This window comes from Rissa tridactyla, chromosome Z, assembly GCF_028500815.1.
Source record: "Rissa tridactyla isolate bRisTri1 chromosome Z, bRisTri1.patW.cur.20221130, whole genome shotgun sequence".
NCBI lineage: Eukaryota > Metazoa > Chordata > Aves > Charadriiformes > Laridae > Rissa > Rissa tridactyla.
The window spans coordinates 38,500,065-38,571,956 of NC_071497.1; the positions used below are offsets into that span (position 1 = coordinate 38,500,065).

Genomic DNA, 71,892 nt, shown 5'->3' on the forward strand with positions numbered 1-71,892 from the left:
TCACCATCCTTTCTTCCCATCCTTGCTGAAACATGTCAAGTTTCTCTGCTACAATGTTGCAGAAAAACCCAAACCTCAATTATATATTGTAAAAGGGATTATGAAAAACTAATTCTATATGCTAGAGATCTGGCAGCAACAGCAAAGTGTTCTAACTACATAGAATATTTCCACAAGCATATATGAATACAGCAGGCTAGCAAATAATGACTGTTAAATGGAACCACAGAAACATAGTAGCATAGAATAGTTTTGGGTTGGAAGGGACCTTTAAAGATCATCTAGTCCAACTTCTCCTGCAATTAGCAGGGACATCTTCAACAAGATCTGGTTGCTCAGAGCCCCATCTAACCTACCTTGAACGTTTCCACAGACAGTGCATCTACCACCTCTCTGGGCAACCTGTTCTAGTGTTTTACCATCCTCATTGTAAAAAACTTCTTCCTTATATCTATTCTGAATCTACCCGCGCTATTTTAAAACCATTACCCCTTGCCCCTCGTTCTATCTTCACAGGAGAGGTGTTCCATACCTCTGATCATTTTTGTTGCCCTCCTCTGGACCTGCTCCCAACAGGTCCATGACTTTCCTGTACTGACGACTCCAGACCTGCACACAGTACTCCAGGTGGCGTCTCACCAGAGCAGAGTAAGGGGGCAAAATCACCTCCCTCGACCTGCTAGCCACGCTTCTTTTGATGCAGCCCAGGATATAGTTGGCATTCTGGGCTGCGAGCGCATACTGTCAGCTCATGTTCATCTTTTCATCCACCAGTATTCCCTAGTCCTTCTCTGCAGGAATGCTCTCAATCCTTTCATCCCCCAACCTGTAATGATACTGGGGGTTGCCCTGACCCAGGTGTAGGACCTTGCATTTGGCCTTCTTGAACGTCAAGAAGTTCACATGGGGAACCTTGTAGTTGGTGCCTACTACAAGCCACCTGATCAAGGGGAACCTACTGATGAAGCCTTCTTACTCCAGCTACAGGAGGCATCGCGCTTGAAGGCTCTCGTCCTGCTGGGGGATTTCAACCACCCCAACATCTGCTGGAAAAGTAACATGGCGAGCTCTAGAAAACCCAGGAGGTTCCTGGAGTGCCTTGACGATAAATTCCTAAGACAGGAAATAGACAGCCCTACCCAGGGGGTTGCCATACTGGACCTCCTAGTCACCAGTGCGAGTGAGCTTATAGGGCATGTCAAGATTGGAGGCAACCTGTGCTGCAGTGACCACACACTGGTGGAGTTCACGGTCCTGAGGGATACGTGCCAGACGAGGAGCCTAGTCAGGACCCTGAATTTTAGGAAAGCAATCCTCTGGCTCTTCAAGGAGTTAGTCAATAGGAGTCCCTGGGAAACAGTCCTCAGGGAAAAGGAGGCAGAACAGAACTGGCAGATCTTCAAGGACACTTTCAATAGAGCACAAGATCTCTCGATCCCCAGGTGTAAGAAATCAGCAAGAAAGGGAAGGGACTAGCATGACTGAGTTGGCACCTGCTGGTCAAACTAAAAGGCAAGAAGGAACTGCACAGGCAGTTCAAGCAGGATCAGGTGTCCTGGGAAGAGTATAGGGATGCTGCACGGTTATGTAGGGATGAGGTCAGGAAGGCCAAGGTGCAGCTGGAGATGAACTTGGCAAGGAATGCTAAGAATAACAAGAGGGGCTTCTACAGGTATGTCAACCAGAAAAGGAAGGTTAAAGAAAGCGTATCCTCCCTGATGACCAAGAATGGCAAACTAGTAACAACAGACAAGAAGAAGGCTGAGGGTCTCAACAATTTTTTTGCCTCGGCCTTTGTGAAAGACTGGAACTTTAAAATAATTGTCTCAAAGCTTGCTTAAGCTTCTGCAAATTGACAGCAGGCTTGCGGGCTGGTAAGAAGCTTGCTTGTATCTATTTAGCACCTTCTGCAGACTATCCTCTTGCTTGCCAGTCACCACCCAAGACTGCCATCAGCTGAAGAGGGTGTGTTGCCACCCCCCAGCTGGAAAGGGTGTAGGCCTCTGGCTATCAAAGTGCCAGACTTGTATCTCAGCTTGTGGCCAATGCTGTATGCGGTTAGAAAAACACTCTCTTAAAGACGACACATTACATGTTTGAACAGGTAAAGGACTATGGGATGCCTGGCAAATAGACTACGTTGGCCCATTCCAAAGGTCTAACAGGAAACATTATGTACTAGTAGGGGTGGAAATTGTGTCAGGCCTGGTGCAAGCTGAGGTTTTTTCCCGTGCGACGGGAGAAAGCACTGTTAAGGCCTTGCAACTGTGGTTCAGTACTTTCCCTAAGCCACAGTCTATCCAGTCAGACAATGGCTCCCACTTTACTGCCAAGGTCATACAAGATTGGGCAAAAGAGAAAGGAATTCAATGGATGTTCCACACTCCGTATTATGCTCAAGCCAATGGAATAGTGGAATGCACTAATGGTCTTCTCAAATGATTCCTCAAGCCCCATGAGTCAGGATGGGACGAACGTCTTTGGGAAGCTGTCACACACATCAATAGTCAATGGGGGACAAACAGGTGTCTGAAAATTACAGCCTTCTGCCCACAAGCCCCTGCAATAGTCCCTGCAACAAATTTTTCCCTCAAATGGGAAAATGAGTTTGTAACCATGGGAAAATGAGTTTGTAACCTTGGGAAAATCTGTAGACAGTATGTTGAATATGTTTAACATTGGAGGATCAATGGAGGACCATTTGGCCTGGAAAGCTGGCCATGGACCTCTGTCCCCCTTTCCCCAAAATGGCTAGTGAGCAATTATAGTGAGGCTGGAAATAATACCTACTGGAAAGAAGAAAGTCTTGGCCAGCACGATACCCAGCCCGAGGCCAATATTGCCTGAACTGCACCCAACCGGGTGGTACTTTCATGGGAATTAGTAGATGTGACTGGACCTTCACATAGGCAAATCATAAGCCTCCTAATAGTACTTACGTGGTATCCACACAACAGGCCCACGGCCTCGCAGTCGATGGTGTAGCCAAGGATGCCTAATGGGCTTGGGTTAATGAAGCAGGGCATGAGAAATCATTTTCTGGCTTCTGGTCTCCAACTAATATGACCAGAAATGAAACTCATGGAGAGTGGCCATTTACTACAAAACTAAAAGTAACAAGTAAATGGAGGAATAACACAGGTGCCTGGTCATGTCATGTTGCGGGCCTTGCCTTTTTCCTTGGTTCATACGGGCCATGGTTAAATCTGACAGTCCTCAACCCTCTAGGGATGGGCAACTCAACTTATTTTCAAGTGCCCTCCACTCCCACCAGTTTATTTGAAAATGGTACTAAAGCCTTTTAGGCCACTATTGGATTTACGGACATTGCGCATATAAAGTGCTGCCAGCAAATTGGACTGCAGTATGTTATGTTGGAATAATTCGCCCCTTGTTTTTCTTACTCCCTGAAGATGGTGGTGATAATTTAGGCGTTAAACTGTATGATGATCTCATATGAAGTAAGCGATCTATTAAAACAGGTCTGACTGCCGGAAGTGGACAAAAGTGGGGCCCCCAGCGAATCACTGAACATACGAGCCAGCCACCTGGAACCCCCATGAGTGGATTAGTGGCGCTCGAGAACCTAGTTGTAATCTAAACCCATATAATTCGACTGCAAGCTGTTTTAGAAATTATTACTAATGAAACTGCTCGCGCCGTGTATCTATTGGCAGACCAAGCCATGCAAATGCGAACTGCAATTTTGCAACACCACATGGTTCTCGATTACCTGCTAGCCGAGGAAGGAGGTTTTTGTGGTAAATTAAATGATTTGAACTGTTGTTTAAAATTTGATGATAATAGTCAAGTTGTTAAACAAATAACTCCGGAATAAGAAAACTGGCCCATGTCCCTGTTTAAACCTGGAAAGGTTGGGAATTTAATCCCTTCTCATGGCTTCCAGGTGCCCCGTGGGTTATGCGTGTCCTGTTTTATATGTTGTGTGGTATAGCAATGTTGTGGGTTTTACCATGTATTGTTCCATGTTTAATACAATTAATTCAGCGTGTTGTAACCAATACACAGTTTGCTGCCACTCCACCACCAGATGGTGTCAAATATATACATGCAGTGTAACAGCCGAAGTGTTCAGTTGTAGAAATTGCATGACCAAATGCTCTTTTCCTGCTTTATTATCTTCTCCCTCTATCACCACCTCGGACCCTGAAGACAGCAACAGCAACCTTTGAGCCACAGGGTGGTGTGAAAGACTGGAACTTTAAAATAATTGTCTCAAAGCTTGCTTAAGCTTCTGCAAATTGATGGCAGGCTTGTGGGCTGGTAAGAGCTTGCTTGTATTTAGCACCTTCTGCAGCCTATCCTCTTGCTTGCCAGTCACCACCCAAGACTGCCATCAGCTGAAGAGGGTATGTTGCCCTCCCCACCCCCGGCCCCGCCCCCGCCTCCCCCCACCCTCCCCCCGAGCTGGAAAGGGTGTAGGCCTCTGGCTATTAAATTGGCCAGACCCTGCCTACTCCAGAGCCCACCTAGGGCTGCGCTGTTAACTCCAAAATTGCTGAAGCACAATGTCGGTGCTGAGCCAAGCACTGCCCAAGCACCAGGAGGCAGGAAAAGCTTATACAGGGACTGTGTAAAATGACAATTAGCTGGGCAAAGGCCACTGTCACACTGGTTGGTCAAGCTACAGACCAACCTGGGCTACCTGGACTATAACTGGAGCAGTGACCCACTGCAATTTGGGAATTGGGACTGAGACCCCCACCACCATCAACCATGGATCAACAAGATGCCGCTGAACTTCCAGAAGACCACTGAGACATTGTCGGGCCTGTGGTGGTGACTATACTCTTGCTACGCTCTGTAGTACTGCTTCTCCTTTCTGCCTTTCCTCTACTTGTGCCTTTATCGCTTGTCTCTGTGACTATTGCTAGGGAATAACAATAAACCTGCAGTGAGCAGCATCTGAGCTTATTTGTGTCTTAATCTCACAACTGGAATTATTGTGAACCTCTCCCGGGCCCAACATGGTCGAACTGGGAGGTAACAATACCGCCAGTGGCTGACTGGGCAGGAAAGCCACCAGACTGTAATACACCCCTGTCCTCCCTCCTCTGGCACTGAGCTGTACAGTTGTGAGCAGCCTACAGGGCAGATAAGGCAGCAAAAACACCTACCCCCAAGATGGTCTTAGCAGGAGCTGGAAGCTCCCCAAAGCCATGAACAAAGGGAGCTCTCTGTCCTTTTCCACTGCACACCCTGGGGCTGAGCTCCTGGCACTATTCCTAGTCATAGAGTGACTATGCACGAGTGGGCAGAATGCTGGTGGTGGCTGAGGAGCAGCCAGTTGAGATGGAGCTGGGAGGGGAGGGAAGGGGGCAGGGGCTGTCCATGTTGATGGAGGGTGGCTGCTTTGTAGTGCACTTGGATGTCTGGACAAGGAAGCCACCAGACCACTGTGGTGGTGCAATTTCCCACCTCCTTCAGGCCACCCAGTGCTTGGTGTGATTTCCCCCACATCTGGGCTACATAACAAGACCAGAACATTACCTGAGACACATAACGGTCTGACACAAAAGAAAGAAAAAGGTGGAGAGTAATAGACCAGAAGATTACAGCAACCTCTTCTTGTACCTGGCTCCCATGACTCCTATCATTTGGGAACAATAACAACAATGGATCACTTCTGATAATATATGGATTGTGGCCCAAAAAGCAAGATGATAACAGAACTTCAAGATCTAGCAAGTTCAGGGCTTGTGCAATTGGTAGAAAGTACCAGAATATCCCATTGTCTGCGTTAGGATGGAGTGTAAAAGTACCTGATGAAAGTCAGTTACCTCAGACCCTATAAGTAGCAATTCTATTGAGACCCGAAATGAGCTCTTCTGGATCACAGTTGGCAGTGACCAGCATCTCCCCTGAATCGGGACGCTCCTCTGGCAGACACCTCAAGGATTAAAAGGCCAGGGCGAGGCAACCCTCTTGAGTCTCAGTTATTGTTCATTGAGGAATGTCGATGCATTGTATTTACTTCGAGCTCAAGAAGTTAGTGTATGCTTACAGAAAGAGTGGAAAATACGAGCAACAGGAGAGCGATGTTCCAATAAATTCACCCACCTTTTGCAGTCAGCACCTTAGGGACTTTCTATTGCTTAATAGCCCTTTATGGAGTTTTATTACACAAATTTGTGTAATTGCCATTTAAACCACTTGTACTTTTGAACCAAAATATCCTGTGGAAATTAGGTCCATGATTTAATGAGAATTTGCCTATAAAAAACCCATTTGCTTCTGTTTGTTTTAAACTTGTTTCCTGATCATTCGATTTAGTGCCTCCTCTTCCTGCATTATAAGAATTTTAAGTAATGATAAAAGACACTTTCTCCATACCAGTCAGGATTTTATAATTGCTGTCGTACCATTCCCTGCTCTCAGTTATCTCTGACATACTGAAGCCATTCCATAACTCTGCTCATCTCAGTCTCCATGTTTTACTTTTTTTGTGGTTTTTGTTAATTCTGTTTTGAGATGGGTATGAGAACACCATAGAGACTTCATGGATGTATGACATGTTGACATAGTATTTGCAACATTTTCCTTACCTAGTTATTTCCTAATATTTTCAAAATGTCTGTTTACCTTTTTAACCACTTCTCAGAATTCAGAAAACTGTCTGTACCGTTTCTAGACTCTTTCCTAACTACAAATAGCTAATTCAGAGATCTATAAACCCAATGACTAATTTGAATTCTTTTCCCCTCAATTACCCATCTTCATTCATCAACATTTTCAGCTGACACTTTAGCATTTGCTCAAGTTCATTATATTTTTTACAACTCCTTGTTGTTTTGATCATGCTGAATAGCATTCTGTAACAAACTTTATATCTTCATTATTAATCCCCCTCCAGATAGTTTAAAAATATTGCTTAGGAATATTCTAAAAAGCATAGAGCACAGAATTGAGAGGAACTGTAATAGTAACATCTCTTCACAAACTGAGTATTTATTCCTTCTTTTTGTTTCCAGTTATTTGGTTAACCAGTTCTTAATAAATATGATATACCTTGCTGAACTTGTGAACAAAACCCTTCCAACTTCAAATTCTGTACAGCACAAGGACATAATGACATGAAATTACTAGTCACTGTGTATAGAGCCTGAATCAACAGCCATAGAAGGTGATCGAAGACTTTCTGTTGTTTTTTTATGAATTGGATAAAATAGTTAAGTGATATATGTAAATATTGTAACGCTGAAATTTTCAAAACACAATGATGATTTCAAGCAATACTTTTTACATGAACTTGATGTGGTAGCCAGAAACATGTCTACCTACAAGAGCCGATATATTAAGCCTATAAATTCATACCTTTCTAACAGAGGAAGGTGTTTGAAATAAAAAAAAAAAAATTCTCAGTATTTGGAAGCCTTTTAATTAAAAAAAAAAAACCAAAACAAACAAAACACACCAAAGCTAAACACACAAAACTGTAAGGGATGAAGTCCCTTGGTTTTCAAGTCAATAAAAAAATGGTCAAGTCTTCAAAGGCGCAAAAATGTTACTGTATTTTGCAGTGGTGACTACTTTTGAAGAAATTAAAGGTTTTGTACGAACTTCTATGCTACCAGAACAAAAAAAAGTGGAAAGCAAGCATGAAATTCTATACACAATTGGCTTGGGCTGGCTAAGGAAAGTAATTTTAAAGAATACATGTTGATTTACTAAACCCTATATAATAAGACAGAAAATTTTGCATGTCTATTTAATTCATGGTACTCAATTTTCCTCTTAAAATGCCGATGTCTACTCTAAGCAAGACAGAGCTTCAACGAAGAGACATGCTTTCAATACAGACATGCTTTCAAGTTAACATATGCCCATTTGCTAAAAGAGAACACTTGTTAAATTGCTGTGCAACATACCATAGAAGATAATTTTCACAATGTGCTATATTTAGCAAGTGTATCTTGTTATACACTGACAAAATAGATACACAGCAAATAGAAAATGGCACTTTAAGTGAACATTTATTATTCTAGCAAACTGAAAAGTTCTGATCCTGTAAACAGCTTGGCACCTAGTGGAAAACACCTAAGGTATCAGGGAAAACAAAGGCTTGACCCCAGTAACATATCAAGATGGAAGGAAACATTTGCAGGATGAAAGCCTCTCAGCATTGGCCATGCATAGACGCTCTGATCTCACTGGCAAACAGCTTATTCTGGACAGGCAGATGGCCTGCTGGACTGATTTTTTATGGTCTGTTAGCAGTCATAAGCTTTACTGTCAGCACTAAATTACCTTACACAAAATGTGTGCACATCTGCTCAACTGAGATGCACACAGCTCTACTTCTTATGATAACTTATGATACTTTTGATAACCGGCTGGCCTTGTAGTACCTAAGCGCAAGGAAACCGAGCTCACAGTTACACCTGCCCAGTGACAATGGGCCAAGGCGCCCAGCAAGTTTTAACAAAGCCAGATAAGGACAGCGGTTTGGAAGAGATTCAGTTCCCCAGAGGGAAGCTGGGAGCTGCTACCGGGCGTACCTCTGCGAGGCAGGATAAAGCTGGGCGCCTCAGCTGCTAACAGAGCACCATCCCTCCAAGCGGCCGAGCAGCTTCCGGCCGCCCGAGACAACTTCCGCCACCCTGCCTGGGCAGGGCGGCGTGCCATGGTCATGTGATTCCCCGCCCCGGCGGCGCGGCGGCGGCAGCCGCGGGAGGCCGCCCCCAGCCTGCTTCCTAGTAGCAACTTCTGCGGCCCGGCCTCTCCGGCAGGATGGTGGCAGTGAGATGAGCCCCGAGTCGGAGCCGCCGCCATCCTCGGCCCCGGAGGAGGAGGAGGTGCCGCCGCCGTCGTCGCTGCTGCAGCTGCTGCTGCTGCTGCTGCCGCCGCCTCCGCTGAGGGAGGGCAGCGGCACCAGGCGGGGCGGCTGTATCATGCTGGTGAAGAGGGTCGGCCTCAAGGTGGGCGGTGGCGCGGTGAGTGCGAGGCGGCGCCAGGGTGCGGTGAGCTCCGCCGGAGGCCGCCAGGTGCTGCCGGCCCTGGGGGCACCGCCGCGGGGCGAGCGGCCCGTGACGGCCAGCTCCCTCGCCCCTTTCCCGCCCGTGGGTGGCCGGCTGCCCCCCAGGTGCTTCCGCGGCCCCGGGAGTTTTCTGGGAGTTGGGGTGCGGCGGGGTGCCGGGCTCCCGCCGGCTGTGCCGCCTCGTCTGTGCCGGCCCGGGGCACTCGTCACTAGTTTATCTCGGTCAGAGGCGACACCTGTAAGGTGGTTGTAAATAAGTTTTCCTTTAAATATATAAACGCAAGGTACCTGGAAGTAAAGCTTAGTTTTCCTTTGAAGTTCTAGGACGTGCCTGTTGGTGAACCAAAACCGTAGAGTTATGCAATTTTAATAATTTACTAGTCTTTCTTGTCCGTCTCTCTTTTTGAGAAGGCGGTATTACTTCTCAGCAGAAACGTCTTTTGAGTGGCTTAAGCCTTTCCCTTTGAACGTGTACACGCTCACAGGATGCCTTAAAAACATGCTTCCTGAGCTTTCTGCAGTAGATAGGGACAGGCGTCTTGTTTCAGGCAGGATGGTCCCAGCTGAGATAGTATAACCCATCCGCTTTTGTCGGTAGTGAGCCCAGAGGATAAAGTAGGACTAGGGGAACCCAAGGGAGCACACAAAGTAACAAAACAGATGATCCGGGCATTGGCGGTGTTTGAAGGGGTACAGATACAAAACTAGGTGAAGTCTTGCCACCATAAATCTCTTTTGGCAAGTTAAAATCATACAAATTTTATTTGCAATCTGATTTACTGGCTATTAGTACTTTTTTAGACTATATTCATATTCTGGTGTTCCTGAATAATGTGTTTAATATTAGTTTACTCACAAAATGAGATATGCTGAAAGCATATCTCATGCCAAAAGTTTTAAAATGATGTTCGGTTTGTCAGGGAGCCAACATCACCTACATGTGTCACCTACCCTCCCACAGATAAACATCTCTGCTGTTGGAGAGAGGATAGTTTACTGATTTGTGTTAATGTGGAGTGAATGAAGTTGTAATATCTTTATCTGAGCATTAATAGTGTTGCATTAATGTGATATCATGGCTAAAGCTCAAGAATGTAAAAAAAATCTTGAAACTATCTGTCTGATATCAGTAGGTTCTTTGTCCCTTACTCATATCTGATAAGGGTGTTAAGGTACTTTTAATAAGTGATTAACCCAGAGAAGATGTAAAAAAAATGTTCTTCCATGGAATTCATTAGTCAAATAAGTTATTTCATGTAAGTTAATTCTGAAGTGACTGCTTCACACTTCTTGTAAGCGATGACTTCAGTATTTGAGTCTTCCAGTTCTCTTTTTCCAAAAGCAGGGTGGACTCTTTCAAGAAGTGCAACTGATGTCTGCTGTATGGTATACTTGTTCTTCTAGGATTGTGTGCAGCAGCTGCTGTTTAGAACTCCAGATATATATGATGCAGTAACCCAATCTGAAGTCAGAATAGGAAAGTAATGCTAGAAGAGGCCTTTTAACATCTTAGTTAAGAAATGTAAGCTTTCAGTTTTATCAGTACAGGTGATGTGGTGAAAGAAATAATGGCTGATGCCATTATATGAAAGAGAAACAGATGGATTTATTTAAATATGAAATGGACGGTAGAGGTAGGGAAATTTAAAAAAAAAGTCAAAAAACTTTGATTTCTTTTTCTAACTTTAAGAAGAGTCAAAGTCAAATGGAAAATAAATCTATAACTGACAAAGGACTAACCTGGGTTTTTTTTATTAATGGATGGGATGTTTGTTAAAGGTGGATGAAGGATTAAAAGAATGCTTTTTAGTACTTAAAATATGCTGGTTTATCAGTTTGAAAATTTAGCTTCCAAATAACAGAAATTCTTAATTTATAAAATGATCTCAGGTTTTGCTTCCTTGCGTTTTTCTTTTTATCCCCTGCCTCCTAGCTGTGCCTTTTAAGGGACTTCGTGTTCCTATAATGTGTGTCTTACGAGAGAGAGACATGGGGCTCTAGATTTATCTTCTGCTATACATTGGTATAGCAGTAGCACAACTGCACTTAAATCAGCTTAGGGTCTGCTTCACAATTCCTGACTGAACAGTCTGTTTCCTGCTTTGTTATTGCAGTTCCTACAGCTCCCTGTGATTCTCATGTGGCTGGTCATATTGCTAGAACTCTCTGCCTAGACTCTATTGAAAGAGCTTATTCAGACTAAAATGAGAGGCTGGATCATGGCTTTAGATATAACTCTTTGATATCAGTGGGAGTGCATCCCTGGCATTCAAAAATGAAAGCTTGTCCTTTGGGCTGCTGATGAAGAAATAAATACAGAACTGAAATTTTGGTGAGCTGCTTCTTTGGTTTGTAAAGGATGTTTTAATGATAATTTTTATTCTGATTCTTCTCTGTCACATCGGATTGGTAGGGCAAAGTGAAAGAGTGTGACCAAGTCTGTCAGGTTGTGCAAGGCTTTCTTCCTGTACCCCTCCAGCGTGGGAGTAGCAAGCTTCTGGTTTTCGTTATGAGTAACTAACTTCACCCTGTTGAATGCATTGGCTTCACTGAATTGAAGGACTGAAATATAAATACTGAACAAATCACTTCTTATGAATTGACTTACTGGCTCAAAACTAATAAGAACAATTGTATGTTTGAGTAAATTCCACTGGAATTAAATCAGCTTCCATTGGCTGTACTACCCTGATTTCAGTGAGCCCCAGTGAGCTTCAGAAACTGAAGTAAATGATGCAATGGACACTTTGTTACTGGTTATGCAATCTTGTTCCATCTGATTTATGAACACTGGTGGTATAAACGTTAGTGTGACATTCAGAATATTCGTATCATGTACTTAATTTCTGTGTAACCTATTGTTAGTAAAGTAATGCCACACTAAGGAAGCTTTTTAGCAAAATACAGTACCGTACTGTCTAAATAAAGTGCTTTTATGGGAGAAGTCCCCAAACAGGCTATCTAAGGAGAAGAAACATATTTTTATGGAGAATTAACCATACATTGGTTTCAGGTTCTTGGACACTGTAAAATGCCTCAGCTATTGTGAAGCCCGGGACTTCTGTGTTTTTTTAGAAACATAATGAAAGCATTCTGAAGGTTAAAACTGTACGTTGGTCAGAAGGTTGCCAGCCTTTATTCATTAAACTGTTTTAGACAGCAAAGCACAATTGGTGTATACCCCAAGAGTGACAGGTTTTTAGTCTTGCTGCTACCATTTTTGTTTTTAATACTTAATAAAAAATATAGCATGATGGAACTGAGGCAGTGTAATTAAATATTGTGAGACTTTACTGAAGCACCTTTCAGTCCAGTAAGCTGGTGTCTTAAACTTCCTGCATGTAGGATTTAAATTGAATTGCTAGTAGTAAGCACATTTTTCAAATTGGCAGTTTGGGTATTTAGTCCTGGTGGCAGCAAGGACTGTTTGTGGGGAGCACTGTTTTCTCTCACACAAAAAAACTTTTTCCTGTCAAAACTGAATAATTAGAGATAAACAGTGTTGCCTTCTCAAGGTTGCCAGTATCACTTTGAGTCTTCCCATCATGTTAAATTAACACTGAGGTCTGAACTCTGAACCATTACCACAAGTGATTAGCTGCTGTCTTTAAAAACAAATCACTCTTGCTTATATTCATGCTGAGAGGACACTTTTGCTGTTCTGAGCTTGCTGTTGCTGATCCTCCAGGTTCTAGCAATCTGGAAGGCTTTGTGTCCAGAGAGAAACATGCTAGGCTAGAATATTGGAAACTCAATTATGGAAATAAGACTTGGTATTTTAGTACTGAAGATCCAAACTTAACCACTAGGCAATGAGTTTGAGTAAATATCTATCCCATGGAGAAGCACGTGAATTAACTAAGCAGTCTGTGCTTTTTAGAGGAATTTCTCAGTGTCTTACATCTATCTACATTTTAGGAAGAAAACTTCAGCAATGGAGAGATCAGCTTGCAATTTGATGTAGGATAATAAGCTGGTTATATCTTATTTCTGTAAGAAGTATTTTAATTAAGCAATGCAGTGCTGTCTAAAGCTGAGCTTTCAGAATGTGGCAGGGCATATGGTGATTGTTTTCTTGGATGCTCTTCCTACCCTCGATGGCCTCAGCCTCAAAGAATGAACCAGAAATGGTGTTTTCATGTTTTACACTTCTCAGAAGATTCCTACTTTATAAGCTTGTCCAGTCTAAACTTAAACAGGAATGTGTTCCCAGCAGAAAAGATGGTGTGGTGAGACATTTTAGACCTTGAGAGTAAATTGTGTGAAGTGCCATCCAATTTAAACTTGCTGTGTTGGGTCCTGCTTTGCCTACTGTCTTGTATTTTAGTATAAGAAGGCAGTGACAATTGTTTTCCCTTCACATGCTTCATGTCACTCCCAGTTCAATAAGTCCCAGTTGTATCTTCTGCAGATGTTTTGACTGCAGGTTGGGAGAACCTACTTCAGCATTCCTCCATACCTTTGGCAATGTTTTTTGTCCTTCCGTGGGCCTCTTTCAGTTGTGCTTCTGTAATATGGGCTTTTCAACAATGTGTATTGCTTAAAGCTTCTGAACAAAGCAAGGAGTCATGGGATAAGAGGGATGATCTTTACATAGATCTAATAAAAATGGTTAGAACACCAGAAGCAGAGAGTTAGCAAGGCAGGCACATCACATGTTTATGCAGTAATATAAGGATAATTTTTTCCTCACAGGGTGTATTTTTGTATACACTTTTTGTAACCCACTGCTGAATGCTAAACTTGTGTCTCTTACGGAACTGTTTTCTCCAGGATCACGTTCCTAAGTAGTAGTCATGCTATGTGTGGAATCAAAATAGTTTTTTCGTTATTTTATTGGTGAAATTTATCTACATTAATTTTGATCTGCCATTTAATTTATTTTACTGATTCCATCAACTTCTGATGTTTATTACCATTGCCTTCTAACTTTTACTTTTCTAATGTGAATTGTGTTTTGTCATCAGCAAACTTTCTCTTTGCTTTCACCCTTTTTGCAGCTCAGTTATGAGTGTGTTGAACTACATAGACTCTAAGACAGAGCACTGGGACTCATCTGATAAATTCCCTCTGCTGTGAAAAGAGATTTTTCTTTTAAAAAAAATTATCCTGTTTCTTTTCTTTTATCTTTTTCACTAATTTTTTTTTTACTTTTAATTCCTGTGAAAAGTTTGCACCCTTTTCCTCTTGCTTTAAGAGTCTTTGGTGAGGGTCTTTGAGTATGTTTACTTGAATTTTCAAAACGCTTATTAACATGATCTCCTCTATCTGTACGTGTTATTTTGAGAACTGCAGGAATTTTTTTAAGGCATGGTTTCTCTTTACAAAATCTGTGCAGGCTTTTCCATCTTGAACAAGTTGTGGTTCTAATACTCTAGACCAGTGCAATATGATTTAGCCTAGCTTTTTTTTTTTTTTTGGAGAGACTGCATCACGCTGTTACTGTCCAGATACAGATCAGCTTAAGGTATTTCTTTTACAATTAAACTACAAATTTGAACAATGTATAAGCTGAATTTAGTTATGATTTTTGATTTATGCTCCAGCTCACAAAGCATCTAAAATGCTAAAGGCTGTGGTGGGTTGGAAAGTACTTCACTTGTGTTTAGTGTGTTCTTGCACTGCCTACAAGTTAAATGTGTTAGACTGGGCTTTGTGCACATAATCACTTGGTGATTGCTGCATGTGACAGAGGCAACGAAGGTCTTTAAGGTGCTTTTTACACTTGAGTGAATTCTTGCCATTTTCAACAAATCGGGTATTTGTGGGGAACGGTTGGAATTAAGGTGGTTGCTAAATACTTCTGATTGAAAATTAAAGACAATAGACGCTAGGAAGAGGTAAACATGCAATATGTCTAGAGGGAGCTATCTGGGTAATAGGTGTGGAAGAAAGAGCATCCATAATGTGGTGAGATGGGCTGGTAGCATAATATTTGTGCTAGAATAAGCTAAAATGATTAAATAGTGATGTCGTGGGGCATACCAGGAAAAGTTTGCATTTGAAATGATTGAATTTTGGGGGGAAACTAAGAAAATAGCAGTGAAGGTAAACATGGAAAAGGAATGTGCTTTATAATTTAGCATGAACTTCAATGTCTGAATGATTCATACATGAAAGCATGTTTCTCAAAATGTTTTACTGATTCTGTTAGTTCAGTTCTTTGTTTTCTTCAAAACATTAGAGTTGACATAGTGGACTGCAGTGCAGGTAGCCGTGTAAAAACTGTACTTGTAGCAGTTAATTTTTGTAGGTGGAGAATGTTACTGTAGACAACTTTTAAAAAAGAAAGTAACATGTTTCTTCATACTAATGCACTTGAATTTTACTTTAAATACTGTAGAAGGACAGAGAGTACTGTTTGCAAAGTCATCTCTGTACTGGAAGTAGAATAAGCAGCTAGCAGGCTCTCCTGAGAGAGCCTACTGCCTGGTGGTAAAGAAGTCCCTGGAGGAGGGTGTCAGGGGAGAAAGACAAGTTCCTGTGATTGTCTGTTTAGAAGTTTAACGTGAGCTTGGCTGTTACCTGCCTCAGAGGTAATAGGATTACTGGAGAGGTACTTCAGGGAGATCTCTTCCTTCTCGGGGCAGGATAATCTATGAGGCCTGAGCAGGTTGCTTAAGGCTTTTCCACTTGGGTATTGAAAGCCTTTGAGCGCAGAGAATGCCCAGTTCTGTGGGCAGTGGGCTCTGCTACACCCTCGTGAGAGGAAAAAAGTATTCTGTATTTATCCAATCTAGTCTTTTTTTTTAATCTGTCTAGCAGGATTATATGGCCCTCATAAAAAATGTGGAAAGTCTGAAAAGGCACTCTGGGGGACTTCAGGATTTGAACAGTTACAAGTGGTTTTGTTCTGAAGTAAGTGCATTGCTTAAGAGAAATAAACAGTTAAGCATGTTTGAAATTGGATGGTGAGGTGCTTTTGCAGCCATTCAGACAATTTTAATTGTTAAATTACAAAATTCTTACAATTTCCCCCTTTCCTTTTTCATAATCTTATTGTCTTTTGCATTTCTAGGGCATGGTTCCATATGAGGCCTCTAGAGCCAACAGCATGGTGTTACATTCTTCTTCTTCTTCTCCTTCTCGACAGTTTTTATTGTCTTCTAGATGAAGCATTTTTCCAGGGTATGGGGGAGGGTCTACTTCCACTCGTTTCGTTAGGGCAGTTTCAATTAATCGTTGAACTGATCCTTGCACACAGGGAATGATGCAGCATCCTACAGCTGCTAACATTCCCGCTACCATTATAAGAGAAGTCAATATTGATACCACCATACCTTTCCATTTCCCAAACCAGGAATCCAGCCAACTTGTCAGTGAGGTGTCTATTCTAGAGTTCTCAGCTAACTCATCAGCTAGAGTGGTGAGCCCTTGAAGGGCTTTAGTTATAGTACCATCTGGAGCTGCATTGTTGGGGATGAAGGTACAGCACCGATTCCCTAACATTACGCACACGCCTCCCCTCTCTGCTAAGATCATGTCCAGGGTGATCCTATTTTCCCATGCCATTCGGCTGGTTGCATCCAATTGTTCAGCTATTCCTTTCAATGCATCTCTGGTATAATTAATAAACCTCTGTTGGTTATAGTAAATATAATTTATCCAATCTACATTTTTGTTTATAGTTACCCACCAGAAAAAGACAGATTCGAATCCTGCTCCTATCTGATTCCTTGCTTTGCGCTCATCTGGGACTCCTCTAGGGACTCCAATGGAATCTATATATATCCGTTCATCAAAGGATATACCCACACTTCTTTTTACTCTATTGCCTGAGCTCAGGGTTCCTGTTCCTTTTTCAAATGCTAGGGTGAATGGTATTGCCAATTGTACCATTCCACATGTACCTTTCCAGTTAGCCGGCAACACAGATCGCAAGGTCTTCCCTCCACAATACCACCAGAGATCCGCCCGAGGCACTCATATCACTGAGTAGTTTCCTTTTATATCCTTGGTCACATTCAGAGTTTCAGTGCATAAGGTAAATCCCCCCACAGGTTTGGTAGCATTCACACTCTGCCGTGAGAGGCAGACTGGATGGTTACCAATTGCTGTGGAAAATGCTGGTGGCACTTTAACATCTCTAGACTCTAAGGCAGGAAGCAGTAAGGAAAGTGAATGACAGGTCTAATTTCCCCATGCGGTCCTTTCTTGGTATAATGCTGTCATAGACCACATCCCTACAGAATCTTTCATCCACCCTAAGGGAAAAGGGACGATCTGTGCTGTGGGCCTTCCTGAGGCACAAGCATAGCAATTGCTTTGGTTCAAACTACTAACAGTATATTTTACCCATTCTACCCAAGCACTTGTCTCACCGTACCCTGTCTCAATCTCAAATGTTTGTCTAAGATCTTTAATCTCGGTAACCGTTACCAAGGCTGGATCATTCGGTGGTTCCCACTGTTGTATTACTGGGAGTTTAGTAGTCATAGTTGTCCCTTCCATTTGACTGCTGTTTTCCAGTGCAGCTATTCTAAATCTTCCCCTTGGATCTCTTCCAGACACATCTGCTCCTATTCCATATATTAGGTTAGCCATATCATCCCTCTGGGTTATAGTTATCAACGGAGGATTACATTCAAAAAGGCCACACTCTGGAGAAGGTGATCCTTTGTAAAAAAGTATTTTCTTTTTTGAGAAGGTAATAGTAAGAAGACTTAATCCACTTGTCATCAACGGTCCACCCTCCAATTTGCGTGGTCCACCACACTTCACTCCATCGGTCACAAGGTGCAGCCTCATGATATCCCTCTGCGACCCTCCAAATTTCTGGGCACAGGCACTTGTTTTCACCACTCAACCATCTTTGGGCCCCTAGATTCCCACACTTCAGTACTTGACGGGCATCAAAGCGTACGGTCTGTGGGGTATCTCCTTTAGTGATATTTATGATAAGCCTAACCGGGTAATCTGGGTGTGCACTTCGTATGTGATCTATGCATACACTCCAGCTTCCTAGTGGGAAGCTCAGTACTGCCCCTATGACCAGTATCATCGCAAAATGCTTCTTAAAATTCATGGCATACACAGATTTATGTCTCCCAATTGGATCATCCCGCCTCAACCCACAGCTCATTGTCTCTTTAGGGTTACTCGCAGCGGGCTGTCAGTAGAATGTACAGTCCACTGTTCCACTGGATCTGTTGGTGGGGGTTCAACTGGTCCTTTTAGCCGAGTGTAGTGAGTCCATCCTTTTTCTGCTGTCCTCACTGCGGTTTCAGTAGTGAGGAGTACTTGGAATGGTCCTTCCCACTCCGGTTGGAGCTTACTCTCTGTCCAGGATTTGACTAGTAGCCAGTCCCCTGGTTTATACGGATGGACGACAAATTCCAATGGCGGAGTTTGAGCAAGAAGGCCTCTAGTTCTGAGGAAAGAGAGAGAAGACAACAGCCCCAGTATATATTTCTTAAGGAACATGTCCTTGGTTTCAAAGGGCACACCTTTCTGGATCTTCCCATTCAAATGCAAATAGATTTCTGCTCCCTTCATCTAGTGGACAAGCCCAAAAAGCATCTTTTAAATCCACTACACTAAACCATTTATGATGAGGAGGAATTTTACTCATTAGGGTATAGGGATTTGGGACCACCGGACGTCGTGCCTGCACTATTTCATTAATCTTTCTCAAGTCTTGCACTAAGCGATATGAACCATCCGTTTTTTGCACTGGCAGGATCGGAGTGTTAAAAGGGGACATACAGGGTTCTATTAACCCATCTTTGGCTAGTGCTTGTATTACTGGTTGCAGCCCTTGCCTTCCCTCAAGGGGAATTGGGTACTGCTTTTGTCGAATCACATTTGAATGCAGAATGAGTTTTACCCTGAGGGGTTCTATTTTTAACCCTCCTCGGTTCCCTTCACTCACCCGTACCTCGGGACTTATCTTTTGCTCATCCTGTTCTGTTAGCAACTTCATAGATACCATTGTCTGTCCTCTTAAAGTTTCTATCTTTAATTCTAAACCAGTGATAAAATCCCTACCTAGGAGGTTACTCCCAGCTTCTGGTATGTATAACAGAGTTCCCATCACTTTTTCAGTTTCGCTTCCCACAATCATGGGTTCAAAAACAGGGACTGAGAGACCTTCACCCTTTATTCCTGACACAACTATTCGTTGATTAGACAATTTTTCCCCTTGGGGTATAAGATTCAAAGAAGTTCTAGAAGCTCCAGTATCGACTAAGAAGACTGCTTCCTCTTCCTGAGGTCCCACCTTTAAATTTACCAAGGGTTCCCGGTGGGACCTCGAGCTGGGGAACCCCTGACTTCCCTATGCTACATAATCAAAATCCATCAACGACAGCACTCGTTCCTCCCTTCTGAAGTCAGGGCACTCCTGCCTGAAATGGCCTATTTTCTCACAATGATAACACCGTGCCAGTGAACCCCGAGCTGCTGGTAGGAGTGGTCGGGGCAGCCCTCTTCCCCGCTCTCTTCCCCTGTTATTCACCCCTCTTCCTCGCCCCCAAGTTTCTCGCCTTTGAGTTATTACAGGATCAATCCTTTGTCTTACGACTTGATCCACAGTAGATACCATCATTTTTGCTTTCTGCTTCTGTTTTTCCTCCTACCTTTTGACATATACCTACCATATACCTCAACAAATCTTCTAAGGGTCTCTCGCTCCACCTCTCCATTTTTTGTAGTTTCCCTTGTACATCTGGCCAGGCCTTTGTGACAAAGTGAACTTTTAATAGTCCCTGTGCTACTGGGTCATCAGGGTTCATGCCTGAATATTTTCTCATTTGATCCCTCAGCCTTTGTAAGGAGGCAGAGGGTGTCTCATCTTTTCCTTGTTGTATTTCAAAAGCTTTAATAAGATTTTGCGACTTAGGAGCGGCTTCTCTAATGCCCAAAATTATCGTTTCCCTCAGGTCTTTCATATTTGTTCTGTGTTCAGGATTATTGTTATCCCACTGGGGATCCACAGTTGGGAATTTCTGTTCGGCTGGCACTACACCCTGAGCAGGTGGGTTTCGTTTTTCCCATTCCTGCATAGCAGCCCTTCTAATCATTCCTCTTTCTTCTCCCGTGAACAAAATATTTAAAATGGACATGATTTCGGACCAAGAATAAAAACTTGGCCCTAAGAATTGATCTAACTGTTCGGCTACCCCTATGGGATCCGCAATTACAGATTTCACCTCTCTCTTAAACGCCCTCACTTCGCTACTTGTGAGTGGAGCACTAACGTAACCCACTTCTCCTGCTCCTAGGGGAACCTCCCTTAGGGGATCTGCAGTTATCTTGCTCCTGCTTCCGACTGTTCTTTTTCTGAAGGCAAAGGGAGATTTAGGATGTCTTTACGACATTGCTCTATTTCCTTGCTCAATCTGGAGCATGCTTTGGTGGGGGTCACGCTGGGGACTTTCACTTGGGAATCTTCCCGAGGTGGCTCTTCTCTCCTGGGAGATTGGGGCTCCCCCGCTTCTGCAGCTTCACGGGGACCTGGGAGCACTGGCACTGGTGGTGCTTGGGGTGGATTATAAGGGGGTGGTAAACAATCTAAAGGGTCTCAGTTTGTAGATTCGACCTTTGTGCTATCTGATTTATCATTAGGAGTCTTATTTGGAAACATATAAAGTGGATATGGATGACTCCGACTCCCATATCTACTTATTTTAACACAACAAAATGCGTATTCGCATTCTTCTAAGGAGACAGGTTCCTTACTATTTACATATACATTTAGAGTCTGGCACACCCGAACTTCATCAGACCCGAATTTGGGCCAAAACACACTAGGAGGTCTTATAGGCTCCTTTGTCCAGACAAAACAACAACATTGTATCACTTTCTTTTTGTCCTTATCCCTTGTACAAGATGGGTGGATGATGAGATATTCCAATATCTCAACATCCTCCCTAATGGACTGTCTGGGGGAATGTTCCCGGGGTCTTTCCTAGTATCCCCTTTCCCATCCCTAAGCCTAGAATCCTTATTTCCCATTCTGAACAGAGACTTTTCTTACACCCCTTCCTTTCGCTTCGTCCTTCTCCGGCTGCGCCCCTCGCGGGACTGCAGAACCGCGGATCCGGACTCCACACTCGCTTTGTACCGCAGTACGTCTCAGTCACTCACACACAAGTCTCTTAGAATGTCCCGACCACCAACGCAATACAGTCCGATTTTTCTTACCTTGGTCCATGCACGGAGTTGCCTAGTCGTGCTGTCTGTGCCTACTGCACCTATCCCTTTTTCCCCTGTGGTTCACAGAGTCTGCCGTCCAACTGGCTCTCGAGATCTTAGTCGATTCCTCCTGGAATCCCTGCCGACGATCCACGAGACCGTTGAAATCAACGGGACGCGTCTTCCCGTCCTTCGGTGACAGGGACTCCCAAGAAGATGACTTCTTATCCCGGACGAGCCCCCAGATTGTGAGAAACAAGTTCCGGTCTGAATGAAAGAGGCTCAGGCAGAATCCTCTGTGAAGCACGTTTTTATTTACGTTCTTGCAAGAGTGGGTGACCTAGCAAGCAGGCACACCTTCAGTTCTTGAAACACACCTTTTTATTCCCTAATCCTGGCCGAATTTTTCCCTCCCCTGTTTCCCATTGGTTAGGTACTCCAGGGTTCACAGTCTGTCCGAGGCGCCTAAAATTCTTCCCGCATGTCCTGCCTCCCTTTACTTCTCTTTATGCTACACCTAAAGAGATTATCTGACTAGTTTATTTCTTTCCTTTTTGGTAACAAAAAAATTGCTCAATGTCATTAGCCCTGGTTAAATGTTTGACTACCCTTCTAGACACTAATCTACTAGGAATCAGTTTGTCCTTTTGTCTGTGTGATAAGAGATGTTCTACAAGCCTTTGCTGGAGCCTCTTTGTCTTAGTCATTCCCTTATCATGTCACCTCTGATGGAAATGGTTTTTCTCCTCTGCAAAAGCAATACCTGCCTTTCTTACCTTACTGATAATATATTGTAGTTTTTCCCCCTTTTCTATGAGAAATAGCTCGACAGCTGGATTTATGATCTTGACATCTTCTCATGGGTTTGTTATAGTCGAATTTAAAATAAATCGAGTCCGAAATAGATTCAATAAATATTTATTGAGGTAGGAAGGCAAAAGCAGCGCTGGGCGGCCGGGGAGTCGCAGCTCCACCAAAGGCTCGCAAATTCAAGCAAGCTGAGCAGCTCTTTTTATCTTCAGGGAGGTCAGTTTCGACATCTTCGGTACACCCCTCTGTAGCTTCTTGCTTGAGGTAGTTTAGATAAAATGTCGGTCACAGAATCAGCTCAAAACAATACATTCCGATAACATTGTGGTTAAGCTTTTTGTCAAACAGGAGTTCCTATGTTGATGTAGCAAGATAACATTGTGGACATGTCTCTTCTGGTTAAACAGGGAGTTCTCAAGACTGCCACAATGGGTTCATTCCTCTTGCTTAACTTGTTTGATCAGCAGATCACCTTTAGTTACTTATTACAGGTTTATTGATGTTCAAAAGCTGTGTTCTGCTTTTAAAAAAAAGAGTTTGTATTGCATCCCAGTAGTTCTCCCTGTTGTCTTCAAATTAACTGTTGGGTTTATTCTGCACGCAAGAAAGGCAGAAGAAAAAATATTTTGGGGGTATGGAGGCAAAGAAGCATATAAGGAGCAGAAATGTAAAATTGGAAAAATAGTACATATTTTGTTAAAACTCCTAGGATTTCAGATTTTATAATGATGGCCTTAAACTTTTATCGTTAAGCATCTGAGATTACGTAATGTTTTGCTCATTATTGATTATGCAAGTATTATACCTTGACCAGCAACTGCATTTGAAAGCAATCATAATGTTCATATGTAGTTTCTTAGCCCACTAACTGTCCTGTTGTATGAAGATCTGTGTGGATAGAAAATAAGCCCATAACAGATTTTAAGACTTCCCTGAGGGCACTTAATTTTTAATATTAACAATTTAAAGTTTGAGGGTGCGGGATGATGAAAGCAACTTGTAGGTTGACCATATCTGCACTATTTCTGAAATTCTTTTCAAATTCTTTATCCATAAAGAATTCATTATGTTGTCCCCATATTGTCTAGTTCAAGAAGCCTAAAGCTCTTTGTGCTTCAAGTTTATAACCATTTTTTTTGCATGTGTCTCAAATTCATTCTTTATGTAAATTGCATGCAGTTGTGTTCTTTTGCAAAGTATTTTTTCAATATAGAAATGAGCCACACATTACTTCTGGGTTAGCTTCATCTTAAAAGCAAGTGTGAAAAGTTTTTAGAAAGCTCTTTGATTTCAAAATGAGTAAAGAGGTTTTGTTGCTTTTTTTTTTACCTGTGGTCCAGGCTGTGTACATGATCAATCATAAGCTATTTTCTTTTCTTGAAAATAACTTGATATTTTATTAAAAATTTGAAAGCTTTTATCGTAAGAGTGATGAGCATCTAGAAGTAACTATCTGCATTGGTCCATTTGACAATGTTAGTGAATTTTCCTGATACAGACATTTGCACAGGTGTTCTTCAGTTATCTAGACATTAGGGCTCTGTAAAGAAAACTGAAAATCAGCTACAGTCTAGGTGAATCATTGATCAGGTAACTATTAGTATATCTGATGTGAAATGCTTGACTTCATTTTGACTGGTGCATGTTCCGTTCAGGATTTAAAATCTACTTTTCCAGGTTATGTCTTGAACCCAAAAGGCTATAGAGATTTCTGTTTTTTCAGTAGTTCAGTGCAAATATCTGTAAACTGAATGATACTGCTAAAAATGATTTGCAGACTGTTTTAACCTCCAGGAGATACTCATTTACGTTCAGTACAGCAAAAATGCTTTTCTTTCACAGAAATTTTTGAATGACTTCTGAAGAAAAAAAACATGCATGTCTTTTTGAGTATTTATGTACTTCATCTTTCTGGTAAACCACATAAATCTCAGATCAAATTTGCATGTAATAAAAACATTAAAAAGACCCAAAAAAACCCCCAAAACAAAACACTGCAAAACTTTAGAACTGTTTGCTGAAGGCAAACCAGAGGTTTATGCTCCAACATCATGCTAAGTGATACGGGTTGGGGCGGGTGGATTAAAGTAAAGTAGAGGCAGGAGAAAAGCTGGCGAGTCCCTTATGTACTCTCTATTGTAAAATTTGCCTGTTCCAGAGAAAACCACTGTGGAAGGGATCTTCAGACTTCACTGAAATCTGTGTGAAGTGCTAGTCTGACTGACATACATCTTAGCGTAAAAATACTCTTAAAATTTTTGTCCTATTACGTTATGTAGAAGTATGTGCAGACTTCTTATATGAGGAATATTTTTTTTTCTCCCCATAATCTTTGGTATCTTTGCTATTTAGAGATTAAAAGTTCCATGGTAACCTATGGAGAAATTTTAATAATGCTTGAAAGTTATCAGCCTCCCAGAGATAATCTTTGATCTATGATATTATCGTATTATTTCCTAGCGGTAAGGGAACTGTTTCTTCAGATCCTCAAGCTCTGAAGCAAGCTGCAATGTAGAAAATAATTTGACTCTTATTAGCTAGAAAAAATGCTGTCTGATTATGTTTAGTTTGCTGCTACGAGTTTTGATAAACTCTGATAGATTTAAAAATTATTAGAGATCTGGGCACTTCGACTGTCCAGGCAGTAGGGATTTCTTTAAAAATTGTTACTATAGGTGGTTAGTTTAAATGAAGCTTGTAATACAAGTGTTTTCTAAACCTATAATTATGTCCAATCTAGATGAATGGTACTGAGTAGGTGAGAAACACCAAATGTGTCTCTGCTTTACTTTCGTCACAGGCTGTCTTTGACTTTTTTTGGGTTCAATGGGAAACTCCAAGTTTCATGTTCTACCTACTTTCCACCTGCTGAAATCACACAATCTGGTTGGTAACGTCACTAGGTTACATCAGTTCAGCTGAATCCTGCATTATCAAATTGCTCAATATGCAAGAGAAGCATCCTTTTTTACTTTGGGTAAACTTCCAAGTATGTGTAGGAGTACCAGATGACAGCACTGTATTGCTCCTTTCTAAGAATTGCCAGTCCTATGGGAGTGTAATGCCTTTGGATTGGCTAGAAACACTGAAAAACAGTTTTCTACAGGACAAGTGTTAGAGGAAAGGGAAAGTGTAATTTTAGAATACAAAAACTTTGTAGCAGTTACTATGGCATGGCACACATAGAAATGAAAGAAAGCATCAATTGTGGTTTGATCTGCTTTACCCAAGGGTTCTGCTGGGTTTGTCTAAATAAAAAGATTCTATCTGTCTCATCTGGGATCCAGTCCATGGGTCTGGAATGGCAGTGGTTTCACAGCATCACGAGCACATCCATAGTTTGTTAATTCTATTACTTGTTGACCAGTGGAACTGGGTCTCCAGTCTATGGGCATACACAAGCATGAAATCAGTGGATCAGCATTCGACAGGCAGATGGCATAAGCTGCCCTGTCTTTTCTCATAGTTTGGCAGTTTCAAATACAAAAATCAGTGCTCTTCTGATTATGTACATTGTCATAATTTTGTTGTAATGGTGATGTAATCTTCATAAAGCAGATCTGTTTTATTGTTTCTTGTGGAGGTAGCAGGGAGAGTTAGCCGTTTTGTCATGCTGCTATAGAAGGGTTGTGAATAGTGCTCGAGGGGAGGAAGCCTAAAGGCACACTGGAGATGACAGCAGTATACGACAATGTCAGGAATGGGGAAAGCAGTTCTCTTCAATCAGCAAAAGTTTGAAGGAACAAACTTTCTCACGTTCCCTGGAGATCTTTAGTTGCTTTGTAATAACTTTTCTCCACCCTTGTTTGGCTTTTTATTGTTCCCAAGGGCTTGGTAGTAGGTCATCCTGAAAGATGGTTATGCTTAAAATATGTTTGCAAGAGATCTTTGCACACATAATGAACTGTATGTGTACAACCACTGCATCTGTTTTTCTTTCTTAGCAACAAGGTATTGATCGGCCAAGCGTATACCATGCGGTGGTCGTCATATTTCTAGAATTCTTTGCCTGGGGACTCTTGACAACCCCAATGCTAACGGTAAGTATCACTGATCAGCTGTTGTCTTAGCAGTAATAACAAAAGTTAATTTGCTAATTCCTAGGGATCGGAGTTTGGTTTTACAGTTCCTGCTTACCTCATTAACTGAATTCCAGGAGTCTTAGCATTCAACACTCTGCAATAGTAGTATACTACAGCTGAGATCTGGACTGCTGGAAGACTAAGATATAGTGAAAAGTAAATTAGCAAAACATTGTACTACTCTTTAACTTTTATTTGCCTTTTAGAGTAACATTCATTTAGCACATTGATGAAAGTCTCTCTGTAAATGCTTGCTTTTTATAAGACTTCATAGTTCCATTAACCTTCCAGCCTTAACAATCGAATAAACTATGCATCTCATAGTAAACTTTGTACACTATTGTGGGGTGGCTGTTTTGCCAGCATGTAAACTGAAGTAAAATATAAAGGCTTTCATCTAAGAAATGGATTTTATAAGTATTTAATCTGTTCTGGAATGGAGTTATTTTCCAGATAATATGAGTGTTTGGTAATAGGACATGAAACCTTTCATGTAATGACATGGGTCTTATTCGTTGGAATCAGGCCTGCCTGAGAGAAGCAATCAGGAGTCTGTTAGTGCAGTTTTTCATCAGATAATGTCTGAAAGTACTTTGGATACATGATGAGCAAGGTCTTGTGGGATTGGAACACCTTGGAGTTAATTATTTGCCTTTCCCAAACTCCAAATAAAATAACTCTTGAAAGGTGTTTGTCTGACCTTCCTAAAGACAATCACTGATCTTTTTAACATAGCTTAATGATAAGCAAGTCCATATAAACAGTTAACAGATTACCATAAAGTAGATGTCTCATCTTGTTATGCTATTTTGCTAATGTTAAAATATGAGGAAGCTTACTGGGTGGCCTTTCTGATTCTTTTTTTTCCTTTCCTTTTTTTCTTAACCAAAATGCTTAGCTTCAAGTTGCCCTAACTTGACGCTTCTTACTGAAAAGGATAATGTAATAATAGCAATTCTTAAGCAATCTTCAAAAAAAAAATCCCACTTTAATAAAAACTGTATGTTAGGGGGGTTCTTTCATGGTGTACTCCAGTTGAAATAGTTCTGTATGAATTTATACTGTTAGTCACGTGCAGCTGAAATGTTAATTCTTGAAATTAGTTTTAATCGTTGCCCTCTGTCTAATGGGAGTGTTATGAAACACTTCTAATTCTTACTTTGCTAAAGTAAGCTAAATTCTTACTTTGACTGAAGTATGTGGATTCAGTACAGTCAAGGTCTTGAATGTCTTGTATTTTGAATATTGTGTTCCTCTCATGTGGTCTTGAATACTTACGAGGCTATTGCATTGGATTCAAAACTTAAAGCACTGAGTTGCATATAATGGTGTAACATACCTTATACAGGTGTAAATTACTTACTTCTGTGTTCCTGAGGGTGATCATCTTTATTTGTAATCAGCTTTGCACACACTGAAAGGCTGCTGTTTGTTTTAAATCATTTCAAATCTGGTTTGATACTTTGCACCCTTCTGTCTTGTCGTAACTCAACCTGGCCTGCTGATCAGACAGCAGTAGTAGTACTAGGCATGTAGAGCTTTGAAATCAGCCACCTTGCTCATAAGAACTGCCAGCTGCCCGCAGGTTTATCCAATGGGAAGCACAGAAGATGAGACCAAAAGGGAAAAGGGGTGTAAATAAGCAGGATTATCTGCCCAGTAGTTAACATGGGAACAACTACCTCTATTAAACCTATAATTTGAGAATCTCAGTCATCCTTGAAAAATGATGCTGATAACTTTTCAGTGATACTAAAGTATTGTATTGCTTCAAGCTAGTGGCTCTCTCAATATGCATATAAATAATTTTTGTAGTTGTTCGCACTTATCTATAGACAAAAACAGCAAATGAATCTGAAGTGTGTGTGCATACACACTTTGATCATTGCGATAGCTTTTTCAATTGACACAGTAGCACCTGTGAGGCCTTTTAACTCTCTTGCATATTTATGGTAAATCCTTTTAGTATAGATTAACATGCTTGCCCTTGAATTAAGACTGCTGGTAAAGCACCTTAAATTAATTTATAGCTGTACTTAAAGGACATATGAAGCACTCGTGACTGTTGCTGGTATTTATAAGCATCTGCTTGTTCATCGGAAGTGTTTCTAACGGTATGACTATTGAACATGTCCGATTTGTTCAGAAATAGTTTTCTCAGTGCCTTTACGGGCAGTTGTGAATATAGCGCTGTTTTTTTCTTTGCAGTTATCAGAATCTCGTTTTCACTCCTAATTAGTAATGATGATTGAGTCAATCATTGAAGGAACTATCTACCTCAAAAATTCTGTGATTGGTACCACATGGAGTGATTTTGCTTACATTAATCCCCTTTCTGAGCAAAGTACCCTGAACCAAACTAGCTCTGCAGTACTGTGTGGTTGTATGAACAGAGGGATTTATGGCAATAAATTGATATTAAACCTTGTCAATATTTTCTCATGAAGAGAAATAAAAGTGTAATTATGGGATAATATACTTCTTTAATAAGTCTCAGTAGAGCTATCCTGTTTCATAAATCAAATTTTAAACTTTGAAACAACTTTCTCCTGCCTTTTCTGACTCAAATATTGCTTTTGTCCTTTGTCAGGTCTTACATGAAACATTTTCCCATCATACATTTTTAATGAATGGTCTTATTCAAGGTGTTAAGGTAAGAATTTTTTTTTAAAAACTTCTGACCTAAATATTTTGTGTGTTTCTATATCATAATTTGTCTCTCCTTCATTCTCCATAAAAACATTGAAAACACTGAGAATATAGTTCATTCTTAAACCATTTTTTCATTGTAATGATTGTATTCTTGGGTGTAGTTCAAGATTTACTGCTAAATGCCAGCATCTTGGAACAAGTGGAATATTTCTCAGAAGCTTAAATTTCTCTCATTTGAATAGGTACCAGTCGTAGCTATTGTGATCTTGATAAGCATCCTTCTGAGAATGGAGCTAGGCTTTTAATGGCTACCTCCTAATGTTAGTTGATTTATATCAAAAGCAGATTAATGCAGCCATGATGATACCATTGAGATAAAAAATGAAGCACTTAAAACACTGTGATTTTGTCCAAGATGTGGTATAAAAGCTAATTTTCATCAGGATCATTTATTTTTTTTTCCCCCAGTCTTTTTTTTATCAATTTTTGAGCATTTTGTGGTGGTCAAGATATTCAAGGCAGCTTATAGCTTACTTATACCATGCAGTCACACAGTGGCTTTGCTGGATTGTTGCCACAAAAAAAAAGCTTGCAAAATTTCTCCACCGTAACTAAAACTTGAAAGTCTCTTCTTTTGCTAACTGTCTTACTGATAGGCTTCAAAGCACTTACTGTAACTTATGACTAAGTTAATTTATAGCAAACAAATTACTTAGCATGGTATTCTGTTACGAATCTAAAGTGTTGTTTTTAGCTGTAAGAACATGACATCTTTAGGATGGACTTGCTGTCTTGGTATCTTTCATGGTGGATTGTCTCAAACTGAAAGAGGGAGTTAACTTTGTGTTGTTCTCTTAGAAAAACAAAGGTCATGTTCCTTTTGGTGTTTTCTTTCGACTGTTCATTCACAGTTAAGTATTACTATGAATACCACTCATAGCGATACTCATCATGAAGGGAGTATTCCCCATATATTTTCTACAGAGCAGATCTGTAGAAAAGTGCATTGATATAATGGTCTAAATGTATCTATTACTCTAACAGGTGTAATGAACAGTGGAGCATGGACCAGAGTGAGCTTGCACTTCAGTGTCCAATATTTTCTTTAAAATGCTTATGTCAGAAGTGACAGCAGAACATGTTAGTTGATATTCTACTGAAGTCTGACTCTGAGGAGCAAAAATATTAATTTCAACTAAGGCATCGAACTTTCCTGGGGTCTGATGGTCTGGCTTTATAGCTGTTGCTCTCAATTTACTTACTGAAATAATTGGAATCGGAGTTGTTTACTGGGATTTAGCAGAATAGTGATTTAGCACAGTAGTTGTACACATATGTTAAACTTGAAGGTCAGTGTATTTGTGTAGCAGAGGCTAGCTAAAGTTAGCTGGAGTAGACTTCCAGGGTATTGAGGTGCTTACAGAGCCATGTATTTACTAATGTTTGGCTTTATGGCAGAGTTGGCTGATGGGAGAACACTATACTAATTAGGAGGGCAATGCATCTGTTCTGGAGGTTTTGCATTTAACAAACCTGTGAAAGGCTTTGCTTATTTTAATTCTGTGTGATATAGAACAGATTCGAGGTCTAGATCTAGGACTTTATAAAATGCTGAAATATCTAGTATTTGATTCTTAGTCAATATTTTCCATGACAACTGTACCTGTAATGTGACTTTTGCCACTTGTTGCGTGAAAAGGGGCAAAGCGGTTTTAGCAGAAGATAAACCCCCTTGCGTTCTAACACTCCTCACCGAGGTGGGAGGCTAGGTGCGGCTAGGTTTAAATTCTGAGTGATGCCCAATTCAGCACTATCAGTCCAATCGCGTTTAATATATATTAAACTATTACGATTTGGATACACTAATAGTGGACTGCACCTTCAGTCTAGTCGTGCTCATGAACTAGCACGGCCACTCTCGAGTCTTTGGTCGCGTTCAGTGAGAAAGCGAAACGACTAGCTACTTAAAAAAGTGCAGTTTATTTAAACAACAGATATATAGGTTCTTAGGATTGCCGGTGATAAATACACTGTCTGCAAAGCACGTGCAAATGAAAGTATTGTTACATATACAAAACGCGCGACAAAGTTATAAACGATACAGCCTGGCTTTAAATGTAGAAAAAGAGAGTCTCTAGAGAAATTTCTAAGTTTCCCGAGGAAGCACTCGGTATAATCTAAGTCTTACCCAAAGGCGTCCCTATGGGGGGGAAGAGAGGCTCAGCCCGTCGACTGATCCCAGAAGTCAGTGATGTAATTCTTTATGATGGTGTCTTCCCTGGGTATCCCCCCTCTCTTGGGCTATTTTTATACTATTTGTTATCTTCAAGGTGGAGTTTGAGTGACTTTAGTCATACATACTTTTATCATGATTGGTGTAAATTTCTCTCGCTTCACAATTAAAGGTATAGTTTACGAGAAATTCAGGGCGCAGACTCAAGAAGGAGTGGTCGCACCTTGGAGGCGGGTAGCCTTCGGGATGGAGGTGTGTTTTGGTATTATAATGACATTATAATGAGCAAAGTTCGCACAAAGGACAGCATTTCATCAAAATTTGACAAAATGTTGGCTCTGAGCATCTAGCGGGCAGCTAATTGGCAGCTTATCTGTTTCATGGTATCATCCCATTCCTGTATCCGCTATACATCATAAGGTAAAGCCACGGAATAATTGCATCCCGTCCCGTACCTCATGTAGCTTATCAGGGAACCACAGATGTTGTGTCCTTCATGCCAGCTGCGGCTATTTTCTACCTCAGAAGCCTCTTGATTTTATACTTTTCCTTAATGTGTGAACAATGCTGTACTTTTGTATTTTTTAGCCAATTTAGTATTTATTCCACATAATCCACCCCGTGACTACAGTCACTCAAGCTCCACGATACTCAATACGGATAGGAAAGATCACTTGTGTTCTTGTGGTGAGGGATATCAAGTGCAAATACATCTCGTGGAGTGATCAAATGAGTTAAACTTTTCATCATAATCCAAAGTCTAACATACAAAACAATTGTCAAAGCGAAGCACAAAACAATGAGTATTAGTAAAACAACAACAGGATGGAGCATCTTGTTATAAAGTCCTGTAACTGTCGGTGACCATCCAAAAAGAGTATCTCCCCATCCATGTCCTCCGTCTCTCTTGACTCTTTCCAGCACTTGGTGTATCTCTTCAACATCATGATGGACGGTAATCAAAGTTCTCTGTCCATTTTCTTGGGCCTCTTTCAACAGTCGCTTCAATTCATCGTGTTGTAGTAACTTCTTCACCAGTGAGAGATTCATTCCGATGGGGGTAGGCAACAAATCTCGAATCAATGTATAATTAGATTGTAGCAATTGAAAAGATGTAACAGGAGCTGAATAATTGAAGTCACATCCGATAATGTTAGTAAAGTTACAAACACAAAGGTTTGAGTGATTACTTATATCAACTACTATGTCATCTATGAATACAAGACTACAGGGAGACCTTATGCAAACACACCCTTTCCCAATATATACAAGCACAGTCTCTGGGGTTTCATCAGGATGTATCTCAAAGTGACAAACATTCTGGTTGGTGTCAAGACAAATGTCTTGTGCTTTCAGGGTATTACTCTCACAAATGAATCCTTGTTGGTCTCGTGAAACGCATGCGTCAACATCAACAGTTTGCCACTTATTCTCATTTTGTTGTGCCCACACTCTGTGCTCTATTGGATAGAGTATGGCTCCTTGGTGATTCAACCCCAGTGCAATGATTGGGTATATGGTGTATACCAAAGCATTGCGTATTGTTAAGACAAAAGCTGTGGCCTTGCTCTCAATGGGATCATAGGTGAAGTTAACCAGATACCACCAGGACTGAAATTTTTTCTCAAATTCAATTTCGTTATCCCATATTACTTTTCGAATTTCAGTGGGCAAGGTGCCTTCTTCACCTTCCCTTATGATTGCGGCTGTCATAGATTGCATCCACAATTGGGCTTGGATACAACTAAGAGCCAAGGAAACATTGTTTTGGGTTGTACCAAGTGCATCTGTGATCAGCTGATGGTCTTTTTCACCCGTTTCTTCCCACTGAGGCAATATATTCGATAAAAGCCATTGGTGGTTTCCCAATGCTGATAGAGAGGACTGTAGGGGATGTCTTAATTTGTCCAGATCAGTAGTGGTTGTGACTAGTTTGTTGGCAAGTATCTCAGCATCTATACTATTTAAGACTCCCAGGCCTGTTCCTAAGATACCAGTCACATCCCTCTTCAGTCGTTGTGAAGTGGCAAAAGTTCGTCTGCGTAACCATGCTGACCATCCTGCATAAGATGTACTTAGGAATGGTAAACAAGTGGGTTTGATCGCAGAGATTTTAATCTGCATTGACAATTCTACTCGTTTGAGGGAATATGTGGGATTAAACAGTATCTGTTGTTGACCTGTGTGTTTAATAACATAAGGGCCAATGTTGAAAATGTAAGGAGTTAGACTAATGGAGGGCTTAGAAGGTACGCCTTTGAGAGTTTGTGGGGGTGTAGGTTCTGGATTTATTTCGGCAAGTTCAGGTGTATTTGAGTCAATCATAAATTCAAATAACAATTCTGTGCCCCTGTAGCCCCAAATACAATACACTATTGTAGGTTTGATAAAAGTGAAATTGTGCCAGCAATCTGAATTTGGCTCCATAATTTTGTAACAGTCAGTGTTGTATTTGTCTGGTTTGGTAGAGTCTACATAGATGGTTTTAATTACAGTTGGCCTGTGGTGAGTAGACCCATTGATAAATCGGCAACCAATGTGTATTCTCTTTCCAAGGGTGGCCTCGATTTTAGCCATTTGAAGTGAATCATTCCATCTCCATTTATCTCTGGAATATACTTCACTTCCTTGTATAACCAAAGTGGAGAGATTTAAACCCCTTTTGTTTCCTGGTGTTCCGGTGCTTGCAGTGTACCGTGACAATGCATTATCCCAAAGGTCAGGTGCTACGTCTATCTTGAATTCAAATAGCAGCGCTATTTCATCCTGTTGCCAACGACAAGTTACAAGAGTGGGTTCAACAAGAGTAAAATTATACCAGCAATCCCACTTGTCGGTGACACAGTGCTTTGTTGTCATTGAGCGTGGGTTCTGAGGGCGAAATATCTCTATTCTCATGGCCTTCTCATGGTTTGAGCCGTTGATCATTCTACACCCTACTCGGGCTTCCACCCCGTCTGCTCCTGCAAGTGCAGCTGCAGGCAGTGGATACTGCCGGACATTAGTGATTTTAGAGGGAGGTAAAGGCATGGAAGTTTCCAAGAGACTCAATTTCACTGTGTCTATTATTTTTTCGCATCCTGCAAAACTCCACACAGTTCCATCTGGGAATTTCCACATTCGCCCACGCAGCACGTCAAATCCTAGGAGGTTAGTACGCGAGGCACCCACTAACACTTCCGCCCTGGTCATCCGCTGCTCTCCCGGCAACCAGAGGTTAATTTTTGCAACGGGGCATGTTTTTACCACACCATCAATTCCTGCGAAGTTGACTCTGCGTCTAGTGGGATTTATACCTAGAAGTTGTGCTGTTTCATTAGTGATTGCAGACATTTGGGCTCCGGTATCAATAATAAAGTTTACTGACATCCTCCGGGGTCCGACAGGAATGGCGATAATAGGTTCAGAATCTTTATGAGAGAGCCATTGAATAGCTAGTACCCGCCGGACAGGGTGGCTCACTGCCCTCCCTGGGGATAGGAGTTTTTTGACTGGGACTCTGTCAAATCAATCAAATTACGCTCCGGTGCAGAAGGCACAATTTTCTCACAGCTTGGGGATTCTCTGGTTAGACTTTTCTCCCCAGCCGAATTATTCTTTCTAGTTAGAGATTGGACCAGTGTACGGAGATCTCCCGTAGGGACACCGTGCAAGAATTGTCGGGGCACCCCTAATTGTAGGGCTTTACGCCACAACTCATTCCGGTCCTTATCAGGCTTAAACCTTTCCACCGGTTTGGGGTTTTGAGTGTGAGTTCGGACTTGGCGAACCTTTCGGGGGTGTTCGGAGGATTTTTCGCTAGTTAGGCTGGCCCAGCCCATTCGGCGCCCATATTGGTCTATTTCCTGTACATATTCATTCCAGGTGGGCATGTAGCGACGTCGGCCCCGCCCATGAGCATCCCGAGCCTCTCGTATACGATCTTGAGTACGAACAACAAATGGCTTCAGGCAATCGGGAAGACCACGGATAAGAGGGGCTAATCGATCGGGGTCGATAGCAGCTGACATTGGGGATTTCCGAAATTCCTCTCTGTCATACATGGCTTGCAGACAAGCTGCTTTCCGTATCGCCGCAAACAGTTCAGAGTAGCCTGTAGCTCTAATCTCTAATGGCTCTCCCCTCTCTCGCGGATCCATACCACCTGCCCAAAAGGCTGCTCGAGCGGTTAGGGAATAATTATGATCCCCGTCCATTGTAGTTAAAAACACTCCTGGTCCCCAAGAGTCTCCTGCTTCTTCCTCACTCAACATAATTCTATCTCCTCCTTCAGAAGAAACTCGCCACACATACTCAACAGCTGATTCTTCTGGCCGCCTCGAATATTTTTCCCTTATTTTTGCTAACTCTGTTGGTGTCCACGGAATAGTACGCACAGTGTTGCGGACTTCCTCATCATCCTCATCAACTGTGGTTTCAGTTTTAATCAGAGGTCGTAAAGGAAAGACTCGAGATTTCACAGTAAAAGTCCTTCCCTCCTCATCTTCTTCCTCATCTTCACTATTAGACCAAAAATCTCTGGTCTGGGTTCCAGAATTTGGATAACACATTAATTTACGAATCTGTTGGACCTGGGTCGAGGGCTGCATTTTATCTAAGAGCCCAGTCACCCTTTCCAATAACATTTTAAGTTGGTGATTTTCACTCCCAAGTTGAGCATTCCGGTTTCCTAAACATTCATTCTCACTCACAAGCTTATCAACTTGAGTTCTTAATTTTTCTCCTGTCTCCTTTTGAAAGGCTAGTGATGACTTCAACACCTCATTCTCCGATTTCAGGGTTGCATATTCTACAGCTGAAATCAGATTAGGAGCAGGGGTTTCCCTAGCTTCTTGTTGTGCACAAGATAAACAGGCGCCTAACACCGCACAAATCACACCTTTGCCTTTCCCCGCTCTGAGCTTCTGTGAAACCCGACACTCTTCAATACGTTCCACCACTTTCTCTTCATCCTTCCAAAATTTATGGGCCCACTCCTTCCCAGCCTGGGAAGGGGCACAATCATATTTTTGCAGCAGTTTATCCATGGCAATCCTGCCGACTACGCCAAAATTCTGTTGCGTGAAAAGGGGCAAAGCGGTTTTAGCAGAAGATAAACCCCCTTGCGTTCTAACACTCCTCACCGAGGTGGGAGGCTAGGTGCGGCTAGGTTTAAATTCTGAGTGATGCCCAATTCAGCACTATCAGTCCAATCGCGTTTAATATATATTAAACTATTACGATTTGGATACACTAATAGTGGACTGCACCTTCAGTCTAGTCGTGCTCATGAACTAGCACGGCCACTCTCGAGTCTTTGGTCGCGTTCAGTGAGAAAGCGAAACGACTAGCTACTTAAAAAAGTGCAGTTTATTTAAACAACAGATATATAGGTTCTTAGGATTGCCGGTGATAAATACACTGTCTGCAAAGCACGTGCAAATGAAAGTATTGTTACATATACAAAACGCGCGACAAAGTTATAAACGATACAGCCTGGCTTTAAATGTAGAAAAAGAGAGTCTCTAGAGAAATTTCTAAGTTTCCCGAGGAAGCACTCGGTATAATCTAAGTCTTACCCAAAGGCGTCCCTATGGGGGGGAAGAGAGGCTCAGCCCGTCGACTGATCCCAGAAGTCAGTGATGTAATTCTTTATGATGGTGTCTTCCCTGGGTATCCCCCCTCTCTTGGGCTATTTTTATACTATTTGTTATCTTCAAGGTGGAGTTTGAGTGACTTTAGTCATACATACTTTTATCATGATTGGTGTAAATTTCTCTCGCTTCACAATTAAAGGTATAGTTTACGAGAAATTCAGGGCGCAGACTCAAGAAGGAGTGGTCGCACCTTGGAGGCGGGTAGCCTTTGGGATGGAGGTGTGTTTTGGTATTATAATGACATTATAATGAGCAAAGTTCGCACAAAGGACAGCATTTCATCAAAATTTGACAAAATGTTGGCTCTGAGCATCTAGCGGGCAGCTAATTGGCAGCTTATCTGTTTCATGGTATCATCCCATTCCTGTATCCGCTATACATCATAAGGTAAAGCCACGGAATAATTGCATCCCGTCCCGTACCTCATGTAGCTTATCAGGGAACCACAGATGTTGTGTCCTTCATGCCAGCTGCGGCTATTTTCTACCTCAGAAGCCTCTTGATTTTATACTTTTCCTTAATGTGTGAACAATGCTGTACTTTTGTATTTTTTAGCCAATTTAGTATTTATTCCACAGCCACTGCAATATCATCGTGGTGTTCTACTGTCTCAAGTTGTCAAGCTTGCTCAAATGGTCCTCATTTGTAGATCCCTGCAATCTACAAATGTTCTGTACATCACAAATGTATAGTATAAAGCAGTAAGTGTTCTGTTTAATTTGTTTCAGAGAACAGCTTGGTTACACGAAACTCTCCCTTAAGATAGTCCAAATTGGGAGGGAATTTGGTTTTGGGATCTAGCACTAAGTCTCATGATAGAGGCTCTGAAGGTAACCTTTGTGAAACTAAACTGTAGATTTTGCAGATCTTTAAGAAGCTTTTGCAGTCTGTGGTAATTATATGTTGAATCAAATTGATCTTGAAAAATGCATGCTTCCTCTTTTTTTTTTAATGCACTCAGGTTTAATAGATTTGAAACAAAACATGAGTCGCAGAAAAGTAGAAGAAATTGTGTACAATTACAGTTATCTGCAATTTTGTGTTTAATTTCAAATCAAATCGCAATTTTAGTCCTTTTTTATGTTGTGGTTAAAGTCAAACTTGGAAATATAAATATAGAAATATTAATTGTTTTTCTTCTGTCACAGGGTTTTTTGTCCTTTCTCAGTGCTCCACTAATAGGTGCTCTGTCAGACGCATGGGGAAGAAAATCTTTTCTTCTTCTTACAGTTTTCTTCACCTGTGCCCCAATTCCGTTAATGAGGATAAGTCCATGGTAAGTGGTACAGACTGCAGTAGTGAGCTTGTCAGTATAGCAAAAATAAAGTCACAGGTGTAGTTTGGGGAACTGGAAGAGGTACAATAAGACAAGAGAAAGCCACTTTCCTTTCTAGATGTGACTGCATTATTGTGGAGCTTTTCTGTTTAAGAGGTGTTAAAACTGCACATCTTTAAAAGCAGAAATTACAGAATGTGATTTAGTTACTGTATTCACAAAAGTGTAACAGCAATTGAAATGATTTTGTAGCCCTGTCTAACTCAGTTTTAAGCTCAGCTGTTAATTTATTTTTTTCCCCCCTGAGGACTGACAAAGCTGTAATAAACATATTTTTAAAGGTAAATGCACCTTAGAATTTATTGACCACAGAAAACAGTAACTGTTTCAAGTGAGATCATCTAACTCTTTGACTAGGTAACTTTAAAGTCTTTACTGAGTGGAATTGACTTAGTTTCAATTTCATTTACATTCATTGTGAAACTTAGGAGGATTATGAAAAAACTTTGTGTACACTGAATGCATTAAGACTTCAGCTTCCAAAGCATTTCATATATGATGGTTTATTTGTTAATTGTTTAAGAAACTGAGTTCTAAGAACATACCTTTTTCATAACTTAAACTTGCTTCAGCTTTGAGAGTGTGAAAATGTATGGGTACCATGTCCTGAAGGGGCCACTTCTCCTTTTAGGCTGATGTAAAATTAAAATTTAAAAATTAAAAAAATTAAAGTGCTGTTTTCCGGTATTTAAGTGAGGCTGCATAATCATTCATCTCCAGTAAAGTTCTACGTTAGTTCTTGAGGAACGCTTCTCATAGATGAAATAAAAACTTCCTTGATTAGTAAGAGAAAAGCAAGAGGTCTTAGCTTAAACTTTCTAATTGTTGCTTTTAAATCATTAGGTGGTACTTCGCTATGATTTCGGTATCTGGAATCTTTTCTGTTACCTTTTCTGTAATATTTGCCTATGTAGCTGATGTAACCCAAGAACATGAAAGAATTGCAGCCTATGGACTGGTAAGATGCGCTAAACTTGGAAGAAAAGGTCAGATTATGACCTCCATATTGAACTTGTGTTTTGATGCACAGATTGTTTCCTGATTAAGGTACTGACGTTGATGGAGAAAGGAATGAACCATACATCAAGGCACTGTATTAGATTGGGAAATCTAATTCAGAGTTTTTACTGCTGTACAGACTACTCTGTGCTTATAGGAACAGAAGAAGAATTTATAGAGGGCATGTATAACAAAACATGTTTTAAATTTTGCAGGTAGAACAAGAAATGTTGTTAAAGGCAATGCAACTTATTTAATACTTGATCTGGCAATATCTTTCCACCGTCTGTAAATTACACTTTCAGTTTATGTGACTTCTTTTTAATACAGAATGGCTTTTTGTATAGTCCAAAGGGGCCAGAAGGGCAAAAATGCTTAATACAGTATTTTTACTAACTCAGTCATAACCTTTCTTAATTAGAGAGGAAAATAGTTCAGCTAGTACAAACTACTAATAATATAATATGATACAATATAATAATATAATTCCTGCTTAGTTTGCTTTCCTGACTATCTGTATTGGTTTAGGAGACCCATTGGTAGATGTCCTTAGCCTTTTAACATCATTTATCCCTTCATCCTCTCTGCGTCTGTTATCACCGTACAGATAGATGGATAGATTGATTTATGGCCTTGGTTTCTTGGCTGACTGTGCTGTACTTTGAGATCTTAAGGTTTCCCTTTATTTTTAGCCTTAGAGATGTATGAGTCATCAGATGATGATTTAACTGTTAAGAAAATAAAGGACTTAATTCTTTTGTACAAACTTGTGTGTATTGTAGCAGAGCTCAAAACAGGTTTATAAATTCTGGAATTCCCTCTTTATTTCTCCTGCCCCAAAAATCTATAAGTATATTTGGAGCATATATATTTGCCTGCCTTTAAACAGTTTTTTGTTAACAGAAACAGCTTTATCTAAAATTCTATAAAGTGATAAAGTGCAATTGTTTTAATGAGGCCTGTATCTCTTTGTAATCAGTTTGTTCTACCTTTTCCTTAGGATTTTTTTTCTAGCTTGGTATAAAGCTATATATCTAGTTTATGTTCTTATTTTATAAAATAGTTCTGCAGAGTGGTTTTTATTTTGGGGTCTGCAAAAGAGTGTTAATTAAAAAAGCCAAACTAGCTTTATTCTAACATTTTCTGATGATTTTTATAGTGAAATTGATTTTTCATCATGCACTTGATTTTTCATCATGTTCTGCTGTATGTGAATGTACTAAGTGATCTGTTAGTAGCTGCGTGTCACTACAACATAGTATGAAGCAATACAGTAGTTGCTGAAGTTATTATCATAACTAGTGATCTCCTAGTTTGCTGTGCAATCCAGTGGTAGCTAGTACTTAAAATGCAAACTGTAAACAAAGGCAGTATGTATTAATCTATGTATTACCCAGAGTGCTATGGCTCAGGTTCGCTTAGGCATTTAAATGTGGTGACAACTTTTTCAGTGAAATCTCATCAAACATAATTGGAAATCAAAAACCCTCTTAGTCTATTTGAAAGTAAGAGCCATTTTGCTTTGAGCCAAACTTGTTCTTTGACTGCAAATCTTGTCTTACATGGTGAGCTGTGGAGGAGGCTGGAGAAACTTTATTTGGACCCATATTTAATGTCATAAGTGATTTTTTTTTTTTTTAACTTAAATTTTGACTGGTGTTTTTTTAAAACCATACTTCTGTGGAGGGGTGGTGGTGTTGAGCAAGTTACTCTACTTTTTTGCAATGGCAGAATAACCACTTTGACAAGTTTGTAAACTGTCCTTGTGCCTAGGTATCTGCCACCTTTGCAGCAAGTTTGGTAACTAGTCCTGCTATTGGAGCATACCTGTCTGCTAGCTATGGAGATAATCTTGTTGTACTGGTGGCCACATTGGTGGCTGTGGTGGACATCTGTTTCATCCTGCTAGCTGTACCAGAATCTCTGCCGGAAAAAGTGAAACCTGCTTCATGGGGAGCTTCTATATCATGGGAACAAGCAGACCCTTTTGCAGTAAGATGCACTTCGATAAATAATTAATAAATAATTGATGATTAATTAATTATTAATGCTAATAAATAGTATTTTGTAAGCTTGAGAAATCTTTAAGCTTGTGGGTAGCTTGAGTGTTGAATATACCATAATCTCTGTTCTCTGCTTTTTCACAAAAAGATCTAGCTACATTTAAAGACCAAAACCACACCAAACTTCATGGATTAAATGATTCTTGAATTATAAACAACGTTTGGTGTGACATCCAAAATGTTTTACTTTTCTAGCTTGCTTGTTCTTTTCTATTGTAAGAGAAATGCTGAATTCTTACACCACTACAGACCCCAAAACCTGATATCATAAAACTTTTCCATATTCATTTTATGCTTTGTACTTTTGGCTGGTAATATCTTTCACCACTCTTGAATTTCACTTTTTGTTATATTTGTTTTCTTTTTAATAGAATCATAGAATGGTTTGGGTTAGAAGGGACCTTAAAGATCATCTAGTTCTAACCCCCCTGCCATGGTCAGGGACACCTCCCACTAGAACACATTGCTCAAAGCCCCATCCAGCCTGGTCTTGAACACTTCCAGGGATGGGGTATCCACAGCTTCTCTGGGCAACCTGTTCCAATGCCTGACCGCCCTCACAGTAAAAAATTTCTTCCTAATTTCTCATCTAAATGTCCCCTCTTTCATTTTAAAACCATTACCCCTTGTCCTGTCGCTACACTCCCTGATAAAAAGTCCCTCCCCATCTTTCCTGTAGGCCCCAGTACCTTAAGGTACTGGAAGGCTACTATAAGGTCTCCCTGGAGCCTTCTCCTCCAGGCTGAACAACACCAAATCTCTCAGCCTGTCCTCATGGCATAGGTGCTCCAACCCTCTGATCATCTTCGTAGCCTTCCATTGGACCCATTCCAACATGTTCATGTCCTTCTTGTGCTGAGGACTCCAGAGCTGGACACAGGACTCCAGGTGTGGTCTCACCAGAGTGGAGTAGAGGGGTAGAATCCCTCAACCTGCTGGCCTTCTTTTGGTGCAGCCCAGGATGCAGTTGGCTTTCTGGGCTGCAAGTGCACATTGCCTGCTCATGTTGAGCTTCTTGTCCACCAGCACTCCCAAGTCCTTCTCCTTGGGGCTGCTCTCAAGCCATTCTCTGCCCAGCCTGCATTTGTGCCTGGGATTGCTATGACCCAGGTGCAGGACCTTGAACTTTGCCTGGTTGAACTTCATGAGGTTCGTACGGGCCCACCTCTCAAGCCTGTCCAGGTCCCTCTGGATGGCATCCCTTCCCTCCAGTGTGTGAGTCATCAGCAAACTTGCTGAGGGTGCACACAATCCCACTGTCTGTGTCTCCGACAAAGATGTTAAATGGCACTGGTCCCAGTACTGACTCCGAGGAATGCCACTCGTCACTGGTTTCCACTTAGACGTTGAACCGTTGACCAGAACCCTTTGAGTGCAGCTATCTAGCCAGTTTCTTATCCACCAAGTGGTCCATCCATCAAATGAATGCCTTTCCAATTTAGAGACCAGGACGTCGTGCAGGCCAGTGTCAAATGCTTTGCATAAGTCCAGGTAGATGAGATCGGTTGCTCTCCCCTGATCTACCAATGCTGTGGCAACATCATAGAAGGCCACCAAATTTGTCAGGCATGACTTGCCTTTGGTGAAGCCATATTGGCTGTCACCAGTCAATAGAATGTATCTATGAAGCCTAATTTTCCTACAGGCTTATATAGGAAGGGTTAAAACATACTATGCAGTCTTTCTTGTATCTTGTTCACTTATTCATGCTTACTGAGCTAATTTGTGTTTGTGTTACACCTTGCTCTCCTTAAGAGAGGAAAGAGTGATTGTTCTTCATGAGATCCATTCTGCTGGGAGCTGGCTGTGAACGTTGAGTGATGAGTGTCATGCTTGAAAGTCTGCAGTTAAAGAATTTGTTTTCCATAATTTATTTGTTACTTAAACTGATACATGTTATGGGTGAACAAATAAAAGAAATGTACAAGCATAAATACTCATAATTTGGGAAAAGAAACAGTTGTAAATGAGCTGTATTATTTACTAGCATCTTTAAGAACAGATTGTTACGGAGATTGATTAGAAGATATCATGCATTTCCCTAAATATTATATGATTCTGTTTTATGTGAATACTTGTAACCTGGCACTGAACAGTAGCTTCAAAAATCAAACGTAAACTTTGCAAAAGACTTGGATACCACAAAACTTATATAACAGAGGTTTCTAACTTAAAATTCAGCTTAACTGTTTCCGTGTGTGATTTTTTTTTGACTCATATGCGTGGGTAAAAAATGGATTTTAAAAAAGTGAATATACCTTCTGCTTTCTGTATGCTTTCATTAGACTTTATATAAATGTTCCAATACTTGTTTTGCTTCTTTGTTTTACAGTCTTTGAAGGTTAGAAAAGATTCTACGGTTCTCCCGATCTGCATTACAGTGTTTCTCTCCTATCTGCCTGAGGCTGGCCAGTATTCTAGCTTTTTTCTGTACTTGCGACAGGTAAACGTTGGTGTCTTCTCATCTTATTAAGGATGTTTACATAACTATTACCTAAAACCTCTTTATTTTTTTGAAGACTTTGCTCAGAAACCTGCTCTCTGGCAGAATACAGCTTTAAAAAATGAAGGCATGGTACTTTGATAAGCCAAGAACTGAATATCACTTGACTCCTGATGCATAAACCCTGCCATAGCTTAAGCTTGTGTTACATAACATTAAGCAGACTTTTGTTCCCATTCAGTCCAGTAGTTTTTATGTCTTGAGGTGGGATCTTGCCTGTTGAAGAGCTGTTGTGTCTGTGGGAGGGCATAGAGGACTTCAATTTCCAGATACATAACGTCCTCTGCCTCCCTTTTTTAAGACCTTTTTTTTTTTCTTGTGTGCATTTCTTCACAAGCAGTATAGTTAAGGATTATTCTTGAAAGTGGACACTTCTGTATGGATTTAGATTATAAGCAGGGATCAGTGTTTTCTTTGAAGAAGGTATCTCTTTGCAAGTGATTGACCTGGATTGTGTTTGGCATTTGTTTTATGTATTTTCTGCTTCTCTTCAGATCATAGGTTTTGGATCTGCTAGCATTGCAGGATTTATAGCTGTGGTAGGCATTCTGTCTATAATAGCTCAGGTAAGCTTTATTCTTTCTAGTGTTTCATTAAACGGTACAAACTGAATGCCATGTCTTCTGACTATTAAGCTTGTCTGTAAACCATGTTATAAAATGCCAATGCACCTTTCGTTCACTAAAGGCTCATATATAGTCTACGTAAATGTCTTGCTTTAAATCTGCTTTCCTTAGAAATACTAGACCTGGACATCAGAAAACAAAACTAAAATTTGCTAAGCTTAGCTCAGTAAATTTGCTGGAACTATGGCTTTAAATGTATTAAAATAATGTGGGAAATTCGTTACTTAATGCAAGGCCTTCTCAAAGGGGAATGTGTTATTTTAAGCAAAAGTCATGCTACTTGCACCTATTCAGTTGGCCTATGCTATCAAACTTGCCTACAAATGATGCAGGTAATTGACATGGTCTGTCCATGGTTGCTTAGGCTCAGCGTGGAGGCCGAGGAACTGTGAGGACTTGGTGTATTGTTTTCATACGTCTTAATTGGCAACAGTGAGCTGGTTTTTGGACAGGTCCTTTATGCCTTTTAGAAATCAAACAGCTTTTATGATGTGCTCTTTGGTATCTTTATGGGACCATTTGTCTTCCTGCTGTGTTAACAGGAAGAGGAATGGCACGTACAATGTGCTGTAACCTTGTTGCCGTCCTTAGCAGAGTGGAGGTCTCACTGTGAAGCAACACATTCCCCGGCGTCAGTTGGTGTCCTTTGTTATTAATACAAGTCATTAATTTAATCCTTACTCTGTGGTTTGGTCTGGTGCTTTTCTGTGCCCTCACATTTGCCAATCATGCTTTATTCAGACCAGTATTTTTGCTAAAAGTCTCTAAAATGCCTGCCCTTCTGGTTCCTAATTTTCAGTGTAAAATTAGGAAAGTCTGTGTTGATTTTTGAACTCTTTGAAGTGTGCAGCTTATTGAAATAAGCTTTGCTTCATAAATACCAATTTGTATTGGTGTGTTGGATATCTCCAGATAAAACTGATCACATGTAGATAGAATTACTGGGATTTTTTGCTATATAGCTTTCAAACTGGCTTAGTCTAAGAATGAGAAACAAGAAGAATACTGTGAGGAAGATGTACGTGAGAGACAAGTACACTCTGCTCTGTGGTCCTTCTGGTTCCTTTTCTCTGGCCATTTACTGATACGTTGCCGAGTTCCTCATGTTAAAGAAAAACATGTGCACTGTTAACTGAATGAAGTTGTCTGTATGGATGTTGCTTTACTAGGAACAGTCTCCTCCTTGCCATGAGTGCATTGCTGTTGTATCTGAATTGGGACCTCCTTCGCTTTCAGCAGTAACACTTCTAATGATGAAAAACAGTGGTCTTCCTTTAGGATTAGTTTCCATGTACAAATAAAAATTTGAGTGGTGTAAAGGTAATTGGTGATAATTGGTGTAAGTGCTGAAAATGTAACAAAAGATGCCTAGGAATTCGCCCCAGCCAAATTTCAATGCCTATGGTGATGTTGGAAAAGCAGCAGGATTTACTTCCTGCTTTTAACCGTAAATTTGGCTAGGAGTTCACCTGACCTAAAGAGATTACTTTTTTCTGCACTAACAGTCTTTTTTTTTTTTCTCTAGTATTTGTAGATACTGGTAAATTCAGCCCGTATCCAGCCTGTACTATCTTAACTATCAAGTTAAGAAACTTGATACCAGCATTTATTGTGGTAGTCTGTAGTCTGTAATGAGACACAATTGTAGAGGTGGAAAAAAAAGCCTGTTTACAGTAGAAACATTAACTGAATATGGTCCATAGGGAAGGCAGTACATACGCTTCTCGATGTCCTGAAGTAGAAGCTCTTCAATAGTTAAGAATGTCTGTACATCAAATATTGATATGACTAGTCTGCATTTTGAAATTAATACAGGGGAAGTAAGAACACGAGTAGTGTGAAGTTCTTCAGCACTTGAAAGGTCTTCTGAATTTCTTGGTGTAGAAGGAGACACTACTTTAGCAATCTGGCTTTTTAAAATAACTCTGGATGAACCTATTTCTCTTGCAGACTGTGTTTCTCAGTATCTTGATGAGGTCGATAGGGAACAAAAATACAGTTCTCCTTGGCCTTGGCTTTCAAATCCTTCAGTTGGCTTGGTATGGTTTCGGATCTCAGTCTTGGTAAGCACGCATTTGCATAGGTATATGCCTGTTAAGGAACTTAAAATGTTTTTCCAAGAAATTTTACCACTTAGTTCTGTCATCATGAGTATTTAAATGTTCTGTGAATTCTCATTTGCATTACTCTACCAAAGTGTAATCTGTATTTTGTCCATGTAGGAATGATAGCATTTTCCAGGTATGTAGTGTAAGTTGCAAGCTAATAGCCCTTTTGGAAAAGAAGTCTTTGCCCTGTTTTGGTCCACTGAGTTTTATGTCTACAAAAGTGGTTAAAACATTTTCTTAAATGCACAAGCTAGTAAGTAGTATGTTCTCTCCAGTAATTCCGCTAGATCCATTCTAATCAGTTACTGGACCTCTACTTTTTTCTTTTTTTTCTAACATGTCATTCTCAAACTGTAACTATGTTTGGTCTTGGAAACTATCTAAAGCCTCTGTTTTTGGAAAAACTGTAAGTAAATTGAAATAGAATCATAAGCTGTAACAGCTTTTTATTTACAATGTTTGTTCTACAGACAGTGATGAATGCTTGTTCTATCAGCACTTTCTAGTGAGTTATACAAGGTAGAGAACTGCCTTACTGGGCCACCCTTGTAAAGTTGTTCCTTTGTACAGCCTTTGGAGAGGGAAAGCCTGTCCCTCACTTCACTCCCACTTCCTTCTTTTCCTCTGCTGTAATAGCTAGGATAAAATCAAAAGTGATTCTTTCCAAGAAGCTCAGGGTAATTTGTGAGAGGGGAGTAGGAAGAAGGCCCTGACCAGATAATTTCCAGTCTTAGGTACTTTTAATAAGAGTACTTTCAAAAGGACATTAAGCCTTAAATGAAGGTACCGTCCTTGTGGCCCTTCTTGAGGGAGGTTGGGAGCAATTATATGGGCAGTCTCATTTTTAATTCAAATTATGATTTAACATAGGATGATGTGGACAGCAGGAGCTGTAGCAGCAATGTCAAGCATTACATTCCCGGCAATCAGTGCTCTGGTTTCACAAAATGCAGAGTCAGATCAACAAGGTGAGTATTGAATGAATTTCTGTTTCATCGTCAGACTGCTTTCTTGGATGACTCTTCTGTCTAAAAAGCAGAATACTTACATAGGTGTACTTTTCAAATATGTTGATGAGTAATGAGTTTCTTTGGTAGTAGCTGTGGAAGCCTGCCAATCCATGTAGAAAGGAAGGAGGTACACAAATTTATCAAATTTGCATTGCAAAATACATAGTTTCTGTCTGACCAACTGCTTGTCTTCTAGCTTCCTGTAAAAGTACTACAAAAGCAACAAAAGCATTGTTCTTCCGTCCTCTTTTTTTGTGAAAACTAATATTGTCTTAAGTAGATAGTGAGTATTAATGTAACAATACTGTCTTTTTACTGGAAACTAAAAACACATTTTACCAGATTAAAGTAAGCCTATACAAGAAGCTCTATTCTGTGTGGAAAGGTTGGCCTTATTTGCAGTAATACATCATATATTCAAGGAATAGAAAAGGAAGCTTAAATAAATAGTTGATCTGAGAAGACAGAAAAATTCATTGGTATTAATGTGAAGAAGAAGGAACAATCAGAAATAAATCTTCATTTTAAATGAAGTGAGGGAAGGCATCATCACAAAATATAACGCTCGTGTATAATAACTGAATTTAATGTTCTTTTTTAAAAAAAATCCTGTACTTATGATTTATATGTATCCGTCTTGCTTTAACAGTGTACAACTTGAACGTAGATAATGGGAGGTACAAAGGAGGTGCAGTTCTGGGAGACAGCTTTCAATTGAGTTTGAAAGGTGCAAAAGACAATGTTTTATGTGGCTTTTTTAATCATTCCTCTCCCCAGCTTTTGTTTCTAATAGAGGCATTTAAAAGACTTGCTTTCTATTTATGTCATGAAATTAATAGTTTAGTTAAGTTGATAAAGTCATTGATCTTTCATTTTACTTAGAGGAAAGTACTGTTAGTAGCTCAGGCATACAATAATTTCTAGAGTGAAGTTTTGCCACCTAATGGCAAGAAGATTTCAAGCTTACATGTCAACATATGACAAAAACACTTGGAGAACTTTGTTTGGTGTGTTTTCTTTCCTTCCGTTTTACAAGTTACTGCCTGAAGAAGGAAGGGTATACGCAGACTAGTGACATTGTAAAAGTAGTGTTCTGTAGAATTGTATCTGTAGATCATCAAAAAACTTCTTATACTGTTGTCACAATCACTTAATGAAGTTGAAACGGAAATACACATGTAAAACTTTGATTAATCAAGCTTTTAAAATAACCTAATGTAAAACCACAACCAATTCTGAATTTATTCTGAATTTACTGCAGCATACTGCTGATTTTACTGCCCCAAATAAGTTAGCTGGTACTTAAATAAATCCTGATATTAGACTGGTGAAGGGAAGAAATCTGTTACAGTTTGTGCATATTTTGCCAATAACAACCCTTAACACATAGATACATTACTCTAAATTTCAGTTGAAAATAAATTGAGCCAGTAACCACTGCTTTGGGTGGGAAGATTAGATTTGCACATAAACTTGGTTACTCATATCACTTCCGGTAGCATGAAAGTACAGTGACAGAAGTATGATCGTGCCGGGGATTATTTTAATCTAGTAAAGTTGTCTTCAATGTATTTCTTCATATCTTAGTATGTACAAATAATTGAGACGTGCTACTTTGGAACAGCAATTAGAATACACTCAGAGATGTTGGCTCTGACGGTTTAATTCTTGATTAAAAAAAAGTCATATTCTTATCTTTTTTTCTTCTTTAGGTGTTGTCCAAGGAATAATAACTGGAATAAGAGGTCTTTGCAATGGCCTGGGACCAGCACTGTATGGCTTTATTTTCTTTCTCTTTCATGTGGAGCTCAATGAATTGCCACCTGATCAGAATTCTGAAAAAAAGGCAATGCAAGATCCCAGTGATGAGGTAAATTTTAAGATTTGGTGTGAAGTTTGCAGTGTAGAGCTCAGAAGGATAAAAATCTGTCATTTTTGGTTGATTTACAATCTTGATATCTAATTTTTGCATTACTTAATTCTCAGTTGTCACTTTATTGAACTATTAAGATAGCTCATAATTTAAATTTGATAGTAAATATTTAGTTTTATAACTATATATAATATTTAGGGGGTTTTTTAATTTATAATATTTAGTTTTATAACCATAACAGTATTCTTTGGTTGAATACTGAAGTGTTCTAACAGAACTGGTTAATTTCTTTTGATGTGAATCTACTCAAAACACAGCTGTAATCCTAAATTACAGCAAAATATTAAATTTTGACAATAGGAAGGTCATTTTTGTAACTCAGTCAGTTGTACCAAGTTTATCTTTGAACCTTATAGCAAAAGGTTAATTATTCATGTACACAGTAATTCAGTATACAGTTGAGATACATTTTTTTTTTAATTATTTTTTTTTCAGTGGCAATAACAGTGCTGTTCATCACTGATATCCAATCCTATACAACACTTCTTTGAACTCCCTTCAGTCTTTTCTTGTATTCTTTACATCTTTGTTTCAGGTCTACATTTTTGTCTGCTTTGTTGGTTTCCCATTCGGCTTCCAAGATACCAAATCTATGCTTACCAGAGCTCAGAGACCCTTTTTTCTTTTTAGCTTGAATGCTGTGATTTCTTCAGCTACAATTTCATTGCTTTTTCAAAATTCTATGAATAGACTTTTCAGAGAGATTATGATCTCTTAGATTACCATTAAGCTGTTTAAGAACAGATTATCTGAATATGTAAACAACTGGTGACTGTTACTGCGGAAACAAGTGTTTGTTGTTCATCCCTGAGTCTGTGCATCTTTCCAGATATTAACTGTAACCAGTGCTTGAACATATTGCTACTGTACCTCTGGTGAGGAGGTCCATAACTTGTTCAAGCAAACTGAGTAGAGATTTAGAGTAAAGGGGCAAAGACACTTTTTTTGTTGTACAAAAAGGAAACTGTAGTAAAATAGGGGAGAACCTTTATAATCATGGTATCAGGTTTTCAAGAGCTTCGTCGTGCTTCCACTAGTTAAAATTTAAACCATGAACTCAGTTTTTTAAATGATCAAGTCACGTAAGCTTTTCTTAGGGGAAGGGAGTGTGTTGGCTCTTTGACCTTGTACACAGATTTCTGTTACAAGTAATTTCAGTATGTTCTGTTACTTTGAGAATATCCATGTGGTTTTGTGTTTGTTGAAGTAGCCCAAAAGTATTACAGTGGAGCAACTGACTGTTCTGTAATTTATAAATGAGTCAAAACTTCTGTTGTGGAATTTTCTAAAACTTGCACTAGAAGAAATTCCTGCGCTGAAGCCTAGTGTATGAGCTTCCTTATAAAATAATGATTTTTCTAAGCTGTAAGTGTAAATTAAACTGTTGTTTCAGACATCCTTGTTTTCTTGAAAACCTATTTAATAAATAAGTAGACACTTTTTTAGTTAGCAGTACAGCAAAATCAGTAAGTATTTGCATAATTAAGATTGCTTTTTATTCTAATTTCAGTGGGACAGTTTTTATGTTTAATTATGTATGTACTCATAAACTTTGTTAAATGTCTGTAACTACATCTCTGCCTTTTAATAGTTACCGGGCACCTAACACTTAAAACTATAACTCGGGAACATAACAATACTTTTTTTTCCTACTAATTCTTAAGTTCAAGTCTAATATAACAGTGGAAAGGAACTCCACAATTTGAATATTATGTAGCTTTAAAAATTGGCCGAAGTAAAATGAGTGAAAGTGAAAACCAGGCAACGCACCAAGATTGGACAAGGAAATTAGCAAATGTGTAGAAGCCTATCTTACAACACTAGTACTAATACCTTGCATTTGCAAGGCCCAAATGCAAGCTACCTGTCTCTCGATTTTGTTCAGTGTTTTAAATTGGTAACTAGGAGTTGCTTTACAGATAAAAGTAATTTGAAAAATGCTAATAACAAGTTTAAATGGTGAAGTACCTTGTTTTAAAAGGTTACTGGATGTCAGTGGAACGGCAGTTAACTGATATAATGTCTTTTAGTCTATGACAAGCATTGTTAATTTTTTTTTTTGACATAACAGTGCATTGAAAATGCATGGTTACTGTGCTGAACCTTAATCAAACCCAATGTGCTACTGAGGTGAATTAAAACCAGTTCTTCCTCCTTTGTTTCCACTACTGTAATACTGGGTGTTAGTGCAAGGAAATAGATTTTTAAGTTATTATCAGAAATAGGTTATTTATATAGGTATTTTTAAAATTATTAGCGTGAGGGATAAATTGGTTTGTGTAACTTTTGACACATTTTACTTTAAGAGAAAGCCATTTAAAAAGAATATTTAACTAATGAAAGCTGGTTATCATCATAATTTAGAATTTTAACTTTCAGATATAAAGTCTTCTGTGTTCACTGGTGGACAGAATGCTAAAACAAATTGTTAGATATAATGGTTTTGTAAACCTTCATATTCAAACAATGATGACAGGAAAGTGGATGCAAATTTCAGTTATTTAAGGTGTAGAGTAAATGGAGGAGAAAACATTGTAGTGGTAATTCCTGGTGGTTGTTTTTTTTAAACAGCTTGAACTTCTTTTTTTTTCTTTTTTTTTGACTTGCCTTTAAGTATTCATTTATGTTACTCTTGAGTACTAGGAGGACTAGAGGAATAGGATTTTACTGAATATCACTTTTATTTTTTCTTCATGGGAGGGCTTCAATGTTACCACAGGTCACACTTCTAATTTTCTTCCACCAAGCAAAACATCTGATGCACCAACTCAAGAAAGATTGTGTATGTGCTCTGCCAAGCATAAATAGTAGAAGTTAAGCATATCTGTCTTAATTCCCATTTAAATAACTGGTTTTGAACCTAGAGAGCCTAAAGAGGAGAGTGAGGTTGCACAGGGCACCCTTACAGCAAACAGTACATTCATAGGCTGTGTTTGGAGAGTAATAATAACACTTGGCAATGCAGTGAGCAAGGACTGCATTTCAAAGCTTCTTACTCCCTTCAGTGAAACTGCAATAGTGGAATATTCAAAAGCTGCTCAGGTAAATCAGCTGTTATACTACAAGTGAGCATATTAATTTGTGGAAATTTATTAAGTACTTGTGGACTTAGCAGCACTTGAAGATTTCAGTAATGTTAATATAAATTCTGTTAATATTATTATATACTTTAAATTTAGACATCATCAGCTGAAAAATTAGGCCTCTGCTTGTAGCAAGAGTTGAAGCAAGGAAAATATCCTTTTATGGTATGCTTAATTTCAGATACTTTCCCACTTCATATTAGAATAATTTACTGCATTTCATTTGGTAGAAAAGTAATGCACTGGACTGACAAATTTAATCTTGTGGTTTTGTTTGGTTTTAGTTCACAAAAATACAGAAAAGTTGTTTAAGATTTAAAAAAAAAAAAAAACAAAATTGGGGGATTGCTACACTGTCTTTTGTAGAGTTTTGTCATCAGACTTAGCTGGTGTAAAACACCTTTCTGGTGTTTGTTTTTAATTGTGGTTTTGAAATGTGTATAAGTTGTATTTTAAGTTTTAAAATAAACTGCTTAGAAGCAAAAGAGAATAACTCCAAAGACCAAGTTATCATACATGCCAGCAACCTATCTGTTCAGTGAGAACAGTATGTACTGCATAGCCTGCCTTTCCTCACTAATGTATTAGTTTTTTGGGATGTTTTTTTTTATTCAGCTAACTTGATTCTAAAGTTTGCCACCCGTGGAAGCAAGTTGAAAAAGTGAAATTAAGTGAAAAATTTATTGAGCATTTGTACTTCTGGATGTTGAAAACTTACCCTATGAATCTTCACAGGAGTCTTGCTGATTTAACAGGCATGTTGCCTAAAGAAAAAAAATAATTACAAAGAAGCATTCGTCAATGTCTGTTTCATCTGCGGGGCAGTTCTGTTGCCAGTTGATAGTTTGCATATTTCTGTTTCTTAGATCACTGTGCAGACCAGAAAATTCACGTTGCAGTGCGCATATGAACTAGTTTGCATAAACTTTATAGTCACTATAAATACATCTCCCACTATCTCCTGCCTTAATATTATATTTCTTAATGCAGAAGTCAATGTCTCAAACTTCATGAATTCTTTGATGTGCCTTGTTTCCCTGCAGAGATCAATCGTTTCTGGTCCACCCTTCCTGGTTGGAGCATGCATTGTTCTTCTGGCTTTTCTAGTCGCCTTATTTATTCCTGAGCACAGCATAGACAACAGTACCAGAAAACACAGCAACAGCATCAGCAGTACTCTAAGTAACAACCTAGACCAAAGTAGTGAAGAGGACATTGAACCACTGCTGCAAGATAGCAGTGTATGAAGGCTAACTTCCAAGGAGACTATGGAAAAAATTCATGCACTGAACTGTGGCTATGGAAGTTTGATGGGATGTACAGGGTATCTGGCCTCTGAAAGGAAGACAGCTGTGTACAAGGGAAGGTCACATGCTGTATGATACTTGAGGTTGATACAATACTTGCAGGAGCTTTTGTTCAGCATGACAGGTGACAACTGGGTGTGATTCTACCCAGTATTGGACTGCAAATGCTAGGTCAAATCCTGGTATTGGGCAGAAACCCAAATATACAGACATAACGGAATTTTTTTTAAAGTTTGAATGTTCAGTTCCCAAAGTTGTATACAAAATAATCAGGTTTGAGGCAGAACTGTTTCTGCCACTGCTGTTAAAGGTTGTTTTGCCTTTCTTAGCCTTTTATCTGCATGTATGCCACATGTAGCCCTCACAATGTGAGGGGGACTGATGTATGTGATCTGTGTATCTGAAATAGTGGTTATCAATAAAAGTACATTTTCTGAAGATGCATTCTCAAATACTGTTTAGTAACAAGAAGTCCAGTAGTTACCAGAAAGCATTGATGAAACTGAGATCACTTCTGAGGGTGTATGACACATGACAGTCATTACCCATAAATGAAGGTTATATTGAAGTCTTAAACCCATGTTCCAGAACAGTCAGTTCTAAGCAGTTAAAGCAAATCCAGATGGCACCTGAGAGCACTGGTCACACTAATGTTTTGCTGATAAAAAATAGAACTTTAATTGTAAAATGAGCAGTGTCAGAAACATGGACACTCCTGACTCATGAGGCAGGAAAACCAGTGGGTGCCAGAGTAGTTTACATCAAGAAATACGCATATTTATTGCATTTTGTCACTTTATCTGTCATATGAAATAATCTTTCCTATTAATTCTTTTCACCTCTGCCTTAACTGCTACATAGCGTTCAGTTATTAATCATATTTAGCCTTAGGATCAATGTCTTACCTGCTGAATCTCATGGATATATCAAATTTCCTTTCTAAAAGATGGTTCAAAGAAGTTATGAATGGCTACAAATGTGCTAATTTTTAGAGACATTTCATGAAAAATACAGATTTATATGTATTTTGCTGCAGCGTAAATGGATTGTTAAACCCAACTTTAATGAAGTACTCCTATGAATGTTTTATATGTATGCAATATATGTAGATATTTGTAAGGAGTTCTAATTTTTCAGATGGGGTGCTGTGTAAATCATGTATTTATAAATGTAATGAGGGTACTGACAGATATACAGTTTTTTAAAAGGACTGTGGATTGACTGAAAAAATCTTAAAAATATATATTTTGAAACTTGTTCCACGGAGATAACAAACCTTTTGTACTATGCAATATGGTTTTTAAGTTAATAAGCTTCCTAATGCATAATAAATCTACTTCTTAAGCTTTCTAGGTTTTACGTGTTTTCTTCCAAGTTTCAGTATTGTGTCTTCCCTGCTTCAGAACAGAAGTGGTTTAATCCTAATGTTGGATCACAGTACCTGAATTCCTGTTGTACTGCTGTGTTGTGTCGGTGCCATCGAGCATGGTGAAAAGCATGCTTTGCTCAGAAGTCCATTTGGTGTCTGACATGGTGTCTACTGGGGTAGAGAAGTGGAAAGAGTGAAAGGGAGTCAGTGTAAAAAAAACCTGACTACTGATCTGAATAGCTCTACAGAATCAAGATGCTTTTTCGGATGAGGCTTAGGTGGTGTTTTTAGAATCATAGAATAATAGAATCATAGAACCATTTAGGCTGGAAAAGACCCTTGGGATCATCAAGTCCAACCATCAACTCCACAAAGTTCTCCCTTACACGATATCCCTTAACACCACAGGGATACTTTGAATTATTTGGAATCCAAGCCTGAGCTTTTATGCTGGATATTTTATTTTTGCTGCAGGCCAGACTGCAGTCAAGTAGGTTTTGCCTGATCCCAGTGTAGAATGTCTTAAACTTGATATAGAACTTAAGAGATCATACAGTATGTTAGTGTTAAAAGTAGCGAGTGTCAAATTTATTACTGATAATAAGTATTCCAGCAATGGATCAAATATGAATTTTTATAGTAGAATCACAGGATGGTTGGTGTTACAAGGGAACTTTAAACATCACAAGGCATGGACATCTTTCACTAGATCAGGTTGCCCAGAGCCCTGTTCAACCTGACCTTGAATGCTTTCAGGGATGGGGAACCTACCACCTCTCTGTGTCCACTCTGAACTTACCCTTTTCAGTTTAAAACTGTTGCCCCTTGTCCTGTCATGACAGGCTCTGGTAAAACATATCTCTCTCTTTCTTACAAGTCCCCTTTGTATATTGAAAGGATCTCTCCAGAGTCTTCTCTTCTCCAGGATGAACAATCCCAACTCTCTCTGTCTGTCCTCATAGGAGAAGTGCTCCAGCCCTCTGATCATCTTTGTGGCTCTCTGGACCCTCTCTAACAGGTCTGTCCTGTGCTGGGAACCCAGAGCTAGATGCAAAAAAATATTTTGAGCATGCACCTATACTGGTATAAATTTATAAATTCTATTAATGTACTGCTGTACTAATAAAGTATAATATAAAAATAAATGAAAAAATGTAAGATATAGATTAAGTAAACAATTTAAAAATATTTTTGTTAGTGGTACAAAGTAACTTTCTGCTCTTACTAGAAAATTAGTGACTAAGTGATGCTATGGAATGTGCTTTGTTATTTTTTTACAATCTTGGTTTAACACTGTCATACAGAGATTCAACTGTCTCGTTCTAAATTCATTTTGACACTTGGTTTTAATGGCTGTCATTGCTGAAAAAGATACCTCACAAAGATACATAGATCCAAATGGAAGAATGGATACTTACTAAATAGTGAGGCTCATTTATCAATCCCATCCACCAATTATGCAAAGGTGTTTGTTGAAATTCAGCTAGTAAGTTTCCATCTTGCTTGATGTCAATCACTTTTTCTTGCAAGCTAACTGGAAGGTCTTGAATTTTTGTGGGTTTTGTTTAACAAATATTTTGAAAACCCACTAAAATTCTTCATTTGAAAGATCTTTTAAACAGGCGAGAAGATTGTTTCTGAGTTCAAGTGTAGAGGTATGAGAGTTTTTGTAGGTGATAGTTTTGCACCACTTTTTGCAACAAAATCACATGATGGTGGAAACATTTCCAAACTTCTGTTTTCAAAATGCTTTCTCCATACAATGAGGTTTTTTAAAAAAGCAGTTATTCTCTCACTTCTTGTAAAAATGTCATCTTTACCTTAGAGAGACAGATTAAATATTTTTCTAAAATATTGGCCTAGGTAGCATAGTACTGACAGGCCCTTTTCATCACAGAAAAGGTCATCAGATTTGGAGCACTTGCTTGTCTTTCTGTGAAAGAAAAATGCATAGTCATCTTTAAGTTTGATAATTCTTTAAGCACTTTGTTATGAACCAGTGAATCTCTGTGATACAAAAGACTTTCATGGTCATTCCACATCTCTTTCCAAAGTACTGTAAAGATTCTAGTATTGAAAGGTCTTGGGTTTATAAAATGAATCATGTTGATGACATCTTGTAGCACTTTGTGCACTTCTGGCTCTAACTTCTTTGCTGCACAAGCTTGCCCATTAGTGATCCAGTGAATGATTTTCACTATTGCTGTAACCTTTTTTTTTATTCCAGTGAAAGCAGCAACTCCATCAGTGGTTACGCTTGCACAGTTTTTCCATAAAATATAATTTTTATTAAAGAAACTGTCTACTGTTGAAAATACACCTTCTCCAGTACATTTTTCCTTTAGTCACTCAAAAAAAAAAGTTGTTCTTCATATATTTAATCATTTAAAAAAACTAGCAAGATTTGCTGAAACATATTAGGAACTCCTATACTTTCATCCAATTGTATAGGACGCTTCCCACACCCTATAACTTGTTCTAATACTTGTTTATTCAAATCTTCAGCAATGTTTTCTATGGAATTTTGGAAGTACTGGATTGAGTATCACTTGACTTCAAACATAGCTGAAAAAACTTCTTAAGGTCTGTCTTAGTATTCTGTGCTGACCTGGTGGCTTCATACTATTATTAGCTAACACCTAGAGGCACAAAATACGCTTAAACAGCGGTTCATTATTAGCAACAGTGAATGTAAATTTGTATTTCCAATATATGTCTTAAAAATTTTCAGGTTTTTTGTCCAACTTGGTCAAAACTGATTAGATTGTCATTGGTGAGAACAAGCAACAGCATTCCCTCTTGGCACCTTTGGTGTGGGAGCAATTGCAAGACACATGATATTTTTGAGCCCAGCCCTGGAAAAAGTGAAAAAAGGTTGGTCCGAGCATGAAGTCGCCAGGAAAGCACAGAGCCCCAAGCTTTATGGGATGATGAAAGTGTTTTCCAGAGACAGTGAGAAAAAGTAACATCTTTCCCTCCTGGCATCTTTGGCGTTGGAGGAATCACTGTGCTGTTGCAAATTTGGCCATGCCATAGGGAGATGGAAAAAAATTGTTTTGAGGATAAGTCTCCAGGAAAGTGACTTCAAAAGATGGCTTTGCGGATAAGATTACTGGGAAACTGTGGAGCCCCAAGCTTTTTTAGATGATGAAAGCAGTTCCCAGAGACAATGAGAAGCAACGGTTTTCCCTCCTGGTACCTTCAGTGTGTGTGCAAACACTGGACATCTGCAATTTTTGAGCCCTCCTGAAAAAAGGTTGTTTTCAGCATTACGTCACAAAGAAAGCATGGAGCCAAAGGTCTGTGAGGTGGTTAAAGCACTTTCCAGACAGAGAGAGAACAAACAACAGTTTTCCCTCCTGGCATCTTCAGTGTGGGAGCAATCTCTGGACATGTTGATATTTCGGAGCCTGCCCTTTGAATAGGGAAAAATGTGGTTTTACAAACAGGAATACCAGGAAAGCACAGAACCCCAGTGTTTGTGGGATGATGAACGCAGTTACCAGAGACAAAACAAGCTGTTTCCCTACTGGTACCTTCAGTGTATAAGCAATTGCTAGACATTAGATATTTTGGACACTGCCCCTGGGGAGAGTGAGAAAAGGTGGTTTTGAGGTGAAAATTGTCAGGAAATTGTGGAGCCCCAATGTTTGTGGGGTGATGAAAACTGTCCAAGAGAGAGTGAAATCACACAACAAGTTTCCCTCCTGGCACCTCCATTGTGCGATCAATCTCTGGACTTTTGCTATTGTTGAGTCTACTCTTTGGGAGAGTCAAAAAAAGTTGGGTATGAGGATATCGTCAACAAGTGTAGATTCCCAAGGTTTGTGGATTGATCAATGCATTTCCCCAAGAGAGCGAGAACAAGCAACATTTTCCCACCAGGCACCTTAGGTGTGGGAGCAATCCCTGTACGGTTGGTATTTTTGTGCCCTGTGCTGGGGAGAGTGAGAAAAGGTGGTTTTGAAGTGAAAATTGCCAGGAAATTGTGGAACCCCAATCTTTGTGGGATGATGAAAGAGGTTCCCAGAGGGAGTGAGAGCAAGAAACAGTTTTCCGTCCTGGTACTTTAGGTGTCAGAGCAATCTGTGTACGTTTGCTATTTGTGAGCCCCATCACTGGGAGAGTCAAACCAGGTGGTTTTCAGGATAACATCGACAGAAAAGTGCAGACCCCTTTAGTTTGTGGGGTGATGAAAGAAGTTTCCCAGAGGGAGTGAGAGCAAGCAGCACTTTTCCCTCCTGGCACATTGGGTGTAGGAGGAATCCCTGGGCATTGGTATTTCAATGCCGTGTCCCGGGGAGAGTTAGAACAGGTGGTTTTGAGGCAGAAGGCGCCAGGAAAGCCCAGAGCCCCAAGGACTGTGGGGCCATTCAAGTGGTTCCAAGAGAGTTTTAAAACAAGCCAGTGTTTTCCATTCTGGCTCCTTGGGTGTGGGAGCAATTACCAGATATATGGAAATTTTGGAGGCTGGCGCTGCGCCAAATGGAAAAGGATGCTTTTGAGGGTGAAGGAATCAGGAAAGCCTGGAGCCCCAAGGACTGTGGGGCCATTCAAGTGGTTCCAAGAGAGTTTTAAAACAAGCCAGTGTTTTCCCTCCTGGCTCCTTGGGTGTGGGAGAAAACTCCGGATACATGGCAATTTTTGAGGCCGCCTCTAGAGCAAGTGAGAAATTGCTCTTTTGAGGCTGAAGGCGCCAGGAAAACCTGGAGCCCCAAGGTCTGAGGGGTGATGCAAGAGGTTACCAGAGAGCTTTAGAACAAGCCACAGTTTTCCCTCCTGGCTCCTTCGGTCTGGCAGCAATCTCTTGACGTTGGGTATTTGGGAGGCCAGCCCTGGGGTGAATGAGAAAGGATGCTTATGAGGCTGAAGGCAACAGGAAAGCCCACAGCTCCAAGGTCTGTGGGGCCATGCAAGCCATTCCCACAGAGCTTTAGAAAAAGCCACAGTTTTCCGTCCTGGCTTTTTGGGTGTGGGAACAATCTCCAGAAATATGGAAATTTTGGAGGCTGGCGCTGCACCAAGTGACAAACTGTTTTTGCGGCTGAAGGAGCCAGAAAAGCCCACAGCCCCACAGTCTCTAGGGCAATGCAAGCAATTCCCAGAGAGATTTAGAGCAAGCCACAGTTTTCCCTCCTGGCTCTTTGGGCGTGGGAACACATTCTTGACATTTCCTACTTTTAAAGGCAGACCCTGGGGAAAGTGAGAAAGGGTGGTTTTGAGGGTGAAGGTACTGGAAAGCCTGGAGATCCAAGGTCTGTGGGGCCATGCAAGGGGTTCCCAGAGAGCTTTAGAAAGAGCCCCAGTTTTCCCTCCTGGCTCCTTAGGTGTGGCAGCAAACTGTGGACATATGGGAATTTTTGAGGCTGGCGCTATGCCAAGTGAGAAAGGATGCTTTTGAGACTGATGGCGCCAGGAAAGTCTGGATCCCCAAGGTCTGTGGGGCCATGCAAGCTGTTCCCAGAGATCTTTAGACCAAGCCACATTTTCACCTCCTGGCTCCTTGGGTGTGGAAGCAAACTCTGGACATATGGAAATTTTGGAGGCCGAACCTGGTGCGAGTGAGAAAGGGTAGTTTTGAGGCTGAAGGTGCCAGGAAAGCCCACAGCTCCAAGCTCTGTAGGGCGATGCAAGGGGTTCCAAGAGAGCTCTAAAACAAGCCACAGTTCTCCCTTTTGCCACCTTGGGCATGGCAGTACTCGCTTGACATATGTCAATTTTGGAGGCTGATCCTAGGGTGAGTGAGAAAGGGTGCTTTTGAAGCTGAAGGCGCCAGGAAAGCATGCAGATTCAAGGTCTGAGGGTCCATGCAAGCCGTTCCCAGAGAGCTTTAGAACAAACCACAGTTTTCCCTCCTGGCTCCTGAGACGTGGGAGCAAACTCCGGACATATGGAAATTTTGAGGCTGGCATTGCGCCACATGAGAAATGATGGTTTTGAGGCTGAAGGTGCCGGGAAAGCATGGAGGATCAAGCTCTGTGGGGCCATGCAAGGGGTTCCCAGAGAGCTTTAAAACAAGCCACAGTTTTCCCTCCTGGCTCTTTGGGCATGGGAAAAATGTCCACACATATCGAAAATTTTGAGGCTGGCGTAGCGCCAAGTGAGAAAGTGTGGTGTTGAGGCTGAACGCGCCAGGAATGGCCGCAGTCGTAAGTTCTGTGGGGCCATGCAAGGGGTTCCCAGAGAGCTTTAGAATAAGCCACAGTTTTTCCTCCTGACTCCTTGGGTGTGGAAGCAATTAACAGACATGTGGAACATTTTGGAGGCTGGCACTGGGCCAAATGAGAAAGGATGCTTTTGAGGCTGAAAGCGCCAGGAAAGACTGCATCCCCAAGGTCTGTGGGGCCATGCAAGCAGTTTCCAGACAGCTTTAGGACAAGCCACAGATTTCCCTCCTGGGTCCTGGGTCCTTGGTCCTTGGGCATGGCAGCAATTACTGGACATACGGAAATTTTGGAGTCTGGCGCTGAGCCAAGTGAGAAAGGATGATTTGAGGCTGAAGACGCCAGGAAAGACTGGAGGCCCAAGCGCTGTGGGCCCATGCAAGTAGTTCCGAGAGAGATTTAAATCAAACCACAGTTTTCCCTTTTGGCTCCTTGGGTGTGGCAGCAATCTCTTGATGTGGGTATTTTGGAGGCCGGCACTGGGGCGAGTGAGAAAGGGTGGTTCCAAGGGTGAAGGGACGAGGAAACCCCGGAGCCCTAAGGTCGGTGGGGCCATGGAAGGAGTACCCAGAGAGCTTTAGAAGAAGCCACAGTTTTCCCTCCTGGCTCCTTGGGTGTGGCAGCAATCTCTTCACGTTGGGTATTTTTGAGGCCGGCCCTGGGGCAAGTGAGAAAGAGTGGTTTTGAGGCTGAAGGCGCCAGGAAAGCCCGCAGCCACAAGCTCTGTGGGGCCATGCAAGCGGTTCCCAGAGAGCTTTAGAACAAGCCACACTTTTTCCTCCTGGCTCCTTGGGCGTGGGAGCAATGTCTTCACGTTTGCTATTTTTGAGGCCAGCCCTGGGGCAAGTGAGAAAAGGTGGGTTGCAGGCTGAAGGTGCCAGGGAAGCCTGGGGATCCAAGGTCTGTGGGCCCATGCAAGGAGTTTCTAGAGAGCTTTAGGACAAGCCAGTTTTACCTCCTGGCTCCTTGGGCATGGTAGCAACTACCAGACATATGGAAATATTTGAGACTGGCGCTGCGCCAAGTGAGAAAGGATACTTTTGCGGCTGAAGGTGCCAGGAAAGTCTGCAGGCCGAAGCTCTGTGGGGCCATGCAAGGGGTTTCCAGAGAGCTTTAGACCAAGCCACAGTTTTCCCTCCTGGCTCCTTGGGCGTGGCAGCAATCTCTTGACGTTTGCTATTATTGAGGCCGGCACTGGGGCAAGTGAGAAAGGGCCGTCTTGAGGCTGAAGGTGCCAGGAAAGCCTGCAGGCCCAAGATCTGTGTGCCCATGCAAGGAGTTCCCACAGAGCTTTAGACCAAGCCACAGTTTTCCCTCCTGCCTCCTTGGGCGTGGCAGCAAAGTCCGGACATATGGAAAATTTTGCAGGCTGACACTGCGTCAAGTGAGACAGTGTGGTGTTGAGACTGAAGGCGACAGGAAAGCCCGCAGTCGCACCATCTGTGGGGCGATGAAAGCGGTCCCCAGAGACCTTTAGAACAAGCCACAGTTTTCCCTCCCTGCTCCTTGGGTGTGAAAGCAGTCTATTCACGTTGGGTATTTTTGAGGCCAGCTCTGGGGCAAGTGAGAAAGAGTGGTTTTGAGGCTGAAGGCACCAGGAAAGCCTGGAGATCCAAGGTCTGTGGGCCCATGCAAGGAGTTTCTAGAGAGCTTTAGACCAAGCCACAGTTTTCACTCCTGTCTCCTTGGGCGTTGTGGCAAACTCCGGACATATGGAAAATTTTGAAGATGGCGCTGCGCCAGGGGAGAAAGGATGCTTCTGAGAGTGAAGGCACTGGGAAAGCCCGGAGACCCGAGGTCCGTGGGGCCATGCAAGGGGTTCCCAGAGAGCTTAGGAACAAGCCATGGATTTCCCTCCTGGCTCCTTGGGTTTGGCAGCAATCTCTTGACGTTTGCTATTTTTGAGGCCTCCACTGGGGCAAGTGAGAAAGGGCCGTTTTCAGGATGAAGGGGCCAGTTAAGCCTGGATCCCCAAGGTCTGCGTGCCCATGCAAGGAGTTCCCACAGAGCTTTAGACCAAGCCACAGTTTTCCCTCCTGCCTCCTTGGGCGTGGCAGCAAAGTCCGGACATATGGAAAATTTTGCAGGCTGACGCTGCGTCAAGTGAGACAGTGTGGTGTTGAGGCTGAAGGCACCAGGAAAGCCCACAGTCCCACCGTCTGTGGGGCGATGAAAGCGGTCCCCAGAGACCTTTAGAACAAGCCATGGTTTTCCCTCCTTGCTCCTCGGGTGTGAGAGCAATCTCTTCACATTGGGTATTTTTGAGGCCGGCCCTGGGGCAAGTGAAAAAGAGTGGTTTTGAGGCTGAAGGCACCAGGAAAGCCTGGAGATCCAAGGTCTGTGGGCCCATGCAAGGAGTTTCTAGAGAGCTTTAGACCAAGCCACAGTTTTCACTCCTGTCTCCTTGGGCGTTGCAGCAAACTCCGGACATATGGAAAATTTTGAAGATGGCGCTGTGCCAGGGGAGAAAGGATGCTTCTGAGAGTGAAGGCACTGGGAAAGCCCGGAGACCTGACGTCCATGGGGCCATACAAGCAGTTCCCCAAGAGCTTTGGAAGAAGCCACAGCTTAACCTCCTGGCTCCATGGGCATGAGAGCAATCTCCAGACATATGGAATTTTTGGAGGCACAACCTGGGGCAAGTGAGAAAGGGCCGTTATGAGGCCGAAGGCACCAGGAAAGCCTGGATCCTTGAGTGTGGCAGCAATCTCTTGACGTGGGGTATTTTGGAGGCCGGCCCAGGGGCGAGTGAGAAAGTGTTTTTTGGGTGGCGGGTGGCAGGTGCCAGGAAAGCCTGCAGCCCCAAGGTCTGGGGGGCTATGGAAGCGGTTCCCAGAGCTTATTCCAACAACAATAAACTGTGGCTTATTCCAAGCCACAGTTTTCCCTCCTGGCTCCTTGGGCATGGGAACAATCTCCAGACATAGGGAAATTTTTCAGGCTGACGCTGCGTAAGTGAGAAAGAGTGGTGTTCAGCCTGAAGGTGCCAGGAAAGCCTGCAGTCGCACGGTCTGTGGGGTGATGAAAGCAGTTCCCAGAGAGCTTTAGAAGAAGCTACAGTTTTCCCTTCTGGCTTCTTGGGTGTAGCAGCAATCTCTTGACGTGGGGTATTTTGGAGGAAGGACCTGGGGCAAGTGAGAAAGGGTCATATTGAGGCTGAAGGTGCCAGGAAAGCCTGGATCCCCAAGGTCTGTGGGGCCCTGAAAGCGGTTCCCAGAGAGCTGTAGAAGAAGCCACAGTTTCCCCTCATGGCTGCTTGGGTTTGGCAGCAATCTCTTGACGTTGGGTATTTTTGAGGCAGGCTCTGGGGCGAGTGAGAAAGTGTTGTTTGGATGGTGAAGGCACCAGGAAAGCCTGCAGCCCCAAGGTCTGTGCAGCTATGGAAGCGGGTCCCAGAGAGCTTTAGAACAAGCCACAGTTTTCCCTCCTGGCTCATTGGGCGTGGGAACAATCTCCAGACATATTGAAATTTTGCAGGCTGACCCTGCATCAAGTGAGAAAGAGTGGTTTGAGGCTGAAGGCGCCAGGAAAGGCTGCAGTCGTACGGTCTGTGGGGCGATGCAAGCAGTTCCCAGAGAGCTTTAGAAGAAGCCACAGTTTTCCCTCCTGGCTCCTTGGGTGTGGCAGCAATCTCTTGACGTGGGGTATTTTGGAGGCCGGCCCAGGGGCGAGTGAGAAAGGGTTTCTTGGGTGGCGAAGGCGCCAGGAAAGCCTGCAGCCCCAAGGTCTGGGGGGCTATGGAAGCGGTTCCCAGAGAGCTTTATTCCAAGCCACAGTTTTCCCTCCTGGCTCCTTGGGCATGGGAACAATCTCCAGACATAGGGAAATTTTTCAGGCTGACGCTGCGTCAAGTGAGAAAGAGTGGTCTTGAGGCTGAAGGCGCCAGGAAAGCCCGCAGTCGCACAGTCTGTGGGGCGATGAAAGCAGTTCCCAGAGAGCATTAGAAGAAGCTACAGTTTTCCCTTCTGGCTCCTTGGGTGTAGCAGCAATCTCTTGACGTGGGGTATTTTGGAGGAAGGACCTGGAGCAAGTGAGAAAGGGTCATATTGAGGCTGAAGGTGCCAGGAAAGCCTGGAGATCCAAGGTCTGTGGGGCCATGCAAGGAGTTTCTAGAGAACTTTAGAACAAGACACTGTTTGCCCTCCTGGCTCCTTGGGAGTGGTAGCAAGTACCAGACATATGGAAATATTTGAGGTTGGCGCTGTGCCTAATAAGAAAGAATACTTTTGCAGCTGAAGGTGCCAGGAAAGCCTGGAGCCCCAAGCTCTGTGGGGCCATGCAAGGGGTTCCCAGAGAGCGTTAGGCCAAGCCACAGTTTTCCCTCCTGGCTCCTTGGGCGTGGGAACAATCTCCAGATATATTGAAATTTTGCAGGCTGACCCTGCATCAAGTGAGAAAGAGTGGTTTGAGGCTGAAGACGCCGGGAAAGGCCGCAGTCGTACGGTCTGTGGGGCGATGAAAGAAGTTCCCAGAGAGCTTTAGAATAAGCCACACTTTTCCCTCCTGGCTCCTTGGGTGTGGCAGCAATCTCTTGACGTGGGGTATTTTTGAGGCCTGTCCTGGGGCGAGTGAGAAAGGGTGGGTTTGAGGCTGAAGGTGCCAGGAAAGCCTGGATATCCAAGGTCTGTGGGGCCATGCAAGGGGTTCCCAGAGAGATTTAGGCCAAGCCACAGTTTTCACTCCTGGCTCTTTGGGCGTGGGAACAATCTCCAAACATATGGAATTTTTGCAGGCTGACGCTGCGTCAAGTGAGACAGTGTGGTGTTGAGGCTGAAGGCACCAGGAAAGCCCGCAGTCGCACGATCTGTGGGACGATGAAAGCATTTCCCAGATACCTTTAGAACAAACCATGGTTTTCCCTCCTTGATCCTTGGGTGTGGGAGCAATTGCTTGACGTTTTCTAGTTTTGAGGCCCGCACTGGGGTGAGTGAGAAAGAGTGGTTTTGAGGCTTAAGGCACCAGGAAAGCCTGGAGATCCAAGGTCTGTGGGGCCATGCAAGGGGTTCCCAGAGAGCTTTAGAACAAGCCACAGTTTCCCGTCCTGGCTCCTTGGGTGTGGCAGCAATCTCTTGACGTTGGGTATTTTTGAGGCAGGCCCTGGGGCGAGTGAGAAAGAGTGGGTTTGAGGCTGAAGGCGCCAGGAAAGCCTGAAGATCCAAGATCTGTGGGGCCATTCAAGCAGTTCCCAGAGAGCTTTAGAAGAAGCTACAGTTTTCCCTGCTGGCTCCTTGTGTGTGGCAGCAATCTCTTGACGTTGGGTATTTTTGAGGCTAGTTCTGGGCCGAGTGAGAAAGAGTGGGTTTGAGGCTGAAGGTGCCAGGAAAGCCCAGATATAAAAGGTCTGTGGGACCATGCAAGTGCTTTCCAGAGAGCTTTAGAAGAAGCCACAGTTTTCACTCCTGGCTCCTTGGGAGTGGCAGCAAATTCCAGACATTTTGAAAATTTTGAAGCCGGCGCTGCACCAAGGGAGAAAGGATGCTTCTGAGAGTGAAGGCACCAGGAAAGCCCGGAGAACCCGAGCTCTGTGGAGCCATCCAAGCTGATCCCAGAGAGCTTTAGAACAAGCCACAGTTTTCCCTCCTGGCTCCTCGGGTGTGGCAGCAAACTCCAGACATATGGAAAATTTGGCGGACGGCCCTGGTGAGAACGAGAAAGTGTGTTTTTAAGGCTGAAGGCACCAGGAAAGCCAGGACTCCCAGGCTTTGTGGGGCCATTCAAGCAGTTACCAGAGAGCTTTAGAAGAAGCTACAGTTTTCCCTGCTGGCTCCATGTGTGTGGCAGCAATCTCTTGACGTTGGGTATTTTTGAGGACTGTCCTGGGACGAGTGAGAAAGGGTGGGTTTCAGCCTGAAGCTGCCACGAAAGCCCAGATATCCAAGCTCTGTGGGACCATGCAAGGGGTTCCCAGAGAGCTTAAGAAGAAGCCACAGTTTTCCCTCCTGTCTCCTCGAGAAAGTGCCAAGAGGGAAAAGTGGATCTCTTTCTCACTGTCTCCAGAAACTACTTCCACTTATCACTTTGCTAACACTCTCCTCGGAGCTAGGCGCAAAACCAACAACCACCTTGCTAGATCTCCCACATGGGAAGTGCCAAGAGGGACTTGTAGGGCTTCTTCCCACTGTCTCTAGGAACGGCTTGCACCGTCCCAGTAACCTCAGTTGTTACGCTCTGCAAAGAGCTGCACACAAAAGCAGCAAAACAAGGAAATTGCTCCCATATGGAAAGTGGCCGGAGGGAAATGTAGGGCTTCTTCTCAGGGTCTCTAGGAACTGCTCTCACTGGTTCAGGCAGTTCTGGGCTAACCCTCTCCAGAGAGCGGTCCTGGTCCTACAGAGCAACAAACAAAGAAAGAAACATCTGGGGATATCTGCCACATGGTAAGCCCCGGGAGGGAAAAGGAAGGCTTGTTCTCAGTGTCTCTAGGAACTGCTTTCACAGTCCAGGGAACTGGTGTGCTCACACTCTCTTTAGAGCTGTACTGAAAACCGGAACTGTGTGGAGGTTGCTCCCACACGATAAAAGCCGGGAGGGAAAAGTGGGCCTTGTTCTCACCGTCTCTAGGAACTGCTCTCGCTGCTCCAGTTGTCTCTTTGCTAACACTCACGTGAGAGCTGCACTGAAAAGCAGGAACCATTGGAGGTTCCTCCCACATAGAAAGAGCCAGGAGGGAAAAGTGGGGCTTCTCCTCACTGTCTCCGCAAACTCTATCCAATTGCACCAGCTACCTCTATGCTGTCACTCCCAGAAGAGCTGCCCTAAAAACAGATTGCCGGATAGATGCCGATTTTTCAAACGGGTCCTTCGACATGAGAGAATGGGTACTTTTGAGGTCGGAGGCGGCAGGGAAACGCGCAGCCCCAAGGTCTGTGGGGCCATGCAAGCCGCTCCCAGAGAGCTTTAGAAGAAGCCACACTTTTCCCTCCTGGCTCCTCCAGAAAGTGCCAAGAGGGAAAAGTGGATCTCCTTCTCGCTGTCTCCAGAAACTACTTCCACTTCTCACTTTGCTTACACTCTCCTCGGAGCTAGGCGCAAAACCAACAACCATCTTGCTAGATCTCCCACATGGGAAGTGGCAAGAGGGACTTGTAGGGCTTCTTCCCACTGTCTCTAGGAACGGCTTGCACCGTCCCAGTAACCTCAGTTGTTACGCTCTGCAAAGAGCTGCACACAAAAGCAGCAAAACAAGGAAATTGCTCCCATATGGAAAGTGGCCGGAGGGAAATGTAGGGCTTCTTCTCAGGGTCTCTAGGAACTGCTCTCACTGATTCAGGCAGTTCTGGGCTAACCCTCTCCAGAGAGCGGTCCTGGTCCTACAGAGCAACAAACAAAGAAAGAAACATCTGGGGATATCTGCCACATGGTAAGCCCCGGGAGGGAAAAGGAAGGCTTGTTCTCAGTGTCTCTAGGAACTGCTTTCACAGTCCAGGGAACTGGTGTGCTCACACTCTCTTCGGAGCTGCCCTGAAAATAGGGAAGCATGTGCAGATTACTCCCACACAAAAAGTGGGGGAAGGGAAAAGTGGGTCTTGTTCTCACTGTCTCCAGAAACTACTTCCACTTATCACTTTGCTTACACTCTCCTCGGAGCTAGGCGCAAAACCAACAACCACCTTGCTAGATCTCCCACATGGGATGTGCCAAGAGGGACTTGTAGGGCTTCTTCCCACTGTCTCTAGGAACGGCTTGCACCGTCCCAGTAACCTCAGTTGTTACGCTCTGCAAAGAGCTGCACACAAAAGCAGCAAAACAAGGAAATTGCTCCCATATGGAAAGTGGCCGGAGGGAAATGTAGGGCTTCTTCTCAGGGTCTCTAGGAACTGCTCTCACAGGTTCAGGCAGTTCTGGGCTAACCCTCTCCAGAGAGCGGTCCTGGTCCTACAGCGCAACAAACAAAGAAAGAAACATCTGGGGATATCTGCCACATGGTAAGCCCCGGAAGGGAAAAGGAAGGCTTGTTCTCAGTGTCTCTAGGAACTGCTTTCACTGTCCAGGGAACTGGTGTGCTCACACTCTCTTTCGAGCTGTACTGAAAACCGGAACTGTGTGGAGGTTGCTCCCACACAAAAAAAGCCGGGAGGGAAAAGTGGGCCTTGTTCTCACCGTGTCTGGGAACTGCTCTCGCTGCTCCAGTTGTCTCTTTGCTAACACTCACGTGAGAGCTGCACTGAAAAGCAGGAACCATTGGAGGTTCCTCCCACATAGAGCGAGCCAGGAGGGAAAAGTGGGCCTTGTTCTCACTGTCTCCGCAAACTCTATCCAATTGCACCAGCTACCTCTATGCTGTCACTCCCAGAAGAGCTGCCCTAAAAACAGATTGCCGGATAGATGCCGATTTTTCAAACGGGTCCTTCGACATGAGAGAATGGGTACTTTTGAGGTGGGAGGCGGCAGGGAAACGCGCAGCCCCAAGGTCTGTGGGGCCATGCAAGCCGCTCCCAGAGAGCTTTAGAACAAGCCACACTTTTCCCTCCTGGCTCCTCCAGAAAGTGCCAAGAGGGAAAAGTGGATCTCCTTCTCGCTGTCTCCAGAAACTACTTCCACTTCTCACTTTGCTTACACTCTCCTCGGAGCTAGGCGCAAAACCAACAACCATCTTGCTAGATCTCCCACATGGGAAGTGCCAAGAGGGACTTGTAGGGCTTCTTCCCACTGTCTCTAGGAACGGCTTGCACCGTCCCAGTAACCTCAGTTGTTACGCTCTGCAAAGAGCTGCACACAAAAGCAGCAAAACGAGGAAATTGCTCCCATATGGAAAGTGGCCGGAGGGAAATGTAGGGCTTCTTCTCAGGGTCTCTAGGAACTGCTCTCACTGGTTCAGGCAAAACCAACAACCATCTTGCTAGATCTCCCACATGGGAAGTGCCAAGAGGGACTTGTAGGGCTTCTTCCCACTGTCTCTAGGAACGGCTTGCACCGTCCCAGTAACCTCAGTTGTTACGCTCTGCAAAGAGCTGCACACAAAAGCAGCAAAACAAGGAAAGTGCTCCCATATGGAAAGTGGCCGGAGGGAAATGTAGGGCTTCTTCTCAGGGTCTCTAGGAACTGCTCTCACTGGTTCAGGCAGTTCTGGGCTAACCCTCTCCAGAGAGCGGTCCTGGTCCTACAGACCAACAAACAAAGAAAGAAACATCTGGGGATATCTGCCACATGGTAAGCCCCGGGAGGGAAAAGGAAGGCTTGTTCTCAATGTCTCTAGGAACTGCTTTCAGTGTGCAGGGAACTGGTGTGCTCACACTCTCTTTAGAGCTGTACTGAAACCGGAACTGTGTGGAGGTTGCTCCCACACAAAAAGTGCCGGGAGGGAAAAGTGGGCCTTGTTCTCACTGTCTCTGGGAACTGCTCTCGCTGCTCAGGTTGTCTCTTTGCTAACACTCACGTGAGAGCGGCACTGAAAAGCAGGAACCATTGGAGGTTCCTCCCACATAGAAAGAGCCAGGAGGGAAAAGTGGGGCTTCTCCTCACTGTCTCCGCAAACTCTATCCAATTGCACCAGCTACCTCTATGCTATCACTCCCAGAAGAGCTGCCCTAAAAACAGATTGCCGGATAGATGCCGATTTTTCAAACGGGTCCTTCGACATGAGAGAATGGGTACTTTTGAGGTGGGAGGCGGCAGGGAAACGCGCAGCCCCAAGGTCTGTGGGGCCATGCAAGCCGCTCCCAGAGAGCTTTAGAAGAAGCCACACTTTTCCCTCCTGGCTCCTCGAGAAAGTGCCAAGAGGGAAAAGTGGATCTCCTTCTCGCTGTCTCCAGAAACTACTTCCACTTCTCACTTTGCTTACACTCTCCTCGGAGCTAGGCGCAAAACCAACAACCACCTTGCTAGATCTCCCACATGGGAAGTGCCAAGAGGGACTTGTAGGGCTTCTTCCCACTGTCTCTAGGAACGGCTTGCACCGTCCCAGTAACCTCAGTTGTTACGCTCTGCAAAGAGCTGCACACAAAAGCAGCAAAACAAGGAAAGTGCTCCCATATGGAAAGTGGCCGGAGGGAAATGTAGGGCTTCTTCTCAGGGTCTCTAGGAACTGCTCTCACTGGTTCAGGCAGTTCTGGGCTAACCCTCTCCAGAGAGCGGTCCTGGTCCTACAGAGCAACAAACAAAGAAAGAAACATCTGGGGATATCTGCCACATGGTAAGCCCCGGGAGGGAAAAGGAAGGCTTGTTCTCACTGTCTCTGGGAACTGCTTTCACTGTCCAGGGAACTGGTGTGCTCACACTCTCTTTAGAGCTGTACTGAAAACCGGAACTGTGTGGAGGTTGCTCCCACACAAAAAGTGCCGGGAGGGAAAAGTGGGCCTTGTTCTCACTGTCTCTGGGAACTGCTCTCGCTGCTCAGGTTGTCTCTTTGCTAACATTCACGTGAGAGCTGCACTGAAAAGCAGGAACCATTGGAGGTTCCTCCCACATAGAAAGAGCCAGGAGGCAAAAGTGGGGCTTCTCCTCACTGTCTCTAGGAACTGCTCTCGCTGCTCCAGTTGTCTCTTTGCTAACACTCACGTGAGAGCTGCACTGAAAAGCAGGAACCATTGGAGGTTCCTCCCACATAGAAAGAGCCAGGAGGGAAAAGTGGGGCTTCTCCTCACTGTCTCCGCAAACTCTATCCAATTGCACCAGCTACCTCTATGCTGTCACTCCCAGAAGAGCTGCCCTAAAAACAGATTGCCGGATAGATGCCGATTTTTCAAACGGGTCCTTCGACATGAGAGAATGGGTACTTTTGAGGTGGGAGGCGGCAGGGAAACGCGCAGCCCCAAGGTCTGTGGGGCCATGCAAGCCGCTCCCAGAGAGCTTTAGAACAAGCCACACTTTTCCCTCCTGGCTCCTCGAGAAAGTGCCAAGAGGGAA

General features: G+C 42.1%; 1 protein-coding gene across 2 annotated transcripts; it reads left to right on the forward strand.

The window, feature by feature from the left end:
• Positions 1 to 8,659: 8,659 nt before the first annotated feature.
• Positions 8,660 to 55,977, forward strand: MFSD14B (major facilitator superfamily domain containing 14B). 2 transcript variants are annotated; one of them, XM_054185537.1, is made up of 13 exons: positions 8,660 to 8,954; positions 25,888 to 25,983; positions 28,616 to 28,678; positions 37,695 to 37,822; positions 38,726 to 38,840; positions 40,655 to 40,873; positions 43,277 to 43,387; positions 43,942 to 44,013; positions 46,024 to 46,136; positions 47,052 to 47,149; positions 47,841 to 47,918; positions 48,904 to 49,061; positions 53,251 to 55,977. In XM_054185537.1, the coding sequence occupies exons 1-13, from the start codon at positions 8,766 to 8,768 to the stop codon at positions 53,452 to 53,454; spliced, it is 1,644 nt and encodes a 547-aa protein (XP_054041512.1). In that variant the 5' UTR covers positions 8,660 to 8,765; the 3' UTR covers positions 53,455 to 55,977. The 2 variants fall into 2 exon arrangements, with proteins under 2 accessions (XP_054041512.1, XP_054041513.1); XM_054185538.1 differs by lacking the exon at positions 47,841 to 47,918 and having other exon boundaries at positions 8,662 to 8,954; positions 53,251 to 55,976.
• The last annotated feature ends 15,915 nt before the right edge of the window (positions 55,978 to 71,892 follow it).

Bases quoted from the DNA above. Each gene is read 5' to 3' on its own strand.
- MFSD14B (XM_054185537.1), top strand. From the start codon at position 8,766: ATGAGCCCCGAGTCGGAGCCGCCGCCATCCTCGGCCCCGGAGGAGGAG. The intron at 38,841-40,654 runs GTAAGATGCGCT...CCTTGTGCCTAG, and splicing joins GAATTGCAGCCTATGGACTG to GTATCTGCCACCTTTGCAGC. The intron at 46,137-47,051 runs GTAAGCACGCAT...GATTTAACATAG, and splicing joins GGTTTCGGATCTCAGTCTTG to GATGATGTGGACAGCAGGAG.